At 44.8% G+C, this 72,089-nt stretch overlaps 1 pseudogene; it reads left to right on the top strand.

Annotated features, from left to right (window-relative positions):
• The first annotated feature begins 16,109 nt into the window (after positions 1–16,109).
• On the top strand, positions 16,110–48,574 carry LOC114118853 (sec1 family domain-containing protein 1-like; annotated as a pseudogene).
• The last annotated feature ends 23,515 nt before the right edge of the window (positions 48,575–72,089 follow it).

Here is a 72,089-nt window from a genome sequence, read left to right on the forward strand (position 1 = left end):
TTTTTCTATCTCAAAGTTATTCTGGCTGTTCTATCTCATTTGCCTTTTCATATGAATTTAGAACTATCTTGTCACTGTCTACAAACACATCCTGCTAAAATCATTGTTAGTACATTATACATAGAGATTACTTTGGGAAGAATTGATATCCTAACTCCCGAGTCCTCAAATACATGATCACAGTGTGCCTCTTTATTTACTTAGATCTTCTTTGATTTGTTGTATCAGTGTTTTGTAGTGTTCAGATTACACATGGTGCTTGTTTTATAACCAATTACAATTGTATTTTGTGGTTCAGATTTGCACTTCTTGTCCATAGCGGTATGATTCATTTTTGTCTGTTGACTTATGTACTAAGACTGTGTAATAAGACCATGCTAGACTCATTTATTAGCTTGCAGAGAGTTTTCCTTTTTTTTTCAGCAGATTTGTCGAGATTTTCTTCAGAGGATCATGTTGTCTACATGCGGAATGGTTTTATTTCTTCTCTTTCCGCATATATAACTTTTAGTATTCTTTCCTGCCCAGTTCCCTCCCTAGGACATTCAGACGATGTTTGATGGGACTGGTCATAGTGGACATCCATGCTGTGCTCCAGTCTTGGGGGGATATTTACTTTCGCTACTAGGCATAACTTGTGTGTGTGTGTGTGTGTGTGTTATGTGTATGTGTGTGTGAGGCCTCTATCTAGTTAAGGAAGTTCCCTCTAACCCTTGTTTGCTGAGAGTTTTTATCATGTAAATATATTGAATTTTGTCAAATGTTCGTTCTCTGTTTTTTTTTTTTTTTATATGATCATGTGTTTTGTTTTTTCAATCTGCTAATATTGGATTGGCCAAAAATTTCCTTTGACTTTTAAGCTAGAATAAAAGACACATTTTTCATCTTCACTAAGGAGTTTATTAAACAGAATATTGTTTTGTTCTACCACCTTCAGCCATTTTTCAGGCAACTTCATAATTCCATCTTCCCCAAACTCTTAATGTTTTTGAGCAAAGAACTGTTGCAGCTGCCTTTTGCAGTCTTCAAGGAGCTGAAATTTTTTCCATTAAGAGAATTTTGTAAAGACTGGACCACATGGAAATCTGAAAGTGCCATGTCTGGTGAATATAGCAGATGAATCAGAACTTCTCAGTCAAGCTGTAACAGTTTTTGCCTGGTCATCAAAGAAACATGCAGTTTTGAGTTATCCTGATGGAAGATCATGTGTTTTTTTGTGGACTAATTCCAGATGCTTTTGTTGAGTGATGCTTTCAGTTTGTTTAATTGGGATCAGTGCTTGTTAGAACAGTTTTGTAGAGTGATTGGCCTCCAATTAAAATAAATACATTTATGTTAAAAAAAGAATTACTTGTTTGGCTTTCTGGAAGGAGCTCATAATAGAGGACTCTTTTCCAGTCTCACTACATATACAACATCACCTTCTTTGGATGAAGACTGAGGTTGGTGGTGGTTCATTTTGCTTGCCCCATGATCGCTTCCATTCTGTGTTATTGTACAGTACCCATTTTTCATTGCCTGTCACAATTTGTTTGTTTTTTTTTAATTTTTAACTTTTTAATTTTTTAAATTTTAAAATCTTTAATTCTTACATGCGTTCCCAAACATGAACCCCCCTCCCACCTCCCTCCCCACAACATCGCTCTGGGTCATCCCCATGCACCAGCCCCAAGCATGCTGCACCCTGCGTCAGACATAGACTGGCAATTCAATTCTTACATGATAGTATACATGTTAGAATTCCCATTCTCCAAAATCATCCCACCCTCTCCCTCTCCCTCTGAGTCCAAAAGTCCACTATACACATCTGTGTCTTTTTTCCTATCTTGCATACAGGGTCGTCATTGCCATCATCCTAAATTCCATATATATGTGTTAGTATACTGTATTGGTGTTTTTCTTTCTGGCTTACTTCACTCTGTATAATCGGTTCCAGTTTCATCCATCTCATCAGAACTGATTCAAATGTATTCTTTTTAACGGCTGAGTAATACTCCATTGTGTATATGTACCACTGCTTTCTTATCCATTCATCTGCTGATGGACATCTAGGTTGTTTCCATGTCATGGCTATTATAAACAGTGCTGCGATGAACATTGGGGTACATGTGTCTCTTTCAATTCTGGTTTCCTCGGTGTGTATGCCCAGCAGTGGGATTGCTGGCTCATAAGGTAGTTCTATTTGCAATTTTTAAAGGAATCTCCACACTGTTCTCCATAGTGGTTGTACTAGTTTGCATTCTCACCAACAGTGTAGGAGGGTTCCCTTTTCTCCACACCCTCTCCAGCATTTATTGCTTGCAGATTTTTGGATCGCAGACATTCTGACTGGTGTGAAGTGGTACCTCATTGTGGTTTTGATTTGCATTTCTCTGATAATGAGTGATGTTGAGCATCTTTTCATGTGTTTGTTAGCCATCTGTATGTCTTCTTTGGAGAAATGTCTATTTAGTTCTTTGGCCCATTTTTTGATTGGGTCGTTTATTTTTCTGGAATTGAGCTGCATAAGTTGCTTGTATATTTTTGAGATTAGTTGTTTGTCAGTTGCTTCATTTGCTATTATTTTCTCCCATTCAGAAGGCTGTCTTCTCACCTTGCTTATAGTTTCCTTTGTTGTGCAGAAGCTTTTAATTTTAATTAGATCCCATTTGTTTAGTTTTGCTTTTATTTCCAGTATTCTGGGAGGTGGATCATAGAGGATCCTGCTGTGATTTATGTCAGAGAGTGTTTTGCCTATATTCTCCTCTAGGAGTTTTATAGTGTCTGGTCTTACATTTAGATCTTTAATCCATTTTGAGTTTACTTTTGTGTGCGGTGTTAGAAAGTGATCTAGTTTCATTCTTTTACAAGTGGTTGACCAGTTTTCCCAGCACCACTTGTTAAAGAGATTGTCTTTACTCCATTGTATATTCTTGCCTCCTTTGTCAAAGATAAGGTGTCCATATGTGTGTGGATTTATCTCTGGGCTTTCTATTTTGTTCCATTGATCTATATTTCTGTCTTTGTGCCAGTACCATACTGTCTTGATGACTGTGGCTTTGTAGTAGAGCCTGAAGTCAGGCAAGTTGATTCCTCCAGTTCCATTCTTCTTTCTCAAGATTGCGTTGACTATTCAAGGTTTTTTGTATTTCCACACAAATCTTGAAATTATTTGTTCTAGTTCTGTGAAAAATATCGCTGGTAGCTTGATAGGGATTGCATTGAATTTGTAAATTGCTTTGGGTAGTATACTCATTTTCACTATACTGATTCTTCCGATCCATGAACATGGTATACTTCTCCATCTATTAGTGTCCTCTTTGATTTCTTTCATCAGTGTTTTATAGTTTTCTATATATAGGTCTTTAGTTTCTTTAGGTAGATATATTCCTAAGTATTTTATTCTTTTCGTTGCAAAGGTGAATGGAATTGTTTCCTTAATTTCTTTTCTACTTTCTCATTATTAGTGTATAGGAATGCAAGGGATTTCTGTGTGTTGATTTTGTATCCTGCAACTTTACTATATTCATTGATTAGCTCTAGTAATTTTCTGGTGGAGTCTTTAGGGTTTTCTATGTAGAGGATCATGTCATCTGCAAACAGTGAGAGTTTTACTTCTTCTTTTCCAATTTGGATTCCTTCTATTTCTTTTTCTGCTCTGATTGCTGTGGCCAAAACTTCCAGAACTATGTTGAATAGTAGCGGTGAAGGTGGACACCCTTGTCTTGTTCCTGACTTTAGGGGAAATGCTTTCAATTTTTCACCATTGAGGACAATTTGTTTTTAAAATGGAATGTTTTCATTACATTTCGGTAAAGAGTTGCATGGAGAAGTACAGTTAAGAAGTATGTGCAAGGAAGTATGTCTAGTCAAAGCTATGGTTTTTCCAGTAGTCATGTATGGATGTGAGAGTAGGACCATAAAGAAAGCTGAGCACCAAAGAATTGATGCTTTTGAATGGTGGTATTGGTGAAGACTCTTGAGAGTCCCTTGGACTTCAAAGAGATCAAACCAGTAAGTCCTAAAGGAAATCAGTCTTGAATGTTCCTTGGAAGGACTGATGCTGAAGCTGAAACTCCAATACTTTGGCCACCTGAGGTGAAGAACTGGCTCATTTGAAAAGACCCTGATGCTGGGAAAGATTGAAGGCGGGAGGAGAAGGGGACGACAGAGGATGAGATGGTTGGATGGCATCACCGACTCAATGGACTTGAGTTTGAGCAAGCTCCAGGAGTTGGTGATGGACAGGGAAGCCTGGCATGCTGCAGTCCATGGGGTCACAAAGAGTTAGACATGACTGAATGACTGAACTGCACGGTCAAGGAGGTTTTCTTGCTTAACTTATGTGGAGCCCAAACATCAAAGTGTTTAACCCAACTGAGCTGTTGCAAATGACTTTCAGTGCTTGATTTGGATATTTTGAGTACGTTGGCTGTCTCCTGCATGGTATAACATTGATTGGCCTTAATTAATGTCTCGATTTGATCGCTATCGACTTCAACTGGCCTACCTGACTGTAGAGCATTGTCCAGTGAGAAATCTATAACACAAAACTTTGCAAACCACTTTTGACACCCTATATCAGTCACAGCACCTTCTCCATACACGGCAAAAATATTTTTTTGGTGTTTCAGTTGCGTTTTTGCCATTCATGAAATAATAAAGCATAATATGCTAAAAATGTTTTTTTCCATCCTCAATATTAAAATAGCAACAAAAAATTCACCAATTCTGGTAAGTTTCTTTGAAAAATGCATACTGATATGACAGCTGTCAAAATACAATCTAAAAAATTGTTTTGAATGAAGTTAAAGACAGCTAAGCATTCGTTTTTGTTTTTTTTTTTAAACAGAGCCAACTTTTTGGCCAACACAATGTAACATGTTGTTGGTTGATTTTTGAATATTGAACCAGATGCATATGCTTGGGATAAATGACACTTCTTTGTGTGATATTAAATTCTTATGTTTCTCACAATTAAAATTGAAAAAAGTGATGATTGTCTTTGTTCATAAGAGATATTGCTCCCTAGTTCTTGTCATGTGGTTGCATATCTCTGGTATCAGGGTGGAAATGCTGGCCACTAAATCCAGTTACTGAATTTTGCTTCTATTTTCTGGAAGGGACTCTGTAGAATTGATATTTCTTTCTTTAAATGACTGGTGTTCTTACTTACCTTGATGTTTACCTGGATATTAATATAGGTTCTTTAGCTTTCATTTGATTAATGTTGTATGGTTTATATCTTTTATCATCATTTTAATTTCTCTTTCCTAGGATGATATAAATGATGAAAGTGGGTTTCTTATAGAGAGCATGTAGTTTTTGTGTATTTGAATTTTTTATTTTTTTCCTAATTTTTATTTTTACTTTATTTTACTTTACAATACTGTATTGGTTCTGCCATACATTGACATGAATCCATCACGGGTGTACATGCGTTCCCAAACATGAACCTCCCTCCCACCTCCCTCCCCACAACATCCCTCTGGGTCATCACCATGCACCAGCCCCAAGCATGCTGTATCCTGCGTCGGACATAGACTGGTGATTCGATTCTTACATGATAGTATACAAGTTTCAATGCCATTCTCCCAAATCATCCCACCCTCTCCCTCTCCCTCTGAGTCCAAAAGTCCACTATACACATCTGTGTCTTTTTTGCTGTCTTGCATACAGGGTCGTCATTGCCATCTTTCTAAATCCCATATATATGTGTTAGTATACTGTATTGGTGTTTTTCTTTCTGGCTTACTTCACTCTGTATAATTGGCTCCAGTTTCATCCATCTCATCAGAACTGATTCAAATGTATTCTTTTTAACGGCTGAGTAATACTCCATTGTGTATATGTACCACTGCTTTCTTATCCATTCATCTGCTGATGGACATCTAGGTTGTTTCCATGTCATGGCTGCGATGAACATTGGGGTACATGTGTCTCTTTCAATTCTGGTTTCCTCGGTGTGTATGCCCAGAAGTGGGATTGCTGGCTCATAAGGTAGTTCTATTTGCAATTTTTAAAGGAATCTCCACACTGTTCTCCATAGTGGTTGTACTAGTTTGCATTCTCACCAACAGTGTAGGAGGGTTCCCTTTTCTCCACACCCTCTCCAGCATTTATTGCTTGCAGATTTTTGGATCGCAGACATTCTGACTGGTGTGAAGTGGTACCTCATTGTGGTTTTGATTTGCATTTCTCTGATAATGAGTGATGTTGAGCATCTTTTCATGTGTTTGTTAGCCATCTGTATGTCTTCTTTGGAGAAATGTCTATTTAGTTCTTTGGCCCATTTTTTGATTGGGTCGTTTATTTTTCTGGAATTCAGTTGCATAAGTTGCTTGTATATTTTTGAGATTAGTTGTTTGTCAGTTGCTTCATTTGCTATTATTTTCTCCCATTCAGAAGGCTGTCTTCTCACCTTGCTTATAGTTTCCTTTGTTGTGCAGAAGCTTTTAATTTTAATTAGATCCCATTTGTTTAGTTTTGCTTTTATTTCCAGTATTCTGGGAGGTGGATCATAGAGGATCCTGCTGTGATTTATGTCAGAGAGTGTTTTGCCTATATTCTCCTCTAGGAGTTTTATAGTGTCTGGTCTTACATTTAGATCTTTAATCCATTTTGAGTTTACTTTTGTGTGCGGTGTTAGAAAGTGATCTAGTTTCATTCTTTTACAAGTGGTTGACCAGTTTTCCCAGCACCACTTGTTAAAGAGATTGTCTTTACTCCATTGTATATTCTTGCCTCCTTTGTCAAAGATAAGGTGTCCATATGTGTGTGGATTTATCTCTGGGCTTTCTATTTTGTTCCATTGATCTATATTTCTGTCTTTGTGCCAGTACCATACTGTCTTGATGACTGTGGCTTTGTAGTAGAGCCTGAAGTCAGGCAAGTTGATTCCTCCAGTTCCATTCTTCTTTCTCAAGATTGCGTTGACTATTCGAGGTTTTTTGTATTTCCATACAAATCTTGAAATTATTTGTTCTAGTTCTGTGAAAAATATCGCTGGTAGCTTGATAGGGATTGCATTGAATTTGTAAATTCCTTGGGTACAGGCATACCTCAAGAAACAAGAAAAAAGTCAAATAAATAACCTAACTCTACAACTAAAGCAAGTAGAAAAGGAAGAATTGGAGAACCCCAGAGTTAGTAGAGGAAAGAAATCTTAAAAATTAGGGCAGAAATAAATGCAAAAGAAACAAAAGGGACCATAGCAAAAATCAACAAAGCCAAAAGCTGGTTCTTTGAAAGGATAAATAAAATTGACAACCATTAGCCAGACTCATCAAGAAGCAAAGAGGGAAAAATCAAATCAATAAAATTAGAAATGAAAGTGGAGAGATCACAACAGACAACACAGAAATACAAAGGATCATAAGAGACTACTATCAGTAGTTGTATGCCAACAAAATGGACAACGTGGGAGAAATGGACAAATTCTTAGAAAAGTACAGTTTTCCAAAACTGAACTAGGAAGAATAGAAAATCTTAACAGATACATCACAAGCACGGAAATTGAAACTGTAATCAGAAATCTTCCAGCAAGCAAAAGCCCAGGTCCAGATGGCTTCACAGCTGAATTCTACCAAAAATTTCGAGAAGAGTTAACACCTATCCTACCCAAACTCTTCCAGAAAATTGCAGAGGAAGGTAAACTTCCAAACTCATTCTATGAGGCCACCATCACCCTAATACCAAAACCGGACAAAGATACTACAGAAAAAGAAAACTACAGGCCAATATCACTGATGAACATAGATGCAAAAATCCTCAACAAAATTCTAGCAATCAGAATCCAACAACACATTAAAAAGATCATACACCATGACCAAGTGGGCTTTATCCCAGGGATGCAAGGATTCTTCAATATCCGCAAATCAATCAATGTAATTCACCACATTAACAAATTGAAAAATAAAAGCCATATGATTATCTCAATAGATGCAGAGAAGGCCTTTGACAAAATTCAACATCCATTTATGATAAAAACTCTCCAGAAAGCAGGAATAGAATGAACATACCTCAACATAATAAAAGCTATATATGACAAACCCACAGCACACATTATCCTCAATGGTGAAAAATTGAAAGCATTTCCCCTAAAGTCAGGAACAAGACAAGGGTGTCCACCTTCACCGCTACTATTCAACATAGTTCTGGAAGTTTTGGCCACAGCAATCAGAGCAGAAAAAGAAATAGAAGGAATCCAAATTGGAAAAGAAGAAGTAAAACTCTCACTGTTTGCAGATGACATGATCCTCTACATAGAAAACCCTAAAGACTCCACCAGAAAATTACTAGAGCTAATCAATGAATATAGTAAAGTTGCAGGATACAAAATCAACACACAGAAATCCCTTGCATTCCTATACACTAATAATGAGAAAGTAGAAAAAGAAATTAAGGAAACAATTCCATTCACCTTTGCAACGAAAAGAATAAAATACTTAGGAATATATCTACCTAAAGAAACTAAAGACCTATATATAGAAAACTATAAAACACTGATGAAAGAAATCAAAGAGGACACTAATAGATGGAGAAGTATACCATGTTCATGGATCGGAAGAATCAGTATAGTGAAAATGAGTATACTACCCAAAGCAATTTACAAATTCAATGCAATCCCTATCAAGCTACCAGCGATATTTTTCACAGAACTAGAACAAATAATTTCAAGATTTGTGTGGAAATACAAAAAACCTTGAATAGTCAACGCAATCTTGAGAAAGAAGAATGGAACTGGAGGAATCAACTTGCCTGACTTCAGGCTCTACTACAAAGCCACAGTCATCAAGACAGTATGGTACTGGCACAAAGACAGAAATATAGATCAATGGAACAAAATAGAAAGCCCAGAGATAAATCCACACACATATGGACACCTTATCTTTGACAAAGGAGGCAAGAATATACAATGGAGTAAAGACAATCTCTTTAACAAGTGGTGCTGGGAAAACTGGTCAACCACTTGTAAAAGAATGAAACTAGATCACTTTCTAACACCGCACACAAAAGTAAACTCAAAATGGATTAAAGATCTAAATGTAAGACCAGACACTATAAAACTCCTAGAGGAGAATATAGGCAAAACACTCTCTGACATAAATCATAGCAGGATCCTCTATGATCCACTTCCCAGAATACTGGAAATAAAAGCAAAACTAAACAAATGGGATCTAATTAAAATTAAAAGCTTCTGCACAACAAAGGAAACTATAAGCAAGGTGAGAAGACAGCCTTCTGAATGGGAGAAAATAATAGCAAATGAAGCAACTGACAAACAACTAATCTCAAAAATATACAAGCAACTTATGCAACTGAATTCCAGAAAAATAAACGACCCAATCAAAAAATGGGCCAAAGAACTAAATAGACATTTCTCCAAAGAAGACATACAGATGGCTAACAAACACATGAAAAGATGCTCAACATCACTCATTATCAGAGAAATGCAAATCAAAACCACAATGAGGTACCACTTCACACCAGTCAGAATGTCTGCGATCCAAAAATCTGCAAGCAATAAATGCTGGAGAGGGTGTGGAGAAAAGGGAACCCTCCTACACTGTTGGTGAGAATGCAAACTAGTACAACCACTATGGAGAACAGTGTGGAGATTCCTTTAAAAATTGCAAATAGAACTACCTTATGAGCCAGCAATCCCACTGCTGGGCATACACACCGAGGAAACCAGAATTGAAAGAGACACATGTACCCCAATGTTCATCGCAGCACTGTTTATAATAGCCATGACATGGAAACAACCTAGATGTCCATCAGCAGATGAATGGATAAGAAAGCAGTGGTACATATACACAATGGAGTATTACTCAGCCGTTAAAAAGAATACATTTGAATCAGTTCTGATGAGATGGATGAAACTGGAACCGATTATACAGAGTGAAGTAAGCCAGAAAGAAAAACACCAATACAGTATACTAACACATATATATGGAATTTAGAAAGATGGCAATGACGACCCTGTATGCAAGACAGGAAAAAAGACACAGATGTGTATAACGGAATTTTGGACTCAGAGGGAGAGGGAGAAGGTGGGATGATTTGGGAGAATGGTATTGTAACATATATACTATCATGTAAGAATGGAATCGCCAGTCTATGTCCGACGCAGGATACAGCATGCTTGGGGCTGGTGCACGGTGATGACCCAGAGAGATGTTATGGGGAGGGAGGTGGGAGGGGATTCATGTTTGGGAACGCATGTACACCCGTGATGGATTCATGTCAATGTATGGCAGAACCAATACAGTATTGTAAAAGTAAAATAAAGTAAAAATAAAAATTAAAAAAAAAAGAAAAAAAAAGCAGGTGGTGAACTGAATTTGGTTCAAAGGCTATAGTTTGCTGAACCCTGTTTTAGTCTATTTACAGTTAACATAATTATTGATATGTTGAATTATATCCAATCACTTATTAGATTGTTCTGTTTGCTACCTCTGTTCTTAATGCCTCTCCCTTCTTTTCTGCCTTCCTTTTATAACACGTGATTGTTTTTAGTATTCTATTTCAATTTATGTTGATTTTTAGATATATCCCTTGTATTGTGTGTGTGTGTGTGTGTGTGTGTGTGTGTGTGTGTGTTTGCTCTCAGAGTTAAAATGCAGTTATTTAAATATTTCACGATTGACCTAACAGTGATATTTAATGAATTCATATGGAACACAGGGACAGTAGTGATCTAGGTCCCTGTACCTTCCCACACTATGTTACAGGGATCCTGTGCATTACACCTATGTTCCTTATAAACTCCATCAGACAGTGATATAGTCAGTGTTTTGCATCCTTGTTGGAGGCAGGACGTGTTGTACTGAGTGATAGGAACTGGGATGAACAGGCCGTTAGTGGGAGGCTCCATGTCCATTTGGGTAGGAAGGACACCAGGTGAGGTTTGCTGTGGCCCCAGGTGTCAGAAACTCCAGGTTCCCTTGTGCCTTTGTCTGGTGCCTCCTGGACCTGAACTTCCCTGTGTGCTTCTCTACAGAGCCACTGGATCCTGCAGCTCTGTCTTCAGTATTCATGGTTATTACAACACTGCCCAGTAGTCATAGGTCTGGGGGAGGAAAGTGGTCTACAATCATATGATGAAATCTCTCTTTTAGTGGCTGAGCCCTGGGCTGTGAACTCCACACGTGCTTCTCCAGAGGGATGCATATCTCTCCCCCTCTCAATGAGAGGAAGTTTGGAAGTGTTGCAGTGGGGCGATCCCTCCTCCAGGCCGGGACAGTCTTCAGGACTGAGCTCTGGCACAATCCCACCTAGAGAGCAGCTTTTGCTCAAGAGAAGGCTCTGGACTCCTTCACAGGGACTGCTGTCCCCTTCCTCTGCCTTGGCCACAAGGATCTTTCTTGGGTTTTCCCAGGGAGAACCTGGTGGGGTTCCTGGAGGTAAAAACCAGAACGGTGTGGGTGTCCCCTGACACTGCGGCCACCAGAAGCTTCTTGACCCAGGGGAGTCTTCACTCAGGCCCAGTCATATGTCAGTATCATCAAAGTGTGCCTGCCAGCTCACATCCCCACCTGCTCCTGCTCCAGGTGAGCAGACCCTGGTGTGTCCCTCTGCACCCTTTGTTTCTCCAGATTTTGAGGTGGTGGTTTGTCTGCATCCTCATTTCTCTATGCCTCCAAGCAAAGCTGATTTTAGTTTGTTCAGCTTTCCCTGACTTTATGGATGGGAGTGAATCTCAAACTCTGTAATGTCAGAGCTGAACCCAGGAGTTTCTTATTTTAAAGAATGAAGAGAGAAAAGCAGCTAGTTCTAGAGAGTTAGAGTGAAGTTGCTTAGTTGTGTTCGACTCTTTGTGACCCCATGAACTCTAGCCTGCAAGGCTCCTCTGTCTATGGGATTTTCCAGGCAAGAATACTAGAGTGGGTTGCCATTTCCTTCTCCAGGGGATCTTCCTGACCCAGGTATCGAACCTAGGTCTCCCACACTGCAAGCAGATTCTTTATCATCTGAGCCACCAGGGAGTACCCAGATACCATTTCTGCTGCTTCTCCTTCCCTTGTGAAGTCCTGCATTTCTTCTATTGATAGACGTTTTCACTGCATGTAGGACTTAGCAGCAGCAGCAGGACTCTGGTGGACTCCAGTTCTTCAAGCTCTGGAACCACTGGCTGTTCTGTTATTATCTAATTTTATGTTTTCTGGTGAGAACTGTGAGGACATTTCACACAATGACACACACAGGGGAATGAACAGTGATTGGAAAGTTCTCACATTTATTTCAAAGTTATTTTTGTGCTTGCTTTTCAGCAGTTTGATTCTGATATGTGTAAGCATGACTTTCTCTGAATTTGTCCTGTTTGGGGGGCTCACTTGATGGCTTGAATATGTAACTCTGTGTTTTGGCAAATTGGAACATATTAGCAATTATTTTCTTCACATTATTCCTTTCTTTCTGGAATTCTGATGACACAAATGTTTGGTTTTTGTTTGTTTCTTTGTATTTTCCCGCAGGTCTCTCATCTCTGTTCAGGTTTTTCAGTATTATTCTTCTGGTTTATTAGAATGGATAATTTTATTAATCTGTTATCAAGGCACCGATGTTTTCCTCCATAAACTTGATTCTGCCTCTGAGACTGGATAGTATTTTTGTCTTTTGGTTATTGTATTTTTTAGTTCTAAATTTTCATTTGCTTCTTTTTTAATCTTCCATTTCTCATTGGAAAAGCTCTTTCTTCCCATTTGTTTAAAAAGTGCTCATATTTCTTCTTGGAGCGGTTATAATGGCTGTTTCAAAAGTTTGTATGATAATTCCAATATCTGTGTCACCTGGAGTTGGCATCTCTTAATTGGAATTCCCTCTTGCAAGGTATTGAGATGGTGCTGGTTCTTGATGGCATTTAAATTCAGATTGTAACCTGAGATGCTTAAATATATTATATGACTCTGAATCTTGTTTAAATTCTGCAGCGAAGGTTTGTTTTAGTGGACAGTTGACTTGGGTAGGTACATGCAGCAAGTCCCTGACTTCGTTGCATGGGCTGTGGTCCAATTCAGTTCCAAAGCCTCTGAAGTGCGATATGCATCTGTCCTTGTCTGTTCTATCCATCAGTCAGTGTGGGACCTGGGCAGTGGTCTACCCTGGGGACAGTGTGCTGGTTAGTGTCAGAGCATATATGCTTGGGTCAGGGGAACCTAGCAGTAGTTCAGAAATGTCCATATAGTTCTCTTTCTTGGTCTCCATTTTCTCTGCTCTCTCCCTGGCATGTTATGACTCTCAGGAGCTTCCCTTTCTCATCCACCCCTCTGCACAGCTTTCTGGCTAAGAAACCTCATGCCTCAGTTTTACTTGTTCTGTGTGCAAAGTGCAGACCCACTGCTGGAGGTTGTGCTAAGGGAAAACGTGCAACCCAGGGACACTTATTTCATCTCCATGTGTGATATCAAAGTCTCTGGGAATCCTGAGGGACCAGAGAGAGAGCTGCCCAGTGGACTTCAGGATAGTGTCAATGAACACTCTCAGAATAAGATGCTTGTGCAGATCTGTGTAATGCATGTGTAGTGGTCTCTGCAGTGTATCAAGTGATGGTGTAGGTCAGGAAATGTCCTTTATAATATGCTCCCATTTTTAGGCATAAATGAGGTTAAATATATATTGTGCATTATATGTGTGCCTTAGTTTAGACAAAATTCTAAAAATGGAAAAGATACAGCATTAATGCTAAAGGTGATTTGCCTGATGATAGAATGTGGATGATTGCACTCTCTTTTCTTTGAGGCTCTGGGTTTTCTGATCTCCTCTCCCTGCCATCAACATTCATCACTCACAGCTAAACAGATGGGAAGCTTTTAAAATTTGGCTTTGTTTGCTGGCATCTTCCTCCCTGGGTGCGTGTCTGGGTGAGAAGGGCCCCTGAATCTTCCCATCTTTGTGAAATGCACGTACATTATCTCTCACTAGCAGAGCAGAGATCACAAAAATCCAATCAAAACAGCTGTTAGACGGGACACAGACATCCAAGCACAAGGAGAATCTCAGGAAGTGTCAAGAGTCTTGTCTGTGCACCAGCTTTAACATCTCAGCGTTTTCATCCACGGACTAAAATGATCTGAGTGAATAATTCCCAGTTAATTTATACTTGCTTTGAGAATATGTGAATTTTCCATTTTAATTAATGATTTCATCCCAGGAGAATTATGTTTTTAAAATGTCTGCCTTTGGCAAATAGTACAACAGCTGGGCTCCCCCATTCACAGTGACTGGTGGAGGAAGAGAGCAGGTTGTTCTTTACGGGGTGTGGGAGGCAGACCTGGGATGGCCTCTCGGAGGGGCCTCCATAGGTCTCACAGCCCCTCGTTCACTGTTTCTGTCTTCACCTTCTTTTCTGGACCTTAAGACAAATGGGGTGAACTAACCACACTAGAAAGATGACATGTCATTTATCTGCACATGGATTCCATCTAGTTTTATTAATTTTTTATTCACCTTTTTATTCCCGTTCCTCTCGTGCTGTTACAGAATCATAAAACTGTGTTTGCGTGCGTGCATGCTCAGTTGCTTCAATCGTGTCCAACTCTTTGTGACCCCAGGGACCATAGCCCGCCAGGCTCCCCTGTCCATGGGATTATCCAGGCAAGAATATTGCAGCGGGTCGCCATGCCCTCTTCCTGGGGATCTTCCCAACCCAGGGATTGAATTTGCATCTCCTGAATGGCAGGTGGATTCTTTACCACTGAGCCACCCAGGAAGCCCCAAAACTGTGTTTACTAGTATCTTAAAAATTTTTTAATTGAAATTTTACCTTATTTGTGTGTTTATTGAGACTCTTTTGTAAGATTTTGTTTTTAAGAAAATCCTTGAACAGTGTTTAATGACTATCTTTTTTTTGAATGTGGTCTTGCAAAATGCCCACTGCTCTTTTATGGGCTTATATATTGAAATAAACACTGACGGCATTGTGTTATGTATTTCATTCTATTTATGACACTGTAGCATGTTACAGATAATTATGTTTTGAGCAGATGCTCATGTTGCTAAGTGCACAGTGATTCCATTGGTTTTCTCAGCTGCATTGTACTCAGGGGTGGGGGTGGTTGCCCACCACGTTTTCCCCCCACATCCCCAGGAAGCCTCCAACTCCCAGCTGCCACACACAAGCTCAGAGAACATCCTCTTATGTTTCCTACATGGACCCGTGTCAGTATTTCCCCAGGCACATGCTGGAGGACAGAGGACAGCGAGCCCCCGTTACTGCCTGCTCTCCCCACAGACCACAGGGTCGACAATTGGAATCCCCAGGCTGGGGGAAGACCCTTGGCTGGGAAGTGATACTTCACATTACAGAAACCTCTTCTATAAAGACACATGCAAGTTAGGGTCCAAAGTGCTTGTTTAGACTTATAGCTGACACTTCAGAGAGATAAGACATACCCAAGTCATTCCAAGTAGAATTGTCACATTTAGCAAATAAAATATGGGAAGCCAGTTAATGCTAATTTCAGATAAATAGCAAGTAATTTTACTCTCAGTATGCGCCATGGGGTTTGTTCCTAAACAGGGTGGGGGGTCTATTAGGGGGAGGATGGCACATGGATGGGGCACCCCTGTGATACTCCCTTCAGCCTCTGAATGCAGCCCACCACAGTGGGTGGGGTGGCCACAGTGACAGGAACACCGGAAGAATAAGTACCTTAGATGTGCCGTGAAAACCTTCTCCTGCTGCACGTGTCTCCCTGGAAGTTTCTCTGTGAGTGGAGAATGAAGTGTGGCCTACAGTTGGTGTGGCAGAGAAATGATATTTTCAGTGTGGATGGATGGTTCTTGAGTGTGTGTCTGTGCAGATGAGAAGCCAGCAGAGGGGAGGCAGGTGGAGGTGAGGAAGCGCAGGTCTCTGCAGGGCAAGAGGGAAGAGGCGGGAGGGGAGTGTCGGAGGGCTTGGCCCAAGGAGAAGAGCAGGTTTGAGCTGGAGGCAAGTGACAAAGGTGGGTGGAAGCTTCTGGGTTGGTGGACACCTGGAGACTTGGGGAAATGCTTTCTTGGGGAGGGCTCCGCCCCCTTCCACATACCTCACATCTCTTCCATCTGACTGTTCCTGGTTGTATCCTTTTATAATAAACCACTACTCTAGTTCTTTTAAATCAACTCTGTGTGAACCAGCTTATTTGAACTTTATTTCTGCCCTTTCAAGGAGTAAACTGGAATATATTGCAAATGTAGGATTAGCAGCTACGCAGTTACCCAAGTAGCTAGCTTTTGATCAGTATCTCGATTTTATTACTTTGAAAAATGATACGCCTGGATGATGCAATCAAAAATGAGGAAATGTTTCATATTGTGCCATTAACAGTTCAGAAATCACAAATGCGGAAATGAAAACTGTTACGCACCAGAATGTTGACAGCCTCTTCTGCTTTTCTGTTATGCTGGGTACTATTCCTATAATCAGATAATTAGCAGGAATAGCAATGGAAACGGGAGCAGTGAAAACAGATAAGAAGTTTCCGGAACATCTAAGAGACGCCAAAAATGGTTTCACTACAGGTGATGCGCTGGGAGCTGGCAGCTTCAGCTTTCAAAGCCTTCTTCACTCCTGTTGACAGAAACGTGGATCTGGGAACTCCTCTACATCATATTTGGGCATATCAGTCCTACGATTTCCATGTACACAGAGTTAACCTGGAAGAATCTTCAGGAGTGAAAAAGTCCCTGGCTGGTGCTAGCGTGACCTAGAGACAAAACCAGGAAGTCGTATGATTTAACTCCAGTTGATACATTTTGGCAGAAACGTAAAGGAAGTCCATTCCCAGAGGTTTGGGAATCAGTTCAGCAAGACCTAGAATCTTAGAGCAGAGCGTGAGAACATGAGGTCAAACACCTGAGAAGTGCTATGGGGCCAGAAGAGGAAGATGAAGGGGCCATGAGGATGCTTCCTGACAACACTGCTCAGCTATCCTCAGCTTTTGGTTCTTTGCCAGAAGACCTTGGAGAGGGGAAAAAGACTTACTGATCTCCATAAAATGTTGCCACTGCTGTCTTAGGATATGTAAAGGCAAGAAAACTGGATGTGTGTTTTGAATATAAAGAAAAAATAATGAGCAAAGCTTCTTTGGGTAAATCTCTTTTAGATGTAATATCAGACTCTGATGCAGGCAATCCAGGAGATAAATGAGGCATTTCTTATCTATCATGTAAGTGCACAGCAAACAGTTTCTGAGGCTGATTTGGAGCCACACCAAAAAGCTGGAACTGACGCAGGATGCAACCTTAATTCCTTACAATACATCAAACAGCGGAAGGCGTTTGTTGGGACGGCTTCAGCTCCTGCCATCTCAGGCATTGCCAAACGAGTCCCCAACACAAGATCGCAGTGTACGATGGCAAGAGTGACAAAGGCGGCTCAGAAACAGCACGACCTACCTGTCTTCAGGGACATGAAGTCAAACGCTGAAACGATGACTGTAGATATTTTGATCCCAGATGCTGCCAGGCAGTGACAGCTCAGTTCCGAGGAACAAAAATCCATTCCAAGAAGCAATTGTTTTTGTGTTGGGAGAAGGCAACTACATTGAATATCAGAAGCTTCTTGACAACAGAAAGGGGAAACGAGGGAAACATGTTTTATAGGCTGCTGCTGACTTTTTCATACTGCACAGTTCATGAAACAGCTGTCACAACTTGGGAAAAAAGGAGAGGCCTGGAGCAGCTCCAGGCCACCACCAGGAGGAGCTCCCCAAACTGCTGCCTATGCCTCCCCAGACCCAGATCCCATCCCATCAACTGCAGTTTAATTTACAGCTTGAGTTGATGCAGTGAGACTCGGTGCACTGCCCTTCTCTGCCCCCCACTTTGTCATGAGGGTCTTTATTTCCTTCCTGGCAAATCATCCTTTGATTCTTGTTCAGCTTTAATGAGTCCTCCTGACAGTGGTGGTGACATGACAGAATTAATTCCTGACTTCTTGTATCCCCAGGACACCTCCAGGCACGTTGGTGCCTTAATTCATCTTCGGTGGCTTAACAAAGGGATCACCCTGCATGGGGGCAGCTCCATGTCACATATCCCACAGCACAGGCCTCATCGGGCCAGGTAGGACCAGAGTTCAGAGCTGCTTTTTAAGGGGCTGTCATCAGGACACCAGGGGTGAGTTCATGTGCCTCACAGGCCTGTGTCAACCTCCAGCCACTGTCAAGTGGAAGCTGCTGTGATCACTGTGGACACAAATGGCCTGTATCACATATCTATTGCTTGGAGTGTCATTTATTCCCTCTGCTTCCTAAAGAAACCCTGATTTTGCTTTGGGAAACCATACCTTCCCCACCTTGAGTTCTTATGCATGCTTGCTAAATTGCTTTAGTCATGTCCGACTCTTTGTGACACCATGGACTGTAGCTCACCAGGCTCCTCAGTCCATGGGATTCTCCAGGCAAGAATACTGAAGTAGATTGCCATGCGCTCATCTAGGGGAACTTCCCAACCCAGGGACTGAACCCGCATCTCCTGTAGGCTTTTGCACTGCAGGCAGTTCTTTACTGCTGAGCCACCAGGGAAGCCTTGGGTTCTTATAACACCTTGGGAGTTGGTTTCTCCTCGACCCAAGCATTTTACAGTGAGATCTTCATGTTTCCCTGCAGAAAGAGAGTGATTTGGGGACAAGCATTTCCAAAGTCAGAGCATCACAGGCAATGAGATACAATCCCAGTCACCTTGCTGGGCCATTTGAGGAACAGAAGAAAAATGCATACAAATTCTCCCAGTGCAAGTAAACTCTAACCTGAGTGGGGATGGGGACGCCATTGTCCCTCAGGCTGTCTCTGCTCTCAGGCAGAAGCTGAATGGCAGGTGTGCTCCTGAAGCCCCAACTCCCAGCTCAGAGCTGCAGGTCACCTGTCTAATGGGCCCCTTTCTTACCTGGGCCAAGGGCTCTCCACATCTGGTCTTGAGCAATCTCTTTGGCTCAGCAGATGGAAAGGCTTCAGAAAATGTCCTTGGAGAGAGAATGAATGGAAATTGCCATGGAGCTCTGAGTTAAACCCACTCAAATGGAGACTGTTGCATGTTCACAGGACTCCCTGTCCTTCTGGGGAGAGACTAGTGGTAACAGACCGAGTGGACGAAGGTGTTTGTGGCCCCATTAAGTGAGAATGTGACACTGACACAATTCCGGCCCCCAGCTCAGTTTTGAGCTCTCGGTGGAGGGTCAGTGGGGACACAGACGTGCTCGCTGGTCACGGTTTCATGGCATTCAAGTTCACTCCGTTTATCAGTCCCCACACTTTAACCTGTCTCACAGAACTTTTCATTTGCTCTTCATTCTGTCAAGAATGTTCTTCCTGATACATTGACATGTCTGATTCCTTCCTTATCTCCTTCCATTCTCAGCACACAAATCAGTTCACAGAGACCTCCCCTGACCCCATGGAAGTGATCCTCACATTATCCTCCATCTCATCATTGTTCTTATTCCTGTTGTAGCAGCTGTCACTATCTAAAACCATCTTGGCTTTCTTCTAATTTTATTTGTTTGTTGTCTGTTTCTGAAGAGGTCAAGAACCTTGTCATCCTCCACCTCCATTTATCAGCAGTGTTAGGGACACAGAGGATGATGATGGAACTCCCGAGGGCATGAAGGAACCGATGGATGGATAACCGCTTTCATGAGTCTAGTGGAGCAGCTCTGCTGGGTTTTCCTCCTCCAGTCTGAAGTTTCCTCCCTCCTCACAGGACTATGGAGGGGAGGGCAGCTGCTCCCAAGTGAGGAGGCTGAAGAAAGGGTCAGGACGTCACCTGTGCTTTCCCCAACTCGACGCCCCTCCTCCCAGCTGTCCCTCTCCCTCCTCGTCTCGCCATCTGTCCTCTGCTTCTCCCATCTCCTCCCAGCTCAGCCACTCCCAGGACTCGGGTGAGCAGCCCCTTGGCCCAGCCTGAAGTGACTGAACCTCCCTCTTTGAACCCACCCTCCAGGTTCAAGATGATGTCAGACCCAGAAGAGCCTCCTCAGCCCCAGGGCAAACCCTACTTCTTGGTAAAGAAAACACAATTGGTTTCATTCCTCCAGGGCTCTAAAGCAAATTTGACATTTGTTACATTGCATATAACCATTTCTCCCAAAGCACGCTCAGCTGGCACAGATTTCTAAGACATCAACTCAAGTGTGTAAAATAACATGATTCTTTTATAACTAAATATAGTTTCTCTCTAGAGCCCTCACTCTGCTTAATGGCAGAAAACAGCAGACTCAGTTCCAGGTGAATGGCATCCATGCGGGACAGCTAGACAGTTGGGGATTTTTCTTCCTCTCCTCGTGGGTGCCTCTAAGTGGGCTCACATGGGTTGGAGGTGGGACTCCAGCATCACCTCCCTTGCTAATACCTGCTGATGGTTCTCATCCCTGTCCGGGGTCTGCTCCTACAATACTGTCTCAGTGTGCCTGGTGTCACAGCCCCTGCCTCAGCGCAGCTCTCCTCATGCCCCGTCCCTTGCTTTGCTGTAGGACTTTATCTTATAAGGGACATGGGTGCACCATGTTCTCCTCCACATACAGGGATGTGAGGACCCAAAGGGTTTCTCGTGGGTCCCCTTTGCCCTGAGGCCCCATCAGCCACCTCCTCTCTCTGTGCCCTCACTCTGGCTGTGGGGAGTCCTGTGCAGTTACTGCTTCCGGTATCCCAGGCAGGAAGCAAATCCATTTCTCCTCTGTGTTCAGAGTGATTTATCTGGGGTGCCTGATACTCTCCATTTCAGAGCTGATGTTGTGGAGGTTGGGTGCAAGGCCCCTTCTCGTGTCTCTCATCTTTTTTCTGGATTATTCTCTTCCCCAACCCAGAGTAATCTTGACCTATCTGGGCTGAGAAGCAACTGTCTCTGAAGGTATTCTCCCAAGGTTCTCTGTGTTACAGCAGGATGATGTACTTGAGACAAATCTCTTATATACAGTAATATTACTCCTTAGTTCTCTGTTTCTCCTACAGGACTTCCCCTGGAGCAAAAGCCTCCAGCACAATGATCAGGTGTGGGAGCATGGTGGTAAAAGAGAGGCCCATGGCAAAAATATCCTGCCACTGGGATATCAGTGACCTTCCCATTGTGGAATTACCAGCCCTGAAAACTGCTCTGGGGTGACCCAGCACCTGAACCAGGGCTGATTCCCCCCAACCCCCACCCCAGCCCCAAGCCCCAGCTCAGAAGGTACTTTGATGTGGAATAGATGCTGCTTAGGGAGCATCCAGACAGTGTCATGAGTCTGGTCATGGGGTCCCCAGGCCTCCTTGGAAGGGGTGGGAGCAGCAGGAGGCCCCAGGCTCCTGGGAGCACGTGGAAGGGGCAGAGACTGACCTTGGAGAAGCCCTGGGGAAAGAGGAGGAAACACAGAGACCTGCAAGGACCAAAGTCTGAGGGACTCATGGGAGTGTTGACCTCCCTGTGATGTCATTACTTTGTCATCACTTTGTGATGACATTGTGCTCCTCTTCCAGAATGTCACAGCATCTTGTGACCCCACACCAGTCAGCATCTCAGATAGTGATTTGAACTGATCAGGCAGAAAGCGAGTGTAGGTATAGGGTCCTGGGATGAGCACTGAATGGGTGGGAGGATGAAAGGTCAGGGCTGGAACAATGACCTGATGGGGCCAGATGCAGACCCGGCCACCTTTGTTGCCACTGCCCAGCCCCTGGCATACCCTGGATGCAGGGGCATGGGAAGGGGCTTGAGTGTTCTAATTCAGCTCATAATTATATGTCTGGAAATTTGCCAAACATATGAATGTATTCCAAAGATCTTGAATACAAACAAGAAAAAAAGTTGCCCACATCACCTTTGCAGAACTTAGAATACCAGGGAAGAAGGGGAAGGGGATCCTCGATGGGCTGAACTGACATCTCCACCAAAGACACAAAGGGGCGACTCAAAAAGAAATGAGCTTCAGTTATGCAAAAGTGAGTTAGTCACTCAGTCCTGTCTGACTCTTTTGTGACCCCCCATGGACTGTAGCCTTCCAGGCTCCTTTGTCCATGGGATTCTCCAGGCAAGAATACTGGAGTGGATTGCCATGCCCTCCTCTAGAGGATCTTTCCGATCCAGGAACTGAACCCGGGTCTTCTGCATTGATGCCAGATTCTTTACTGTCTGAGCCACCAGCGAATTCCTTATGGAAAGGCAGCCCTAAATGGTATTTTCTAGCACACCTAAGATCATAGACTGAGATCCATACTTAATGTACTTTATATTCCAAGCCAACAAACTGGAAAATTCTTAAAGAGATGGGAATACCAGACCACTTGACCTGCCTCCTGAGAAATCTGTATGCAGGTCAGGAAGCAACAGTAGGAACTGGACATGGAAAAACAGACTGGTTCCAAATCGGGAAAGGAGTACCTCAAGGCTGTATACTGTCACCATGCTTATTTAACTTATGCAGAGTACATCAGGAGAAACACTGGGCTGAATGAAGCACAAGCTGGGATCAAGATTGCCAGGAGAAATATCAATAACCTCAGATATGCAGATGACACCACCCTTATGGCAGAAAGCGAAGAACTAAAGAGCCTCTTGATGAAAGTGAAAAGGAGAGTGAAAAAGCTGGCTTAAAATTCAACGTTCAGAAAAGCAAGATCATGGCATCTGGTCCCATCACTTCATGGCAAATATATGGGGAAACAATAGAAACAGTGAGAGACTTTATTTTGGGGGGCTCCAAAATCACTGCAGATGGTGACTGCAGCCATAAAATTAAAAGACACGTGATCCTTGGAAGAAAAGCTATGACTAACCTAGACAGCATATGAAAAAGTAGAGATGTTACTTTGCCAACAAAAGTCTGTCTCATCAAAGCTATGGTTTTTCCAGTAGTCATGTATGGATGTGAGAGTCGGACTATCAAGAAAGCTGTGTGCCAAAGAATTGATGCTTTTGAACTGTGGTGTAGGAGAAGACTCTTGAGAGTCCCTTGGACTGCAAGGAGATCCAACCAGTCCATCCTAAAAGACATCAGTCCTGAATATTCATTGGAAAGACTGATGCTGAAGCTGAAACTGAAATACTTTGGCCACTTGATGCAAAGAACTGACTCATTGGAAAAGACCCTGATGCTGGGAAAGATTGAAGGCAGGAGGAGAAGGGGAAGACAGAGAATGAGATGGTTGGATGGCATCACCAACATGATGGACATGAGTTTGAGTAGGCTCCAGGAGTTGGGGGTGGACAGGGAAGCCTGGCGTGCTGTAGTTTGTGGGGCTGCAAAAAGTCGGACACGACTGAGCGACTGAGCTGAACTGAACTGAACTGATTTCATTGTGACAGAGTGAGTCTAGCCCAGAATCCCAGCTCCCTGGACAAGTACCCCCTCATGACCTTCTGGACACAGAGCCCATATGGAAGCTCCAGGAACATAACTTCTCTTTAGTGAATCCAGAGCAACTGCTGTTTCCAGCTGCTGAAAGACTACAGGGTCACTGCCCAGGGGAGGACCATTAACTTGAGTGAAGAGGGAGAACCCCAGAGAAGTTTCCCCAAGTCCCTGTGGAGGCTGAGGGCAGGTTTGTTGGGACAGTGAGGATACATCCTCCCCTACTTAGCAGATCCTGCTGGGGCCCCTGCCCCTTACTCTGGAGGAAATGCCTGTAGACCTTAGGAACACTACAATGGCATCATATGTGGGTTAAGACTCATCCCCTTAGCCCCTGTGACTGCAATTTGCACAATTTTCCATCAGTCTGACTGGGCTTCTAGTCCATTCTTGGTGTCTATCTAGGGCTTCCCTAGCAGCTTAGCTGGTAAAGGATCGGCCTGCAATGTGGGAGACCTGGGTTGGGAAGATCCCCTGGAGAAGGGAACAGCTACCTACTCCGGTATTCTAGCCTGGAGATTTCCATGGACCATATAGTCCATGGGGTCGCAAAGAGTCGGACACGACTGAGCGACTTTCACTTCACTTCATCTTGGGTTCTCTTGAACGCCTTGGCTGGGAGCCTGGGGTTGAGGGGCCTCTTCCTTTGCTCCCCTTAAGGAGGGACAGCACAGTGGGGTTTGGGGGAGAGAAGAGAAAATGGCAAAAAGGAGAAAGAAGCTGCCTGAGTCACTTCCAGGGCCCCAGTTGGGTGCTAAACATTGTCCTAGCCCCCATTCCTCACCCTGGGCAGTGGGAGGTGGTGGGTATGAGCTAGGGAGGGCCCTGTGGCCAGGCTCCCCACTCCCTGCGTAAGTAGCTGTGGGTCTCTCAGCTACTCAGATGGACCCTTAGATGTACACATACACGTGTGTACAGATGTACACATGCTGTACAAGGGGTGGGTGGACTGGGGCGGGCAGTGATCAAGAGAAACCCTCTGGAAATATCATCGGGGAGGGTTGAGGGCCTATTTTACGAAAGACACACACCACAGCAGAGGTCAGATACCAGCTCCCTCTGCATTTACATGGGACAGTGACAGGATTTCCCTGTGCAGAAAGTCAGGGGACTCTGGAGCCAGACCACTCGGGCTCACGCCCTGCCCCCTTACGGGCCCTGTGCTTTACTGGGGGTCTTTGTGCCCTGTTTTCCACATCTATAGGAGGGGGATGGTAGGTTCATCACCTACCCCACAGAACCGCTGGCAGGATCAATGAGGTCATTCACAGGACATTTAATTACCACTAGGGGGCGACAGACTGTGTTCTGTAAATGTCCACCATTATTATCCGATGCTTTTACTTCATAAGGAAAGAAGAAAGTAAAGATGGAAAACAAGGGGCTCAGAGGAGTCTGCGTGCTTCAGCATGTGAGCAGGTGCACGAATAACAGTGGCTTAAACAAAACGGGGAATTTCTATTATCTACAAGCTGTGGCCTGTTATGTGGAACTCTGTGCACTGACCCCACCATCTAAGGCTCCAGCTCCACCAGCCCTGGTAGATCCCTGTCCTCCTCAAGAGCCAAGATGGCAACACACGCGCCCACTTCCCTCTCGGGAAAAAGAGAGGATGGTGGGAGGTGGGGGATTAGGGATGGTGGTGGTGGGAGTTAGGGGGTCAGCAAACAGGTTAGAGGCAAACCGGAAGTAGTACCTGTAATTTCCTCTTTAATTTCATTTGCTACAACTTGGTCACTCGACCATACCTTGCTGCAAGGGAGGCTGGGAACTATAGTCTATCCTGGAAGAACCAGCATCTAGCTGAACGTGGAGGGCGCTACCATTCCTGCACAAAGCACGTGAATGAACTTTGGGGCCAGTCACTGTCACAGAGGTCAGCCCAGAGGATGTTTCCAAGCCTTGAGAGCGCTTTCCTTTTATAACTAAATAATTCGAGGTAAATGAGAGTAAATTTGAGAGAGTCGGTTCAGCTGGGTACAGTGATCCCCAACAAGATTAGGAAGCACACTCAGATGATTTCAAACAAGCAAAATTACAGGTCCATGAGATCCATAAATAATTGGATGATACAGATTTAAAATTTCAAAACAAAAAGGCAACAGCCAGCTCCATAGAGAAGGGAGATGCAAACTGCTTTTTATTTAATAAAACATTCATGCCATGGCAGCCAGGAGGGTCCATGAGGAATGCTTGATGATATTTTAAGTAGTTTTTGTGCTGCTCCACTTTCTTTAACGGTCATTACTTTTATTTGTCACAATGACAAGCCATTTAATGCATTTCATAAAATCCATGTGCCAACTGTCTTTTCTGTCAATGCCAATCTAAAGACATTGTTTCCTGGAAAAGTCCTTCACTTCCATGATCTCTGACACCACCTGGTGAAGCTTCTTGTGGGGAAGACAGGATTCTGTGTCCAAATGCTTACAGAGTTCTAATCATCAAGACATGAGACCCCTCGTCTCAACATGCACCAGACCCAGGCTCCATGCAGGGAAGCACCATTAGAAAGGAGTATTGGGATGCCGAACTAGTCAACTCCGGTCTTGCAGAGACATTTAAAAATGAACATTCCTCATATTTGTACACTCACAAGTCAATGCTCACTACTGTGGAAGGTCAAATCTATTTTTGTGGGTGATTTTAGGGGACAGTAGCCTCTAACTTGCCTTTCATTTCTAGTAACAGTTGTCCACCTGAGTGTCAGATAAACGTGTCTCAACAATACAGTCCAGGAATGCAATAATGTATTTTCAGTACTCAGCCATCCACCTCATCTTTCTGAAAGAGCATTGACATTTATGCTGCAGACACCTGAATCTGTCTTTGAGAGACAGCTCCTGAAAGGGCTCCAGGAAGACTGATACATAGACACCTGTGCCCAAATCTGGGATGATGATCTAGAAATTAAAAACACAGGGATACTTTTTTTAAATTGGAGTATAGTTGCTTTACATTGTTATGTCAGTTTCTGCTGTACAGTAAGTGAATCAGCCATATGTATACACATGTCTCCTCTTTGGATTTCTTTCCCATATAGGTCACCACAGAGCACTGTGTAGAGTTCCCTGTGCTACACAGTTCAGTTCAGTTCAGTTCATTTCAGTTGGTCAGTCATATCCGACTCTTTGTGACCCCATGAATCGCAGCATGCCAGGCCTCCCTGTCCATCACCAACTCCTGGAGTTCACTCAGACTCACGCCCATCAAGTCAGTGATACCATCCAGCCATCTCATCCTCAGTCGTCCCCTTCTCCTCCTGCCCCCAGTCCCTCCCAGCGTCAGAGTCTTTTCCAATGAGTCAGCTCTTCGCATGAGGTGGCCAAAGTACTGGAGTTTTAGCTTCAGCATCATTCCCTCCAAGGAAATCCCAGGGCTGATCTCCTTCAGAATGGACTGGTTGGATCTCCTTGCAGTCCAAGGGACTCTCGAGTCTTCTCCAGCACCACAGTTCAAAAGCATCAATTCTTCAGTGCTCAGCTTTCTTCAAAGTCCAACTCTCACATCCATACATGACCACTGCTACACAGTAGGTTTGCATTAGTTATCTATTTTATACAGAATTGTGTATATACATCAATCTCCCAATTCATCCAATGCCCAACTTCCCCTTTGGTATCCATACATCTGTTCTCTTTGTCTGTGTCTCTTCTGCCTTGCAAGTAAGATCATCTTTATCATTTTCTAGATTCCACATATATGCATTAATATACAATATTTGTTTTTCTCTTTCTGACTTCACTCTGTATGACAGTCTCTAGGTCCATCTCCATCTCTGCAAATGACACAATTTTGTACCTTTTCGTTGCTAATATTGCATTGTATATATGAACCACATCTTTATCCAGTCCTTCATTAATGGATAGTTAGGTGCTTCCATATCCTGGCTATTCTAAACAGTGTTACAAACACCTCAATGCATGTGTCTTTTCCAATTACTGTTTTTTTTTTTTGTGGGTGTATGTATTTATCCAGGAATGGAATTTCTGGGTCTGTTTTTAGTTTTTTGAGAAACCTACAAACCTGGTGGCTCAGCAGTAAAGAATCTGCCTACAGTGCAGGGGACTGTGTGCAATACAGGAGACATGAGTTTGATCCCTGGTTCTGGAAGATCATCTGAAGAAAGAAATGGCAACCCACTCCAGTATTCTTGCTTGGGATGTTCCATGGTCAGAGGAGCCTGGTAGGTACAGTTCATGAGGTCACAAAAGTCAGACACGACTTAACAACTAAATCACAGTGGCTGCACCAATTTATATTCCCACCAACAGTGTACAAGGGTTCTTTTCTTCACATCCTTGCCAATATTTGTGTTCTTTTTGATGATAGCACTCTGACTGGTGTGAAGTGATATCTCTTTGTGGTTTTGACTTGCATATCTCTGATGATTAGTGATGTTGAGCATCTTCTCATGTGCCTGTTGACCATCTGCATTTCCTCTTTGCTAAAATGTTTATTCATGTGTTCTGCTGATTTTTAAATTGAGTTTTCTTCAGTGTTGAGTTGTATGAGTTGTTTATATATGTTGGATATTAATACCTCACCAATCCTATCATTTGCAAATATTTTCTCCCATTCAATAGATTACCTTTTTGTTTTGTATATAGTTTCCTTTGCTGCGCAAGAGCGTCTAAGTTTAATTAGGTTCCACTTACTTATTTTTGCTTTTATTTCCTTTAAAAGATGGATCAAAAGTACTGTGATTTATGTCAAAGACTCTTCTATCTATATTGTTTTCCAGTAGAAGTTTTAGCGTATTGGTTTTACATTTAGGACTTTTACCCATTTTGAGTTTATTTTTGTGTATGGTGTTATAGGATGTTCTAATTTCATTCTTTTACATGTAGCTCTCTGGTTTTCCCAGCACCACTTATTAAAGGGACTGTCTTCTCTCCACTGTATTTTCTTGCCTCTTTTGTCATAGATTAATTGACCATAAGTGCATGACTTTATTTCTGGGCTTTCTATCCTATTGTCTGGTTTTATACCAGTACTGTGGTACATTACTGTGTTGATTATTATAGCTTTGTAATATAGTCTAAAGTCAAGGAGCATGATTCTTTCAGCTCTGTTTTTTATTAAGATTGTTTTGGCCATCGTGGAGTCTTTTTTGTTTCCATATAAAATTTAAAATTATTTATTCCATTTCTATGAAAAATACCAGTTGCATTTTGATAGGAATGGCACTGAATCTATAGACTGCCTTGGTTAAGTACCTTCTTTTTCCTCTATGTTTATACGTATTTATTCTGTTCCTTCACACTTCAGGGGCTAGTAAGAGTGGGAAGTCTACCCCTGGGATCATCTGAATGACAAGTGAGAAAGCAATGTTTCTGGAAGCCAGGGACAGCTGTTGCCTGGAGAAAGCATCTATGTAGGGTCTGTGGCCTTAGAGAAATACAGCCTCTGCCAGAGCCGCAGGCAAGCAGGACAGAAGCAGAATACCCCTGCTTTTCTCTCCTGCCACCCTCCAATCTCCTGCCACTGAACCCAACCTGAAGGTGAAGAAGTGCTTTAAGGCAGAGTTGGGACCAGTTTTTCTAGATAGATCAGGTCAGGAAAGAGTGAAGGGTGGAATTCTTAAGACACAGAGAATACCTAGCTCAGAACCCTTCCTCATTGTCCTTGATCAACAAATGCCCTCTTGACCTCTGGCATGTGAAATTGTGCTTCGGTTGCCTGAAACCAAGAGATCTGACAATTTAGTTTATTTCCATGACTGTCTCCCTATTGAGAATACAATCTCAATCTCCTTATTAAGCTGTAATTTCTGAAGGGCCATACCTAGCCCAGGGCCTGGTATATAGTAAGTGCTCAGCAACATTTATTGAAAGGCTGGTTGGACAATAAAATTTGGATGGACAGTCAAATCTAAGGCAGTGGCTATGACATCCTTATAGATGCTGCAGGATGGCTGAGAATACTTTACCTGGTTGCGTCACCAGTCCTTAGGTGAAAAGAACATCTTTTACCTCTGTTGTTTTGTTATAATAGAGTGAGGGAAGAGGCTGGGGAAGCTGTCACAGAGCTGCTTTTATAGAGGCTACTGCTCAACAGTGTACTGGGCTTTTGGCATCATTCAATCAATATTTTGAAAGATGAAAGGGACATGAGTGACTGCTTCTATTCTAATAAGAAGTCATGTTCTATCTCCTACAGAATTATCACTTCAGCTATGACCTCAGAAGCGCAGTGGGTCACCCATATGGCTCCCAGTTTTCCTTGGGAACATCATGACACAGTGGCTTCTCATTTCATGGTCCCTCCAAGACAAGCACTTGTTCCTCTCTGCAACATTTCAGTTTACTCCAGTGACGTGCACTTGTGGAGCATCACTGTAGACAGAGCTCTTTCAGAATTGTTTCACACTTCCAGCTCCATGTCCCTTTTCATCAGTTTAACCAGTGCTGATTCCCCTACCTCAAGTATCTGCCTCTGTGAGACCTCAGAGCATCTTGAGAGGCCAATTAAAATCAGGGAAGATATGGGATGTTGCATGTGTACTGATGTGGATGATGAATGGGTTCCAGGCACAGAGGGGGAAAAGCCCTTCAGACCAGATCAAGATCTTTGGTGTTCACTCCAACCAGATTGTGTTTGCATTTCAGAGGCATTTGGAGTAGGTGTTCCAGAACTGTTGGTCTGCTTTTCAAGTGCAGATGACAGTTCACGCTCTAGCTCTTCTTCCTTGGGACACATTAGGTCAAGTTTGTAGACATCAACCAAGCTGTGTGAACAGGCATTAACCAGATTTCATCCTCTGTTACTAACCAGGCTGGGTGCCTGATTACAAAGCAGGATAAGACTCCAGACTCTAGCCCAGCTGCTCACAAGAAGATATTCAGGTGAGAAGCTTCATCTTCAAGTATTTGCCAGGTTGGGTCAAGGATAACTAGTCTGAGTTTCTAAGCATTATCCAACCTCAGCCTGCCAACATTTCTTGGGATTATTTCCCAATAACTAACTGGGGTACCAATTCAGACATCCAGCTAATTCATTCCCTTATCATTAACCCGGCTAGATCTCTAGGTGTGAGCCAATCTCAGGCCCTGGACATCAGCCACCTACTTGGATGGAATACAAACCTCCCCCCTTGAAAATGGGCTGGCTGCTCCTAATGCTGCTGGGTTTCATGCTTGTGCTGCTGGAGAAGCACTGCCAGGGCGGTGGAAATGGAGAGACCAATCCATGCAGCTTCAGGGCAAAACTTGGGAGAAACACCAAGAGCCCATGAATAGGTGGCCCTGATGCTCAGGAGAGTTTACAACTTTGTCGCCAAGGGAGTATTGATCATTCTCAAGTTGAATCTCAGCTCATCAAGGTGTCTGGAGATCCCAGCCTAATCCTCCCAGGCAATTTCCCTAACAGTGATTGTGTTTGCTGGGGAAGACTCTGTAAGCTTGGATAGCCTGTGACCCAGTCTCACCCACCCCTGTGCAGGGTTAGTAATAACCTCTAACCCATGCTCTGCTGCAGGAAGGATGCTTCTGCAGAGAAACATGATTGAACCCCAGCAGATTTCAGTAGGAACCCTCCTAGCACATCCTGCTTTTGTGCATTAAGTGAGATAGTTTGCACTCATCACAGAACCCAAAGCTGAGCTCAGCTCAGGACTGATTCCAAGAGCTGCCAAGGGCTAAGCATCTCCTCATAAAGACACACGGTCAACCTGGCAAAGGCTCTAAAGCCACAAGTCCTGGGACCAAATCTCCCATCTTGCTTTCCTCTGGACTGTCAGCTGGCCTAGTCAGGGGGTTACTGGGAAAACATGGATTCATAGAGGTTTTGCCTGGATGATTTCGGAAGGTATCATTCCAGGTTTCTTCATATGCAAGAGACAGAAAACTCAATTCAAGCCACATTAAAGAAGATAGGAGATTTATGACTTACCTAACTCAACAGCATGAACAGAATCAGGAAAACTTAGGTCCAGGGCCTCAAATGATAAATGAAGATCTAGTTTTCTCACTTGATTGGTGGCTTTGTTTCTTCTGCCTTAGTTTTTATAATGGCAGGTCCTCCCTGAGGGTACCTCTGTATTAGTTTATATAAGGACAGCCCCTTTATTAGTTTATGTAATGACAGCCCTGCGTTAGTTTATATAATGGCAGTCTCTGTATCCATTTATGCAACAGTTCTTCCTATGCCAGTTTATGTAACACCAACTCCTATATTAGTTTTTATAATGGCAACCACCACCCCCCTGCCACTAGCTCATGCAATGACAGCCCTCTATTACTTTATATAATGGGCCTCTCTCAGCAGGTTGCTCCATCTCCAGCTCACATCCCCCCAGGCTGAGATCCTGCAGGAAAGGGCCTTATTCTGATTGGACCCATATGAGTCACATGCACACTCTGAACCATTTAGGTGAGCCCCCAGGGGCTCAGGGCTCAAACTGGTCAGGTTAGGCAATGTGGACAGTTAACAGAGCAGGGTAGGAGCCTGGCCTCCACAGTGCAGGAGCTGAACACCGGCTCTTCTCATGTCCTCTCTTGTCTGCCTGAGCTCCTGGTAAATCGGGAGATCACAAGGAAGTTGAGGCCTCATCCTTATATCCTTACAAGGAAACAGTGCAGCTTCTTGCTCTCCAGGCTTTCTGGACCCTGTGTGGGCAACAGACTCCAGGACAGAACCACTGGAACATGAGGACCCCACCCAGGGAGAAGCATGGACCAAAGGGAATGGATGGGAATCAGAGCTCCGCCCCAGTGCGGAGTGAGGGGTCTTGGGCAGCCGTGGTCCCTGGGTCCTGAGAATTCCCTTGGAGGAGACGTGACTTCAATCAGAAGCTTACATTTTGGACATTGTGTGAGTGATACACAGCTGATTCTTTGTTGACTGTGCATGTTGCTGTTGTTCAGTGGCTTGCACTGATTTGGCTCATTCATCCCACCTCTCACCATTCTTATAGCACAAATGGCCTTGTGAAGGGTCAGGGTATTACCAAGTCCACTGGATCTGGCCAGAGTCATATCCTGTAAGGGAGTAAGTGTCAGACACCAGGTCGCAGAAGAGTGTCTCTAAGGGTCTGAGCAGGAGGTCCCATGGAGCTTACATTTCACAGTGAAAACTCTTACCTAGTGAAATTGGGTCTGTTATCAGCATAAGGATCTTAAAATGTCTCTGATTGTGGGTGGTATGGTCAGGTTCCAAGTGTGGGCCCCTCTATTCCCAGTTGTTCTTTGATGGAAACGCAGCACCTGCTGGATTGAAGGACAAGATGCCTCCTTATGGGCTGCAGATGAAGACCACCCCCCGGAAGGAGAACATGGGATGTGTGGATGCAGGAGATTAGAGGACATGTGAGGATTCAGGATACAATGTGGGACGTGATGACCTGACTGACGGCATGGGACATGGTGATCCGGGAAAGGACTCGACATGTATGGATCCATGAGATAACATGTGACCTGCGGATTCAGGATATGACGGCAGATGTGGGATCCTGAAAGTGACGTGTGACTTGCAGATCTGACAGGTGGTGTTGGACGTGATGTGATACATATGCATCCAGGAAGTAATGAGATCTGCAGGTTCAGGATATGACGCCTGGGGTGTGAATCCTGGAGATGATGCGTGCTGTTGGTCAGACATGTGTCCAGGAAGTGACATGGGGCAGGTAGATCCGAGCAACAAGGCATGGTGGGTAGAGTGCAAGCTGCACTGTCAGAGCCCACTGTACCCAGTGAACATCCTGATCTCATGGCCAACCCCCTGACCCCTGTCTGGAGTAAGATGGGGTATGTGCAAGGGCTTCAGGAACAATGGAAAGTTATCTGACTCACAGAAGGCAAGGACTGGCGCTGTGGAAGGAAGCTTGGAGAACTGCCTTCTCTGCAGCCAGCTGACTGTAAATGTGGCTCAGAAGAGGGGCCACTGTGGAAGATATTGGCTTTTTAGGTCTTTGAGACCTGAAGAGGGTTAATTACAAGTCACACAGAGAGAGAGATGGAGGCAGGGAGGGAGGAATGGAAGATATATGATACACAAAAGGAAGATGAAGAGCACACAGTGAAGTAATGTTGCTGTGAATCAGAGGAAAATCATGCAGTTGTCTCTTGGTTCAAAAAATTGGAGGATAGACACAGCCCCTATGAATCAGGAGCTTACAGCAGGAACACAGACTCAAGGATGAAATAAGAAGACAACAAAGGATGATTGAAAATGAGTTGGTGGTGCTCAAAAAAGAAGAGGAAGAAAAAAAAAAATGAAAACACCACAAGAGGTGAAGTCATAACTACAGGAAAAGGATAAAGGATACTAAAAAACAGAGCAGCAGCAGGAAGAGATCTTCAAAAGGCAGGCTGAATAAAAATAAAGACAACAAAGAGAATATCTTTGAGATTTCTCTGGTGGCCCAGTGTTTAAGAGTCTGCCTTGCAATGCAGGGGGGACAAAGGTTCAGTCCCTGGTGGGGGAACTAAGATCCCACATGCCTTGGAGCAGCTAAGCTTGAGAGCTGCAACTACTGAGCCAGTGCTTTCCAGAGCCTGCATGCCACAACTGGAGAGTATGTGTTCCATAATGAAAGATCCCATATGCTGCAACTAAGGTCTGACACAGCCAAATAAATAAATAGAAAATCATTGATATAGAAGCAAAAGGAAATACAGTGTGTGTGTAGTCTCTCTCTCCAAAGAAGAGAAGAAAGAATGGAGAACCATCTGGGATATAATTTAAGAGACCTTTCCTGAAATCAAGGAAAGTTTGAGCCCACAGACTGAAAGGGTGTAGTATATTCCAGATAAAATCAGTATGGATTTATTGACTCTGGAATATGTCCTAATTTTAGGAGACCTCAAAGAGGAAGAAACACTCCTCTATGTTTCAGGCAATAATAGTAACAGCAACAAATATCAAGTCACTTTCAGGGGAAAATTCAGACTTGCTCAGACTTTTCCAAACAAAATGAAGCATTGAAAATGCAACCATTATGTCTGGAGGGAAATGAGTACAGGAGAAAGACAGACAGAGAGAGAGAGAGAGAGAGAGAGAGAGAGAGAGAGAGAGAGAGAGAGAGAGAGAGAGAGAGAGAGAGGGAGAGAGGTGTAGAATTAATTCAAAGGAGGGCAGAGCTCAGATCATGTTGCAATTTTAAGTTGCAATAAGAGATTTAGATTTTAATTTGAATGCAGTGAGAAGGATCTTGGAGATGCTGCTGCAGTGGTCTAGGTGAGAGATGGTAGTGATGGGAAATAGGGTGATAGCTAGGGAGTTGGGGAGAAATGGATGGATTGAGGACAGAGTTTGGAAGTAGAGTCAACAGAATTTGGTGACACATTGTATATGGGTAGCAATAGAGAGAACAGGGAGGCAGGAGGCATGAGAGTGAGCAGGGCTTTGGGCTGAACAACAGGGTTGTGGTGTGCCATTTCACTGAGATGGGGAGACTGAAGGAGGAACAGTTTGGAGGATAGAGTCTGGTTTTGGACATGTTCAATTTGAGATGTCAGGAATGATATCAAAATAATTAAGAACTGATATTCTCATAGGACCCTGATAATAAGAAGGGGTACATTTCCAATCAGAAAAGATATCTTTCAGTGCACACAATGGGGGTGTTCCAGGACTGGAGTTTCCTACTTGAAATCATGGTGCTATTTTGAAGCGGCACTGTATTATATGAGTGGGAAACTCAGGAAAGAGATCATGACTGAAGTAAGAGAAATGTAAGGGTCATTTGTGTATAGATGATCCCTGCCCAAAGCTGGACATTTCTAAGGATGTGGAAAGGAAAATTAAAGGATCCTAGGGCCATGGTCTTGGGGGCACCTTAACACTGAGAAACCAAGAGAGGAATAGGAGTGAAAGAAGACTGAGGCTGAGGCTTGAAAAGAAAAGTAACTGTGAGTTATCCTGGAAGCCAGGCAAGTCAAATGTTCAGGAAGGAGAGTGGTCAGCTGAGTTGGACTCTGTTAAGAGCCGTAGGATGAAGACAGAAGGAAACCATTGATTTGGCCACATGGAGATCTCTTGTAACTTTGACAGGAATAATTTTAGTAGTGGAGTGGGATTTCAGCACTTGGTTGAAGAAGGTGAAAGGAAATCAGGAAGCAAGGAAGCAGAGGCAGTCCCTATAGACAATTTGATGAAGAAGAAGAGATAAGAAGAAGCGTGGCAGTTGGAGGGAGATGGACAATCAGAGTTATTTTTTTTTAAGCTGGCTGATATTGAGGTATATGTGGATCCTGGAAGTGTATGTCTCATGTAGGAGAAGCTGGTGGTGCAACTGATAGAGGAGAGAGTTGCCAGAGGAGGGCTTTTGAGGAGGCAGGAGGGGGTGAGATCCAGGGCATAAGTGAGGCACTGGTGAGGAGTGACACGCCACACCCATGGAAAGGGGATGTTGCACCAAGAGAGATGGCAGAGGCTGTGACTACAAACAGCGGTGAGTTGAAGATTTGATGGTGAGCAGATGAAGAAACTGTGGTTTTCCCTGTGAACTGTGAGGCCAGGTCATGGGCTGAGAATGGAACAAGAGAAGGCATGTGGGATGCCTGAAGGGAGAACAGAGAGTGGGGAAGCATTGTTTTTGAAACAGGAAATGGAATTTACTGGAAGCACTGCGGTTCCCAATTTCAGGGAAGTGAGATCTGAAGACTTGAGTTTCCAGGGTGAGAGGTCAGCACGGTGTGCACTTTCACAGGCACTCTCAGCTCCAGGGCAGGTGCAGGTAAACAGAGTTGGGCTTAAGTTGATTTGTTTTCACTCAGTGAGAACATTGGAAAGAGGGGGGCAAAGAACTGATGGTGTTTGATGAGCACTGAATCTAGGACGAGCTGGGAGAGATGGGGTATAAGGGAGAAGGGGGCTGTGAGAACCTGGTGTTTTCACAGGGACACTGGCAAGGCAGTTCTGGACCGAGAGCTCCATCATGGGAAGTGAATGCTCAGAAAGCAGAATAATTGCAAACAAGATGTCGGAGGTGGAGTGATTATTCAAGATGCAAGATCACGGGAGGTAGGGGGAGGGTGAAGGTTATTGGAGGGGTTGATGTTAAGGAATGGAGACCAAGGAATGGAAAGAACTACTCATGTTTGGCTTGTAATATGTTCAAAAACAGGCAAAAGCCATGTGCTGCGTTCCATCAAAATAGTGAGTATTGGGGAAGGAGGGAAGGGCAAAGTTAATAATACAAAAAAACAAAAAAAATGAAGGAAATCAAGACAAAATTATACGTATTGCAGTGCATTATTACAGATACTCTCCCCTCCCCAGCACCCAATTTCTGTATTCAACATCTTTCTACACACCCCTGCACAGATACATAACTGGGGGACCTCTTGTTTTTTTTCTTAATATTTATTTTTCATTTTTTATAATTAAGTCTTTAGCCATATTTTAGTTAATAGTATGAATGGGGGCTTCTTTGGTGGCCCAGACAGTAAAGAATCTTGTCTTCAATCCAGGAGATGGGGGATGTTACATTTAAAATTGAATAATTTTAACCATCAAATATGCAGAGGTCTCTAATTGTTCTATTTATAGGATTATTCAGTTCAGTTCAGTCGCTCAATTGTGTCCAACTCTTTGTGACCCCATGGACTGCAGCACATCAGGCTTCCTTGCCCATCACCAACTCCCAGAGCTTCCAGAGAAGCTCATGTCCATCAAGTCGGTGGTGCCATCCTCTGTCACCCTCTTCTCCTGTCTTCTTCAATCTCTCCCAGCGTCAGAGTTTTTGCCAATGAATCAGTTCTTCACATCAGGTGGCCAAAGTATTGGAGCTTCAGCTTCAACATCAGTCCTTCCAATGAATATTCAGGGCTGATTTCCTTTAGGATTGACTAGTTTGATCTTGCAGTCCAAGGGACTCTCAAGAGTCTTCTCCAGCACCACAGCTCAAAAGCAACAATTCTTTGGCACTCAGCTCTCTTTATAGTCCAACTCTCACATCCATACATGACTACTGGAAAAACCATAACTTTGACTATATGGACCCTTATTGGCAAAATAATGTCTCTGGTTTTTTAATATGCTGTCTAGGTTGGTCATAGCTTTTCTTCCAATGAACAAGGGTCTTTTAATTTCATGGCTGCAGTCTGCATCTGCAGTGATTTTGGAGCCTGAGAAAAAGTCGGTCACTATTTCCATTGCTTCTCCATCTATTTGCCATGAAATGATGGGACCAGATGCCATGATCTTACCTTTTTGAATGTTGAGTTTTAAGCTAGTTTTTTCACTCTTCTCTTTCGCTTTCATCAAGAGCTCTTGAGTTTTTCTTCGCTTTCTGCCATAAGGGTGGTGTCATCTGCTTATCCGAGGTTATTGATATTTCTCCTGGCAATCTTGATTCCAGCTTGTGCTTCATCCAGTCCAGCATTTTGCATGATGTACTCTGCAAAGTAATTAAGTAAGCAAGGTGACACTATACAGCCTTGATGCACTCCTTTTGGGCTTCCCTGGTAGTTCCCCTGCTAAAGAATCCACCTGCAATGTAGGAGACCCTGGTTTGATTACTGGGTCAGAAAGATCCCCTGGAGAAGGGATAGGCTATCCACTCCAGTTTTCTTGGGCTTCCCTGGTGGCTCAGCTGGTAAAGAATCTGCCTGCAATGAGGGAGACCTGGGTTCGATCTCTTGGTTGGGAAAACTCCCTGTAGAAGGGAAAAGTTACCCACTCCAGTATTCTGGCCTGGAGAATTCCATGGACTGTGTAGTTGCAAAGAGTCAGACACACCTTTCACTTTCCCAATTTGGAACCAGTCCATTGTTCCAGGTCCTGTTCTAACTATTGCTTCTTGACCTGCATACAGATTTCTCAGGAGGCAGGTAAGGTGGGCTTGTATTCTCATCTCTTTAAGAATGTTCCACAGTTTGTTGTGATCCACACAGTCAAATGCTTTGGTGTAGTCAGTGAAGCAGAATAGATGTTTTTCTGGAATTCCCTTGCTTTTTCTATGATCCAGTGGACATTGGCAATTTGCTCTCTAGTTCCTCTGCCTTTTCTAAATCTAACTTGATCATCTGGAAGTTCTCGGTTCACATACTGTTGAAGCCTGGCTTGGAGAATTTTGAGCATTACTTTGCTAACTTGTGAAATGAGTGCAATTGTGTGGTAATTTGAACATTCTTTGGCAATGTCTTTCTTTGGTATTGGAATGAAAACTGACCTTTTCCAGTCCTGTGGTCACTGCTGAGTTTTCCAAATTTGCTGGCGTATTGAGTGCAGCACTATCACAGCATCATCTTATAGGATTTGAAAGAGCTCAACTGGAATTCCATCACCGCCACTAGCTTTGTTCATAGTGATACTTCCTAAGGTCCACCTGACTTCACATTCCAGGATATCTGGCTCTAGGTGAGTGATCAAACCATCATGGTTATCTGGGTTATCAAGATCTTTTTTGTATAGTTTCTTTTGTGTATTCTTGCCACCTCTTTTTAATGTCTTCTGCTTCTGTTGGGTCCATACAATTTCTGTCCCTTACTGTGCTCATTGTTGTATGAAATGTTCCCTTACTATCTCTAATTTTCTTAAGTGGCAAACCACTTCAGTGTTCTTGCCTTGAGGACCCCATGAACCCCCCATGGGGTTATTAGAGAATTTATTTAATAAATCAGTTTATAACCCTGCCAGGTGGCTCATCCAATCATGGGATAAATGTTGAAGGTCATTCTCTTTTCACACTTACTTTTGTGTCTGTCATTGAACCTAAAATTTCATCTGGAGATAAAGTCAGTGATGTAAGCTACAGATCCTTTGTGAAGGGGAGCAGGCCCAAGGGTCCACTCTGGCTCCCGTAAGTCAGGGAAATGCCCCTCCCTTTCTTCTCCCCTGAGATGCCCCAGAGGACTCCTGATCTCTTCCCTCTTTGTCTGCACTCAGGAGTACCACAGGAGCCTGGTTCCTCTTCCTTGGAGCCTGGAGGTGAGGCTGGAGCCCTGGGTGTGAGGCTGGAGCCCTGGGCTTGCTCCCTGCCCAATCCAGCAGGCAAGAATCCCTGCTGGCCACTACGATGATGTGCATAAAGCACTGTCTGCTCCTGGCCTCCTCGGTGGCTAGAGGTGACCTCAGAGCCAGCCTAGACAAACATTCACAATAGTGGTCTAGAGCGCCCTGCTCTAGAATCCAGTTTCCTAGCATTACCGAGTCAAAGCTCACACTGCTCGCCACATGGCAGGCCAACAAGTCTGAGAGACAAGGTGTTGAGGCAAGGAATATGATTTTATTTGGAAAGCAGGCAGACCAGGAAGATGACAAACTAGTACCTCAAAATAATTATTTAATGGGGTCTGGGTGCCAGTTTCTTTTATAGAACGTGGTGCTGGGTTGTGGGGGGCGGGGAGTGGCTGGAAAGGTGAAGAAGTAAAATAAAAATGCCATTAATCTTCAACTATCTCCTGGAATGGCCAGCCTCAGGGAGGGGATGTGTTAATTTCTTCCTTCCTGTAGCCATCCACAGATGGACAGGGTCCTGAACAAAGACATTTTGGTTTAACATTCAAGCAGAGGTGCAGGGTTTCCTGAGGCAGGCCATTACGTGTAGACAGTATCCTTTTACCGAACAAAAGCAACAGGAAGCAAAGATTAAATTAAAAAAAGTAGAGCCACTGTGGAGTCAAAATTGGCTCTTCCTTGTAACACAAGAGCCCTGGAGTCACCACTTCCAGCAAGAAGTGGAGGCTTTCTATGCTCACAACACAAGGATTTGAAATGTACAGCCCCACTCAGTGGTGCAGAATGTGATTGTCTCCCTTTCTCTGTAACTGAATTGCATTAGTCTCCAAAAGCTCCATTTCCCCCTTTAATTTGATCATCATGATTTTTACCTTTATCGGGTTTCTCCAAAGTAACCCAGTCCCTCGGGTTTAAAACAATCATTTTGGTGTGAATGACCAATCAGGATTAAGGTTTACCTTCAAACTCCAGATCTGGCTGTTCTGTCTCAGTGCCCTGCTTTTCTTGGTATAAAAGTGGTATTACAGGAAAGTGGACCTGAATTGTCCGAGGAGACACGTGCTGACAAAGCAAGAGGTTTTATTGGGAAAGGGCACCCGGGTGGAGAGCAGTAGGGTAAGGGAACCCAGGAGAACCGCTCTGCCATGTGGCTCGCGGTGTCCGGTTTTATGGTGATGGGATTAGTTTCCGGGTGGTCTTTGGCCAATCATTCTAATTCAGAGTCTTTCCTGGTGGCGCACGCATCGCTCAGCCAAGAGGGGTGCTAGCGAGAGGGATTCTGGGAAGTGGACGGACACGTGGTGTCTCCTTTCGACCTTTCCCGAACTATTCCCGTTGGTGGTGGCTTATTAGTTCCTTATTCCTTATCAGGATCTCCTGTCATAAAACAACTCATGCAAATGGTTACTATGGTGACTGGCCACAGTGGGCAGTTTCAATCAGTGTGCTTCCCCTAACAGTGGGGGCGGGAGTTGGGGAGACTGGGCTGTGTGTGGGGGTGGGAAATTTCTCTCTGTGGCCACCCAATAAAGCACAGGACCTTCATTTAAATTTGAATTCTAGATAGACAACAGTTTTCAAATTATAAATACATCCTAAAAATTCTTATACTAGACAATACATATATTATTTGCCTATACTGCAGAATTATCTGCGTAATCTTTATTTGCTAAATCTGGCAATCCTAACTCTCCCTCATGGTGTTCCTCCCAAACCTTTTGGCCATGTCTAGCCACCTTGAATCTAGAAATTAAAGCCGGGTGACCCCTCACCACCCTGTCTGCACAGTGAGCCCGCATCACCTACCTGCTAGGAGGAAGATCACAGGGGCAGGAGGAGCACCAAGGACAGCTGACGCTGGTTGATGTGTCAGGATGAAGGAGGAAAGAGACAGAGCAGACTCCATCTTGAAAGCAGGACTCCGTCTTGGGCCGGACTATGCCCAGTATCTATGGAAATGACATACCAACTGGAAAACCAGACCCCCCGGATGCAAGAGCCCCAGAGCTCGTACCTAGACTCTCCCTCGCCTAAAAGAATACCCTAATTATCTATGTAACCAAACAGAATCATAAATTCTACTGTGCTTATTGGGGTATGACCACAGGCCTATTGATAATTGTCCACTGTTAACTACCTAAGCTTAAGGCATAAGCAAATAGGCATAGGCATAATCAAAGGATTATCTTTGATTGTATCTTTCTTTTCCTTTGTTCAGACTAGTTTCATGGAATTTGGGGAGGTGGGTTTGGGCACGTACACTTAGGGTATATAAGGTTTTCATGAAGAATCTAAGCTACTCCATTTTGTTAACAGAAAAACTCCATTTTGTAAGGTTCTGGGAAAAGAGCCTTTGGAAATCCCCTGACCTCACCCCCACCACCCACGAGCCAATCGGATGCCAGACCAGAATCTCCTGACTTAACGCTCAGGAACTTGTGGTCTACCTAGGTAATAGGGACCAATCAAAAACCAACACACAACCCTTCAAAAGAAAGTGACCAATCAGATGTCCGCCTACCTAGAAATTCTTTTTTCATGAACACTCCCTATATAAGCAATGTAACCCCAAACCCGGGGCTCCTCCCTATAGCCACTGCGTCTGTAACAGTGGGATCCCCAGCTCGAGCTTGGTAATAAAAACTCTCTTGCTTTTGCATCGGATATTGGCTCCCTGGTGGTCACTGGGAGATTTTGCGACTTGGGCATAACATTCACAAAAATGGATCAGGGTCCTTGGCTAAGAGGAGACTCTGCCTTGGGTCCACCAGTGTAATAAACTGCATTCTGCTATCTGCATTGTCCTTCTGGGTGAGTTTGTTTCCTGGAATGTGTGGCTACAACAAGGACATGGATCCCCTGCTCAGGGTTCTGTCGAACACTCTTTGATGGCAATCTTTGTGGCTGTGTCCACCTCCTCTGGGAACCATGTCCATCCTGGGCTCACTGAGTGACTGGCTCATCTCTGCACGTTTGGGTGGTGGGCATGGAGGTTGGTGAGCCTCTCCCTAGAGCAGCACAGGACCGTGGCCTGGTGTGGGCAGGTGGCTTTGAGAGAGGTGGTGGGTGGTGAACACCCCATGCCTAAGACACCACAGCTCTTCCGGAAGACCATACTGCCTACTGCCCTGCAGGTTTCTGAGGAGCACGGCAGGGGAGGAGTTCCAAGCCTGGGTGGCTAGTGGGAGAGGGGAACGAGGAGCAAAATCAAGGGATCCGGGGGAGTCGAGATGAATCCTCACAAGAGGGTAGTGTGAAGTGTCACTGCTGGGGCAGTGCAGGTCAGGAACCACCGCTGTCCACCCCCACCATGCTTGTTGGCTACAGTTTGTCATTTAAGCTCAGGGGCAAGTTCTGAACTTTTTTTTTTTTTTTCAAGATACAGTGACTTTATTTCCATCCTCTTACAGTCTCCATCTGGTAAGTATCCTCATCTCTATAAACACAAAAATATTTCGAGAAAGCATATTATAAGATCGTATATATAAGCAAAAGTTTCATAGAATTTTATTGACCTTAGTTTATGTCCCCTGAAATCCAAAATTTTTGAGAAATATCCATTAGCCTTATTTAGCATATGTTACACCTTAACAGTTAAAATAACTCACTTTATTTAAATATTTCATCCACAACACTGTACAATTTCTAAAAATATTATGAAAGTATTTTGCAGTTGTGTCTTTTTTTTTTAGTTTCTTTTTAATGTGGACCATCTTTAAAGTGTTTATTGAATTTGTTTCAATATTGCTTCTGTTTTATGCTTTGGTCTTTTTGGCCTTGAGGCAAGTAAGATCTTAGTTCCCTGACCAGGGAACTTCCCCCCTGTTGAACTGGAAGGCAAAATCTTAACCACTGGATCACCAAGAAAGTCCCTGTAGTTGTGTCTTTATTGTAGAGATTCAATTTATTTAAGAAAATACTTGTCTGCAGTCCTGTCTGGAAACATCAGGAGCTGTCTGATGTGAAGAAAATTTAGAGACAGAGATTACCATACGGAGTCATTATCAGCTGCAGTGACTTGGACAAACAGAATCTAGTATCGCAGTCCTCCTGGCCCCAAGGTGGACAGTCTTGGAGTTGCTCCTCATTCTGGGGTCAACCTCGCTTGGCAGGCTCCTGGGGAAGGCCGACCTCCAGGAGAAGTCAGGAGGAGAGCCAGCTTACTGGCTACTACTAGTCAGCTGCTAGCAGTGCTAGAAGTCAGACCTGGCCAATTTTGCGTGTCCATCATCAAGGTCTTTTTCTTTAAAAAAATATTTATTTATTTTTAGCTTGGTTGGGTCTTAGCTGTGGCGGGTCTTAGCTGTGGCGTGCAGGATCTTTGTTTCAGTATGCAGGATCTTTCATTTCAGGCTCACCTGGGCTCCGTAGCTATTGCATGGGGCTTAAGTTGCTCCCCTGCATGTGGGATCTTAGTTCCCCAACCAGGGATCGAATCTGAGTTCTCTACTTTGGAAAGTGGATTCTTAATCACTGGATCACGGGGGAAGCTCCTGTCCTCAAAGTCTTGTCCTTGATGCCCCGTCACCATCTCCGACATAGATTTCAACAGCTGACTTTGAAACTCCAAAGCTGAGGGCTATTCACTGGGGACCCAGCTGAGTGAGGTGATCAGGTCTGAAGGAATCACCAGGTCTCACGGCTCCTTCATTTGTTCCATATGTTGACTGAGTGTCTGGTGTGGGCTAATCCAGTGCAAGGGACCACCATAGGTATTTGCACAACAGCATTCTAGCAACAGCATTCTAGCAACATTGTTCACCACAGCCTAAAAAGGAGAGCAATCTATGTCCATTGATGGATGGATGGATACACAATTCATCCATGGCAGAATATTATTCAGCCTTAAAAAGGAAGAGAATTCTTTCAGATGCTATAGTATAAATGAAGTTTGAGGGCATTATGCTCAGTGAAGTAAGCCAGTTGCTTACTGTACGGTTCTGCTTATGTGGAGGTCCCTTGAGTGGTCAAGTCTGCAGAGACAGAAAGTAGGGTGGTGGATGCCGGGGACTGGGGGAGGGAGAATAGGGAGTCAGTGTTTAATGGGGACAGAATTGCAGCTTTGAAAGATGAAAAAGTTCTAGATGGGGTGGTGATGTTCACACACAAGGCAAATGTTCTTAATGCTACTGAACTATACAGTCAAGAACAGTCGAGATGGTAAATGTTATGTATATTCTACCACAATTAAACAAAAGAAAACAAAAACTGGCATGATCATTGTGTTTGTGGTAATATCACCTTGTCTCCCCTATGCAGGTGTGCCTGTGCATGCGTGCTCTGCTGCTCAGCTGCTCAGTTGTGTCCGACTCTTTGTGACCCCACAGACTGTAGCCTGTCAGGTTCCTCTGCCCATGGGATTTTCCAGGCAAGAATACTGGAGTGGGTTGCTATTTCCTACTCCAGCAGGTGTGCACAGAGCTTTGCATTTTATTTCCCCTATAATTTTGTCTATTTTCAAGCATTCAGCGATGAGTCATTGTATAAAGAAATAAATCGTTGGTAATATTTTGTGAGGTCATTTGGGAACCTCCTGTGTGTCTTGGTTTAAAAGTTTTGTGCTTAAGAGTTTGTGAAAGTCATATGGGTCAGCTTGGGCAACAGCTGAAGGCTCTCTTCCTGAATATAGCAGCTGGAAGGAAAAAGAAAAATCAGTGAGAAGATTCTGTGGTTGCCTGAAGTGCCACAGTTTCCAGCATTCCCTGAATACTGGCGTCTTCGGCCAGTGGGGATGAGAGAAGGCAGAGTGGGAGGGGTTGAAGTTCCAGACCTCACTGCCTAGAACCCAGGTTTCCCTGTCCCAGCCCTCATTCTCAGCAAAAGGCTAATCCTCTGCCACAAATGCACCCTCCATCCTTTAAAGTAAAATCAAGCTGTGATGTTGCTTCTGTTCCTTATTGTTGTGGCAAGAGATATGTTTATTTCACACTGGAAAGGGACATTTGTTAAGGGACACCAAGGTGTACAATCCTTCCCCAACCCACGACCCATACAGCCTTCTGTGAGGCAATTTGAAAATGCACAACTGGTCATACACCTTACACACACATGCACACACGCAGCACATGCTCACTTAATTTTCTCCAGTAAAATTAGCATTCAAACCATGACAATTTAGAGACGGGAGGGGGCCACTCTTTACACTTATGCCAAGTCCACAGATGCCCACCAGGACTGTCTTGGGCACACCTGGGTATATATCCTTCCACCAAGAGGGTTCATCGTGGTCTGGTTTCTTCCTTTTTCTCAGAAGATCTTGTCACCTCTGTCCTCTTCATCTGCATCCCAGCCACACCGGTCTTCTCTCACCTCAGGACCTTTGCACATCCTCTTCTGTAATCTGAGATACTCTGTCTGTCCTGGCTCATTTCTGCAGATCTTTTGGATCTCAGCTTGCATTGTTGCTGCCCCTCCATCTCCCACATTTCATACTATCTTGAGGGACTTGCATTATTTTCTTCCTAGTGCATATCAGAGTTGGTAATTACATATTTGTTTCTGTGATTATTTGTTAAATGTAGGCCTTCTCCTCCAGACTGTAGGCTCCATGCAGACAAGACACAAGTGGTCATTTTTACCTTAGTGGTCTGGCATGTGCTGCCACTGGATATTTGCTGAATGTGTGAATGACTCTGTCTCAACACCTTTATTTTATAGGTGGAGAAGGGAAGGCCCAGAGAGAAGGGGATTAAGTCCCTCCAGTCTGATCAGCATCATATCCTGAGGTCCAGAAGTCTTTCTCCTTTGACCCACAGCCCCCCATCAAGGTTAGGTTCTCCCTGCCTAAGCGTGGACCCCTTACAGACTGAGTGAGAATCTATACGCCTTCCCTGGAGAGCACTAAACCTGCCGGCTGTTGCCTTGCAGAGAGCAGAGTGGCAGCCCCCCTGCATGGCCCTCTGCCTTCCACCCAGGGTTTGTGTAGGGGGTTAAGAAACGTGTCCCCTCTTCTCCAGGATGTGCCAGGAGATGGTAGGCCCTCACTGAGGCCCCATCTCTGGTGACAGGATTTTTGCTCATTTCCAGCCCGGAGTACAGGAGTGATGATGACAAGGCATATTTTGGTTTCTCTGAGAACGGACTTTAATGGCATCGCCAAGCCCTGATTCAGCACCTTCAATCCCTGTGAAAGAACCTAACCTCCAGGACATCCCATCAAACAAGCTCAGAATAGCAAGAGGGGTTAATGAGCCCATGAATTAGAATTTATCTTGGTGAAATGAAAGGCAAAATGATGGCAGAGTTGAAAAAGGCCATTAGAGGGAACATGAAGAGAAGAAAATAAAACCAGCCCCGCCTCCCCGGCTAAATTCCCTGAAGCATCCCTGATGCACTGCCCTTAGGATGTCCGAATGGGGCCCAGCAGGCGCCTCGCTGATTTCTCAGTGGGCGGCAGCAACAATGACTCATTTTGGGAGAGAAGTGATTTCTCTCTCCATCCACCACATTGAATTTGTCAGTTTAAAAAAGTGAACATTTCTTCTTGCTATTTGCTAGTTTTTAGCTGATTCTTCTCTCTCTCTCTCTTTTTTAGGTAGCTGTACGAGCTCGCCCATTTCGGTAACAAGTGATAGAATTCTAACTCAAACTTCCTTAAGTGAAACATAAAACCTATAAATATGAGATGAATTTCTTGTGGACTGCAGGAATGTCTGGGTTTCCTGTCCTCTCGCTCATCTCTGCTTCCCTCCTCTGATCATTGATTTTCCTGTGGGTGGCAGGAGCCAGGGTAAGATGTTTCATTTCAGCCTTGCCCAAGATGGCAAAGCCCGCCCACTGCCGCCTGCTGCCGCCGCCTGCAGAAGTGTTGGCTGACTCAGGCCTCCAAGGAGACTGAGATGATTTCATGCTGGCAAAGCTGCCTCTGTTTACAAATCCTTCACAGTCTCCCAGTGACCTGGCAGGGGAACAAAACTTCTATGGTGCTGTGGAGTCCTGCATGGATAGGACTCTGTGTTGATCCCACAAGCTTGATCCCATCTTCAACCCCTGGGCCCTCACCTTGGCTCGCTGGAACCGTCTTAAAACCCCTTGATTTGCAAGTTCGTGTGCTGGGACAGGTCAGAGCACTCTAGTTATTGGGAATGGGGTGTTAAAGTGAGTTTTGAAAACCTGATGACCTTGGAGAGGGCTTTCACTTGTACGGTATGTGCATGTGTGCTAAGTCACTTAGGTTGTGTCTGACTCTTTGCGATCCCATGGGCCTGCCAGGCTCCACGGTCCATGGGATTCTCCAGGAAGAATACTGGAGTGGGTAGCCATTCCTCCTCCAACGGTCCATGGGATTTTCCAGGAAGAATACTAGAGTGGGTAGGCATTCCTCCTCCAAGGGGTCTTCCTGTTCCAGGGATTGTACCCAGCTCTCCTGCAGCCCCTGCCTTGCAGGTGAATTCTTTCCCTTTGAGCCACCAGGGAAGCCCCATTCCCCCAACTTGTACAGTATTTATTTATAAATACTAGACAGCAGTTCTGATCATCCATCTCCCATCATAGCCCAGAGACTCCTACTTGCGCCATGGTCCAGACTCAGTGATTATGGAGTGGCTGAAGCCGTTCCCTCCATGGGCTCCATAACGCCTCATCCACTTAGGGCAACTCCGACACTGTGTCCTACGGCCTGTGGGGCCCTACCTGGCCTGGCCCCTCCTTGCCTTCTTTATTCAGTGCCCATTTCCCCCTGTTAATTCTGCTTCAGCCTCTCTGACCTTCCTGTTGTTCTTTGAACACTCTGGGCTCACTCCTACCTTAGGGCCTTTGCACTTGCTGTTCCACCTGTATGAAAACTATGCCCACATGCTTTGTCCTTTTGGTCTTAAGTCTAGCATCACCTCCTCAAGAGGCCTTCCCTAATGCAGTCTTCTCACACCAACTCACTCTCACGTCCCCCTCTTTAATTTTCTTCATTGTACTTGTCACTGTCTGAAATTATTTGCCTGTCTATTTGGAATGTAATTTCTGAGCCCACTGATTACGGAACTTGCTCTGAATCCCAGCAGCATAGCTTCCCGTGTGAACTTGGGAGAGTGGATTGGCCTCTCTGTACCTCGGTCTTTCATTTACCAATTAGGGTTAATGAGAGCACCTACCACAGTTGTTATGAAGTCAAGTAACACAGGCAAAATTTTTAGAGTAGCGTCCGGTTCATAATAAGTCCTAATCCTATGAGTGAAGGCTTGAGTGCTAGGTAAGCCTTACTCACATGATTGCTCCGGCTGCTGCCCCCCTGCTGCTGCTCCCGTTACCATTGCCAGCATCCCCGTCTTCGTCATCTTCAGCACCATCACACCCGTCACCACCATCACTATCGTCATCCCCTTCATCACCATCACCACCATCACCACCAACATAGTTATTCCGTCACAAGAGTATAAACTCAGTTGAATATAAGCTGAATTGTTTGTTCATTCTTCACAGGGTCTAGAACAGTGCTTGACATGCAGTAGGCATGTAAGAATTTACTGAATGAATGTGGAGTTATTAAATGAACACATGTGCAAATACTCCTGTTGACATGGAATTCTGCTGCAAAGCTGACATTACGTGGAATAGACTGCTGATTGCTGGAGTGTGGGAGAACAGGGTCAAAAATAAAAACCACCCTCCCACTCACTCTGGATGCTCTTCTAGCCTTGCCTGACTCCCAGCACCTCTGAATCACAGGGGCTCCATGCTGCCTCATTGATTAAATGTCCAGGCCCATTCAGTGATGGATTTTGCATCAATTCCATCCCGCCCTTGGGAGCAGACCTGGGCAGGAAAGCTCTCTTAAATAAAGACATTTAATGATAGGTTTGTGACCCTGTGTGAAGGGAGGCAGGGTAGGGAACTCCCTTTTCATTAGTTGAGGTCAGAAGAAGCCAGGTGGGAGGAGGAAAGTGGGCTGGAGCCTACACTGTTCTCTGAGTCAGAGGAGCTTGGCTCACAAAGCTGCCTGCGAGTCGTCTGGGCAGAGGGTATTAGAGTGACTTGTAGTGAGGTGTCCTGAGGCTGATACAAAGAAGATGGGAAACTTCTACTTGACTTTGCAGCCTGTCTGCCTGAAGGCTGCAAGGGAGAAAGGGATGGAGCGGCTTTGGGGCAGCCATCCGAGAGTGCCTGGCAGAGGGAGGGAATTCAGATGCTTGTTCATAAGATTCAGCTCAATGGGTTGCAATAAGAATTCAGGTTCTGTAACACTAGCTGTATTCTACTAATCCAGAAAAAAGAAAATAAGAGAAATAAGTTTCATTCATGCGTGCTATCAAATTGCATCATTACAAAATGCTCTTTTTTCCTCCTAGATACTTAAATTGCTAATACTCTTGCACAATTTATAGACCAACACCTGAGGTGGTTTCCCCCTCACTCTTCTCTTCTGTGTATTACAGAAATCTAAAGCCCTCTCCAAGATTCCATATATCCCCTTGGGAAATGGTCTCCTTTGACAACAAGCTGCCTCCACAGCACATAATTCCTCATCCCATATGCCCGTGTCTATTTTGTTAATAAATGCCCAGAGCTGGGACTCAGCCTTCATCCTTATTTTCCATGAAAGAAAGATAGGAAGGAAGGGAGTGAGGAAGGAAAGAGGGGTTTGCACAGATCACTCAGCATGTTCCGACGACTGCAGGACACCAGGCCCAGCCCTTCCTCCTTCTGGATGCTCCTCCCATCTCCTGGCTGATGATCAATTTGCAAAGTTATCAGAAAAGACTCCACTTAAAGTTTAATGAATTAACCTATAGGATATTTTCTTCTTTCTGGTCCATACCACTTTCTCCATTACATCAACACTGGTTTTACAGCTTTTTAGGGAAAAGTTGATGCTGTGGAATGATTGAGTCACAAATTGTGTTTTGGCTTTGGTAGACTCACAGCATAGACTTGGAGGGCTATTGGGTTCATTTTTGTCATCTCCAAATAAGATAACAGTGGCCAGTCTAGACAGTGGTAAGATGAGGTTTGGACAGGAAGCAGGAGAAGAGGGCCTGGAACTGACCCTGTGTTGGTTGAATGAGGTGGGAAGATCTGAGACTACAAGGGGACCTTTTCTTTCCAGGTGGAGCTTTGGAGGCGGGAAGTCTCCTGGGCTCTCTGCCTGCAGAGGGGGGCTATGTCAATGACGATAGCTGCACGGGATCCCCCACATTCCCAGAGTGTCAGAGAAAATTACTTCTGTGGCACCAAGGGTGTCTTGGCTGGGGGAGGGCGATAGAAGACTGACATGCGCACCACAGTCAAGATGGTGAGTCTGAAGCAGTTACCACATGGACCACAGTGAGAACCAAGGAGAACAAGGGAGAGCATGGCCTCAGTCATCGTGACCCCATGAAACTGGGCAGACAACATCAGGTTCCAGACCCCACACCCACCCTCCATTGCCTGGGCCCCATGAAGACCCTCCCCTCCAACAACTTGAGGATGGAGTTGACGAGGGAGACTCTGAGCTGGTCACGCTCCATTCGCTGGCCTCTCAGCCCTGCTCTCTTATGGACTGTAACCCTCAGATGCCGTTAACAGCCTCCTCCATTGAGTCTGGCCAAAAGGGCGGCCCAAGGGGGAGGCTCAGAGGCAGGAGGAGGGGGAAGCAGAGAAACTTCTCTCTCATTCCTCCCTGCCGTGTCTGTGGTTCTGGCAGTCCTTCAGGGCCACTGCCCTCCCTGGGTTCTGTGACAATCTCTCCTCCCAGGCCAAAGGGAGAGGGTGACCACCTGCCCTGGCTAGTCCCTGATGTGTAGCCTCCCTGGTGGGTCCCTTGTGCTCTGCCCACAGCTCTGAGAACAAGCTCTTTATGAGACCACCCTGTGAACGCCCTGAGCTGGATCCTCTTCCGTCAGGACTCTGAACGTCTGAACTGGCTGAGATGCACTCATTGACCAAGGTGGCATTTCTCACCCCATGGGGAAATGGAGGCTCAGGCAGGGACAACGGGGAGACTCCAAGGCACACAGAGTTCCCTTGGTGCACCCCTAAATATGCAGTCTGGGGTCACATCTGCTCCAGTTCCCAAGGCCTCCTTTGCACCCAAAGCTACCCCTCTCCTCCTCCTAGAAGTGGCTGCCTGAACCTGCAAACTCAGAATTCCCAGGGACACACTGTGACTGACAGACACTCACAATGAAAACTTGCAGAGTTCATGTAAAGCTGAGTCGATGCAAAGAATCTTCCAGAACAGAGCAGTCCTGGCCCGGGCTGTCTGCCCTTGCTTGGACATTCCCTAGAGTTAGAGGATGTAAACACCACTAGCACTGTGGAAAGTAGTGGATGGGACTCCGGGAGTCTTTCTAGCCAAGTATTTAGAGCAAAGCTTTAGGGAGTAGGGAATAAAACTCCGTATTAAAGTCTCCTGGACTTCCCCGGGAGTCCAGTGGTTTAAGACTTCATCTTCCAATGGCAGGGGCTGTGGGTTCGAACCCTGGTTGGGGAGCTAAGATGCCACATGCCTTGCAGCCAAAAACCCAAAACATAAAGCAAAAGCAATATTGTAACAAATTCAATAAAGACTAAAGAAATGGCCCACATTAAAAAAATCTTTAAAAAATAATTTAAAAAATTGTTTCCTTTGTACTAAATAGTTTTTTATTCCCTTGCCAAGTCATTTCTGATATAACTGGTCTGTAACCCATAGCTGAGAATCAAGTCCCTGACTCATGGAAGGGTCCCCAAGCTGGACAGCTGCTGGGTCTCCCCTTCTTTGGACAGAGGGGCTGGCTTAGCAGAGCTCCCAGCAAGAGGCGTTTATCACTCAGGTCATTAGGAGGAAGCGGTGTCCTTGGGTAATATTTATATGGTAAACATCCTGGGAATTTATAAGTGGCAAAGACAGCTATCATCACAGTAATTTTCCTCACGCCATCATAATAGCTTGAAGCGTTAAATAGCCTTGTAAAAGTCACAGCTCTTCTTAGGAAGGACAGTGTCCTTACGGAAGAATGCTTTAGAATCAGAGCACACATGATCTACTGAGGAAGGCAGCCTGGGCTTCCTTTCTGTTGTAAATTACTTGGCCTGACAGCATGTCCAAGTATTGAATTATTAAGTAGAGAAATGTTGGCCCTGTTTAATACAGTTCCTGTAAACCAGGTGTTGGAGAAAAGGTCACAAAGGAAACTCTCATATAAAGATGAGGGGAAACCTAGGACCAAGATCCAAATGGCCAAATGCTGCAGAAGAATCAGTCCCTGCTGATGAAAGATAGGAAACAGGGCAGAGTGGAGAACATGATTGCCCTGACTTACTAGAGGAGCTTTCCCCCAGGCTGGAGTATGGTCCCTACTGTGAGGTGTGCAAACACGGAGGGACAGCTTCTCAAAGCAGCTAGTGAAAGCAGATGCCCATCCTAGGGTCAGCGTGTGGAAACACTCTGCTTACTCCATTCTGGCCCTGAATAAAGGACCTCCAGCCTCCCTGAATCTGCTTGAAATGCAGGAGACCTGGGTTCAATCTCTGGTTCAGGAAGATTCTCTGGAGAAGGGAACGGCAACCCACTCCAGTATTCTTGCTTGGAAAATCCCATGGACAGAGGAGCCTGACAGATTGCAGCCCACGGGGTTGCAAAGAGTCAGAAACCGAGCGACTAACACGACGTCTACTAGCCTCCTGGATCGGCTCGGACCTCTCCAGGGTGCTGAAAACTTCCAGCCTGTTGTTTCCAGTGACTGAGATGTTGCATGAGTCCTGTAGTCACATCTATACTGGACTGGATATCTTCTCAGTTCTCCTGGTGTGTCTTCACTAGCCACGGGTGGTCTCCCTTGTTCCTGTGCCGTGTCTACACTGACTGCACCCACTCCCTGCACTGACCCAGGATTCTCTTTGTTTATCCTGCTTTGCGGACTTGGTTAGCTCCCTATTTCCTCTGGTGAGTCTACACAGGCCTGGGAAATTTTCCCAGACCTTTGCTGTGTTTGCTCTGACATAGAATGTTTTCCAAGTGTCTATACTGCTTGAGATTATCCGCTCATTATCCTGCTGTGTCTACAATGAACTAGGATCTACCCCAATTCCCCTCAAATGTCTACAGTGATCTGGCACGTGTTTGTTAGTTGCTCTCCTGTTTCTACACTGACCTAGATTATCTCCCAAATTTCTCTGGCAGGGGAATTCTGGTCTGGGATTTCTTATTAGTTCCTCTCTGTTTCTAGAGTGACCTGGGATGACTCACCAGTGCCCCAGGTGTGTCTGCACTGGCTTTGCTGTCTTCTTAGTTATCCTGTTGTATCTGCACTGAGCCGGCAGTGTCTCCCCAGCTCCCTTGGTCTTGCCTTGGCTATGTGAGCTCAGTCAAGGTTTGATGGAGAAACACAGCCTGGAGGAGGGGCTCAGTGCCCCTCTGTGGACATAGGCCCCCATCCTCAGTCAGGGGCACCAGCTCCTGGTCTTGAAGCATCAATGCAGAACTCTTTCCTCATCTGTCACTCTATTCCAGACAAAATCTCTTAGTCAGTCAGCTTTATGAGCCACCCTTTATCATGCATTGATCTGTCCAGTCTGAGGCTGGGCCTTCTATGCTCAAGCTTGTTAAACAAGCACAAGGTCCCTGGGTTAGGAGCTCATTCACAGTGGAGGCAGTGTTGCTGGAGAAGAAGATGGAGTTCCTCTTCCTAGAATAGACCCCATTTCTCCATGAAGGAACTTGCAGGGTGCAGCCAGGAGGGGTTCAGGCAGCTTTCCACAGTCAAGGCCTCTGAGGACCCCCTGGGCAGTGACCCCCTCCCCGGTGAGAACCCAGAAGAGCTGCCCCAGGGGTCTGACCCCAAGGACTTCACAGGTGTAGCAGCCCTGGGCCATGGGGCACCTGACTGGGAGATGGATGGGGTCCTTGCTTTCACCCTCAGACCATTTCTCTGCCTGCAGGATGGAGCTGACTTGTCTCCAGAGAACAGAGTTGGACCTGCTCCTGCACCCACAGTCAGAGGACTGTGGGTCCCCACAGCTCCCTGTCCCCCTGGTGCACTCAGGGCCAGTTGTGGGGCAGGAAGCAAGTTTCATCCACTGTTCACACCTGCATGAGTCACCAGGTGAGTGGCTTTGCAGGAAATACAGCCCTGAGTGTGGGTCTGAGCCTCCTAGGGGCCCTTCAAACCCTACTTACTCCGGGTATCACCTGAGCTGTGCCCAGGGATGAAGGGCAGGTGGGTTTCCTGCTCTGTGGCTGTCACTGCAGATTTGAGCTGCAGAAGGGGCAGTTTGAACTCCAGACAGGAATAATGGAGCTCCTTTGTGAGCAGGCCTCCTGCCTCCAGCCCAGCCTGAGATTGGAACCACAAGATGACTGGCTCCCCAAACCCCAGTGCCCATGGGCTCCATGTCAAGGATCAGTAGAGACCAGACTGCAGGTGAGGATTCACTCTTTCCTGCATCATAAATGTCGATGCAGCAGTTGGAGGCCTGGAGCATGCAAAACGCAAACACACCATCTGGCAGAATCTTCTTTCCCCTCTAACCCCCATCTGTCAAAGGGGCCCTAACACCTGACTTGAGGGGGCGGTGGGATGTTTGCTTTGTCCCTGAGGCTGCAGGAGGGAAGTGGGGGAGGTCTGCAGGGAGAGGCAGCACCTGGTGCAGGAGTCTTGGGATACCTCCCTGTTCAGAGGGAACAGCTGGGAGGCGGTATACAGGGGCTGTTCTGGGGGCCAAAATTCAGGACAGGGAGGAACCTGGGGGTAGAGGATGGAGAAGAGCCAGCTGCACAGCTGGACTGCATTGAAAGCTGAGGATGGCTGACCTGGGCCCACAGGGAAGGTGTTTCTCACAATCCCATGAAGGGGCTGCTTGCTTCACCGGGGGTGAGGTCCCTGCTACTAGGAAGGCTCAAGCATGTCAGACTTTTAGCTTCTCCCTGCAGAATCAGACTCTGGGAGAGTCAGATCTGGTCTGGGGTGGGGCCTGAGAACCCCTTTACCTCTGCAGCTGCTCCTGGTGTCCTGATTCCTGGGCTCTGAGAGCCCAGGCTTGGGACTGGCCTTGGACTCTGCTCCATGCAGATGTAGCTCTGGGGCAGGATCTCCATCACAGGGCTAAGAACAGCTCCAGCTCCAGGCAGATTCTCAAACAAGGAGGTCAGTTCCCCCTTCCCCTCTGCAGCACCAGGGCTATGAGACAAGAGCCCTAATCCTGGGGACACTGAGCGTCCAGACTGTGGAGATGAGCCCTGGACACTGACAACCCCATCAGGAAGCCTCAGGAGGCGGCGGCGCTCTAAGTCTGGTCCCAGCCCATGGTGTCCTCCTGCAGGAGGGGTCTTCCCACTGTGACCACTAAGGATACACTGAGTGAGTCTCCCCTCCCTGAACAGTTGGCAGGTGGTCTTGCTTTGAAATCAAACTCAAGTTGGGAGCAGCATCCACATTGGGTGCTGTATGTGGAGTGATTGTCAGATATAAGGTTTGTTTCTGATTCAGGACCCAAGTCAACTCTGAGCCCCCTGTTCCTCTGTGTACACTTGGGTGTCAGAAGAGGAAGTCCAGGGAAACGCATTTATGGGGCAGGGCCCTCAGCACCACCCTCCATGAGGACAGGACCTGGATGGGGAGGGATCTGGGCTGAGCAGCTCTCAGGTGGGAGCAGGACGCCTGCTCAAGAAGCTGACTCTCCTGCCCTTGCTGCTGAGCCAGTGGGCAGAGATGCGGAGGTGACCGGACACACCCAGTCCTAGGAGGGGCCCCCAGCACAGCCCTGCAGCCCTGCCAGGAGCAGATCCATCCTCCAGGGGGAAACTGTGCTGCGCTGGATCCCCCAGATTCCCACAGGAAGTGACCCCAGAACCCAATCTCTGCTGATCACAGTGACATCAGCACAGGGCACAGAAGGTGGGCTGAACTATGGGCTCAGGTGACCAGGCCAGGTTTTCTCCTGCTTGTGATTAGACCCATCATGGGTGGGGAGCAGGCCTCAGGGAGCCTGGGGGAGGGGCTCTGTCTCAGATGAAGTTCCCAGATCACCCTGGAGCATATGATGGATCCCCAGATAGCCATGACCTGGACCCTCAAAGTGCTCTTGGACCTGATGCCCAAGGAACTCACTCTCTAGGGCGTGCAGAGTGTTTCTCACCTGCGTCCTGCCTGGCACTGCCCAAGACACCTTCTGCCTTGGGGTGGGGGACTGACTTGCACTTTGCAGACAAGACCCAGGTGGCTGAGTGATCTCAGTTTAAATAATTCAGTAGGAAGCATGGAGATTAAGCAGGAGATATTTCTGCTTAAGGACAACACATTACAAACTTATGGGTTATTTATTCCTTTAATTTTGCCTCTAATGCAACCATAAATTTACATTATTAGATTTTTCATGAATATTAATTTCTAAAAGAAAATTCGTGGTGGTTCTGGTTTTCCAGTGAAAGGGGAGGGAGGGAAGGAGACTGCATTACTCAGGCTCTGAGGGCAGGTCCTGGACTCTCAGGCGCCCAGTGCAGGAGAACCCGCTGTGGGGTCTTCCTGCAAAGGGGCAGCCGCCCCCAAACCCAGGAATGAGCAGGAGGCAGGAAGCAGGCAGAGCTGAGGGTATAGACACACCCCTCAAGTCAAGCCTGGTTTCATGGAAGAAGTTTGCTTCTGCAGGGGGGCTGGCTTCGCGGTATTCAGGGTGCAGGTGTGGCAGGCAGGGGTGGGGCAGACTGGGTGCAGGAAGAGTGAGGGGCAGAGATACCATATCTTCTGTGCCCTGGACATTTCGCTCTTCCCTTCTTTTAGCTCCCACACTCGCTCTGCCCTGCTCTGTCTGAGAGGCTGACCTCTGACCTCCATCTGCGGGTTTGGACATCAGGGGTGCCAGCAGGAGAGCAGAGGGAAGGAGGAGGGGAGGCGGACATTTATTCCCACCCTTCTCTGCTCGGGGCTCTGGACTCAGGCAGGTTCCCCCTCCCCCCAACATACACGCCTGCACATATACAACACACACACACACACATACTCAACATACCCACCATGCAGCCAGGCTCTGCTGACGTGAAGTCCAGGAGCCTGGGGACCCAGGAGGACAGACATGCTATGTAGAAAATGCAGGGTGAGGAGGGATGACTGGGAGGTGACGGAGGATCAGGGAGTCTCCCCTGAGGAGGGGACATTTGTGTTGAGAATGCCTGTGATGGCTCAGTGGGCAGCTGAGCTGTGGATTGTAATTTAATCATTTACTTCCTGCAAACTGGAAGTCAGGAACTGTCCACCCAGAATAGATGTTTGTGGGGCTGGAAGTTTTTAGCTGCCTTCTGTCAGCAGCCCAGCCCCCCTCAGATTGTGAGTTATGAGCAGCCAGGACCCCAAAGAGCTCCTTGAACACCTGTCTTGCAAACCAGTGCCTCTCAGAAGCACCCAAGGAGCTTGTTAAACCGTGGACTGTGGTTCAGGTGGAGCAGGTTGAGTTTATATTTCTATTGTGATCTACCCACCCCATCTTTTGTCCCCTGAGTTCCTCAGTGGGGTTCACCCTTGTCCTGTCCATGGAGTCGGGGCTCCTGCCGGCCCCTGAAGACTGTTTCCTCTTCAGGTTCCTTCTGCTTCCTGTTTACAGAGCAGTCCCACATGGCATCTGGCTTGACTTTGGGGCTCCACTCCAACACTTGTTAGTCTTGCTTCAAACAAGGGAGAGAGGCCTGAGTCTCAGAGATCTTGGCAGCTGCTGTGTTTGGCTAGCATTTAATAACAGGCCTCTTTGGAGGCATTTCCATGCTCTTAAGTAAAAAAATGAATCATTATTTTAAAATACTGTGTATTTGGAAAGAGAAGTTTTAGGTGGACAACAAAATTGAGGGAAATAATATAGAGACTTCCCGTATAACCCACTTCCCCACACATGCACAGCCTCCCTCTTTCTCAACACTCCCCATCAGATGGTACATTTGTCACAACTGAAGAACCTACATTGACTCATTGTTATCACTCAGAGTCCATAGTTTACTTTGTGGTTCACTCTTGGCTCTGTATGTATGAGCTTGGACAGCTGTGCACCGACTTGGACCCATCATTATAACATCATACAGACCATTTTCACCGCCCTGGAAATCCTTTGTTTTCCAACTGTTTATCCCTCACTCCCTCCCACCCCAAACCCTGGCAACCACTGATCTTTTCACTGTCTCTATAGTTTTGCTTTTCCAGAATGTCAATTGTTGGAATCATATGGTAGGCAGCCTTTTCAGATGGCTTCTTTCACTTAGGAACATAAATTTAAGGTTCCTCCATGTCTTTTCATGGCTTGATAGCTCACTTATTTTTTCCAGTCCTATTGAGGTATAATTGACATATTAATTTGTGCAGGTATAAGGTATACTTACAATATGTTGATTTGAACATATATGTTTGTACCTATACACTGCAAAAGTTAATATCCCCATCATATCACATAGTTACTGATCCTTTTCTATGGTGAGAACACTTAAGATTTACTCTTTGTAATGTTCAAGCATATAATAAGTATTATTAACTGTAATCACCATGCCCTACATTAGACCCCCAGAACTTATGCATCTTATAATTGGAAATTTGTACCCTTTGACTAACATCTCCCCATTCCCCTCACTGAGCTCCTGATAACTACCATTCTAGTCTCTCTAACTATGAGTTTGGCTGTTTATGACTCCGCATATAAGTCATGCAGTATTTTTCTTCCTCTGTCTGGCTGTTTTACTTAGCATAATGCTCTTAAGGTCTGTTCACGTGGTCCTATGGCAGAATTTCCCTTTTTCTCATGGCTAAATGATATCCCATTGTATATGTACATGTATAAGTATAAATATATGTATATATGCATGTATATGTAGGGCTTCTTCCCTGGTGGCTCAGATGGTAAAGAATCTGCCTTCCCTGTGGGAGACCTGGGTTCAATCCCTGGGTCAGGAAGATCCCCTGGAGGAGGGTATGGCAACCCACCCCAGTATTCCTGCCTGGAGAATTCCCATGGACAGAGGAGCCTGGTGGGCTATCGTCCATGGGGTTGCAAAGAGTTGGACATGACTGAGCATATACATTTACACAGCTAGCTAGCCAGCTAGCTATCACACACACACACACACACACGTGTAATTATATATATATATATATATATGTAATTACATATTCTTTATCCATTCTCCCACTGATGGACCTTTAGGAAGGATGTTTCCTTATCTTGGCTGTTGAGAATCATGCTGTACTGAACATGGGAATATATACTACACATATCCTGTTTTCTTTGGACATATATCCGGAAGTAGAATTCCTGGACCATATAGCAACTCCATTTTTAGTTTTTTGAGGAAACTCCATAATTTTTTTCCATAGCGGTCACATCAGTTTCCATTCCTACCAACAGTGCACCAAGCCTCCCTTTTCTCCATATCCTCACCAACACTTATCTCTAGTCTTTCTGGGGATAGCCATCCTAACAAGTGTGAGGTGCGATAGCTCACTTTAGTTTTGATTTGCCTTTCCCCAGTGATTAGTGACATCAAGCACCCTTCCATGATTCTGTTGAAAATCTATATGTCTTTTTTGGAAAAATGTCTACTCAGTTCCTCTGCCATTTTGAAATCAGATAGTTTGCTTTTTTTGTTTTGAGTTGTATGAATACTTTTTTTTAAAAAAATACTTTTTAAAAATTTATTTATTTTAATTGGAGGGTATTTACTTTACAATATTGTATTGGTATTGCTATACAACAACATTAACCCCTTATCAGATATATGATTTGAAAGTATTTCCTCCCATTCCAGATGTAGTCTTACTTGGAGATTTCTAGTATGTTTTCTTCTAGGAGTTTTATGGTTTCAGGTCTTGTTTGATATATTTAATCCATTTCAAGTTGAATTTTGCAAGAAAGGTCCAATTGCAGAAATTGGTGGTATCAGTGTTCTCGACTTTGGCTGGTCTGATAAGTGTGTAGTAGAATTTCATTGTTGCTTTAATTTGCATGTTTCTGATGACAGGTGACATGGGGCATGCTTCCATGCACTTATTTGCCATCTGTATATCTTCTTTCATGAGATTGGTTAAGGTCTCTGGCCTGTTTTTAAATTCGGTTGTTTGTTGCCTTATTGTTGAGTTTTAAGAGTTTTTTACATTTTTGGATAGCAGTGTTCTATCAGTCATGGCTTATCTCTTTAAACCCTTGACAGTGTCTTTCACATAACAGAAGTTTAAAATTTTAACCAAGTCTAGCTTATCAATTATTTCCTTCATGAATTATGACTTTGGTGTCCTTTCTAAAAAGTCATTGGTATACTCAAGGTCATCTAGGTTCTCTCCTGTATTATCTTCCAGGAATTTTAGAATTTTGCATTTTATGTTGAGGCCTGTGATGCATTTTGAGTTAATTTTTATGAAATGTGTAGTATCTATGTTTAGATTCAGATGTTTTTAAAAAAATAATTTTATTTATTTATGGCCTCTGCTGGGTCTTCATTGGTGCTTGAGGGCTTTCCTCTAGCTTTGAAGACTGGGGGCTACTCTTTGTCACAGTCCCTAGAGCACACAGATTTCAGCAGTTGCGGCACATGGGCTTGGTTGCTCCGCAGCATGTAGAATCTTCCTGGATCAGGGATCAAACCCATGTCCTTTGCATTGGCAGGCAGATTCTTAGCCATTGCACCACCTGGAAATTCCTAGATTCAGTTTTTTAAAATGTAGATGTTAAAGGCAGTTGTTTCAATATTTGTTGAAAAACTGTATTTATGTGGATGTATTTCTGGGCTCTCTATCTTGTTATGCTGATTCACATGTCTATTCTTTCACCAATACCACATGCTCTTAATACTGTAGCCTGAAGTTGGGTTATCATTAGTCTTCCAGGTTTATCCTTTTTCTTCAATGTCGTGTTGACTACTTTGGGTCTTTTGCTTCTCCATATAATCTTTAGAATCAGTTTGTTAATATCCACAACATAACTTGCTGAGGTTTTCATTGGGATTCCACCAAATCTATAAACCAGTTTGGGAAAAACTGAGAATTTGGCAATGCTGAGTTTCTCTATTCATAACATCACAGTATATGTATTTATTCAGTTCTTTCTGGATTTCATTTATAGTTTTCCTCATACAGATCTTGCACATATTTTGATTTATACTAAGTATTTAACTTTTTTGGTTGCTAATGTAGATGGTATTGTGTCACTGGGCATGTCCATGACCCCTGATTAGCTCATCAGTTCACTAACCCCTCCCTCCTATTGACTATTTCACTCCCAGGCTCTTCTTCCCAGCAGGAGGCCCAGCTCCACACAGTCCAGGCTGTGGCTCCCTCCCTCCTGTCTTCTTCCATCCCCTGGCACCTTCCTTCCCTCCTCCTTCCTCTCTCCTCCTTACTTTCCTCCTCCCTCCTCAATTACCCTGCTACCCCAGCCCCTCTTTAACATGCCCCATTGCTGTTGTCTCTCCCCCGAAGCCTTTCCCCCTTTGCCTTTCCCATGGGATGTCAGCCAGTGGCACAAGTAAAAGGCACCATGAACCACAGGACTGGCAAGTGGGGGAGGGGGAGAGAGAGAAGTGGGGAAAACAAAGATGGGGGAGGGGAGGGATAGACTTGCAGGGGAGAGAGGGACTCAAAGCCTTTGGCAGAAGTGACACACACATTCCCTCCCACACTTATTTGGCTGAAGCAAGTTGGTGCTTGAGCACCCCTGAGTCGAGCAGAGTGGAGACACATGGTCTTCTCACAGGGACGCATGCATGCGCTGTTGCTTCAGTCGTGTCTGACTCTTTGCAACCTTATGGACTGCAGCCTGCAAGGCTCCTCTGTCCATGAGGATTCTCCAGGCAAGAATACTGGAGTGGATTGCCGTCCTTCCTCCAGGAGAACTTCCCCACCCAGGGATCGAACCTGCATCTCCCACATTGCAGGTGGATTCTTTACCCAGTGAGCCACCTGGGAAGGAAGGCCTGAAGCTAATAAAAACAATGGGGTATGTTCCTTAAAACAGAATGTCCTTGGTTATCTCAGGGAATGACTTATTTTTCCTTTTGTTGAAATTCAATTACAAATGACAGTACACAGCCCAGTAGATTTCCACCTGGGCGAGCATACCTGGGTGACCTGCACTCAGCTCAGGAAACAACCTTTAACAGAAGACCCCTCCCACTCAGGACTAGCTGTGCTCTGGAATCCAGCAGATGGCAACTCTAATCAGAGAAACCACTATTCAGTGTATCTGGAAAACATAGTTAAAAGCAACAAATTAGGAATGTGGAAGGGCCTGTGTTGATAGAACTGCGGCTCTGGAATAGAAGGGTCTTCTGGATCTGTGCCTGAGATGGGTTGGTTCTAATTACAAATCCCACCAGACTTTGCTTTCATTTGCCCTTTCATTGTTATGGTTCTGGCTCTGTTTGCACTGCTTCATGTCCCCCCATTTATTTATAAGGAATCAATCCACCAGAAAAACCAATTAAAAACCAAAAGAGATTAAAGGCATTTACTGTTACCATGTGAACATTTCTATAGCATTGGGAACAAGCAGCTTAAAAACTACTCACATTAAAATTAAACAAATGCTTTACATTCAGTGTTCATTTCCTTGGTCAGATTTTGTGTTGTTTCTATGGAAACATGCAACACTTAACGCCGTAGCACCCTTCATGGTTTATGTACCTTTATGCCCAGCTCTGGATACTTCCACTAACATCTGAGTACTTCTTCAGTAAGGTTTCTCGCTAAAGTATGGCACGCGATGTCTAATGCAGCACCATTTTAAGGCAGATTTCATGGTAGGGAAACAGAAGTTTTGCCTCAGGGATGTCTGCACTATATCTTTGGGGGAACACAACAAAATGTCCCAAGATTCCTTCTGGTGCATGATTTTGTATCTTCGCAGAAAATAGAAACAGACTTTTTAATGGCCTGCCTCCAGGGGAATTCAGTGTCTGTCCCAGTTCTCATTCAACCAGCAAGAAGACCCTGAATTCTAATGGTCAGTGGTAAGCTCAGACAGCTTATGATCAGAGATTAGAAAGAAAAATCTAAACCATGAATTCCACTTTTTGAGCCAAGTGATACACTTAGATAATATCTCTGAATATAAATTGTATCCCGTTGCCTCAAAAAGTAGAAACTGACTCTCAAGGATGAGGCAGTACTCAATAAACTCTATGAGAACAGGAGGCTAGCTAGCTGTTGGGTCCTGGTGGGAAGGCGGTCCTGAACCTCCTGCAGCTCAGTCTTGGCAGCACAGTTCACCCCAGGGAAGGAGCTGGTTACAGTGACACCTGCGGTCATGAGAGAGTCACGCAGTGGGTCCGTCACTGGGAGACTCTGGCTGACTTGGTAACAAAGTGTATGAGATACAGACAAGAACCTGCTCATCTTTGGTCATCAGGGTCAGGTTCTATGAGTCACTAGTGTGGCTACGTGGCTCTTCTGAGCATGCTTGTAGCATATAGAGACCCATGTCTTTCACACAATGGCTCTTCCATGCAAGCCGTCTCCCTTACCTGATGCCCAGCTGGAGAAACACGGGTCTGGTCCATCCCTGCAGGAAGACTGTCCATGGCGGGTGCCTGAGAGATGCTGGGTCCTCACACTGCACTGCAAGGGCTCCCCAAGGCAGAATGCCAAGGGCAACTTTGATTATTCATGATTTAATCCCATGTGCTGACTTTGGAACTTTATTCTGAAAATGATTTCTTTACCTATTCCATTAAAAAAAGTGACCTTTAAAAAGGGACCTACTGCCTGAGGGAAACTTTTATAATTCTAGGGTCAGAACTGGAGCCTCAGGCCGAGCGATTTGGAACAAGAAAAGTGTGGCAGAAATGATTGACACATTTGTAAAAGAGACTTCTATTAACTGTGTGTTTGAAGGATAAAAAAGTATAATTATAATTGACACAGAGCACACAGTATGTACCTGCACTGTTCAAGTTAAATCGTCACAGAAGCCCATTCTGTTGATAAGGAAATGGAGACACAGAGTGTTTAAACATCTTCCTCACTGCCCCACAGCTTGTAAACAACAGAGCAGGTATAGAACCAGTGTATGGCTCCAGAATCTGTGGCTGTGACATGTTTGCCTATAAGAGCTGTGCATGCTAAGTCACTTCAGTCGTGTCCAACTCTGCAACCCTGTGGGCTGTGGCCTGCCAGGCTCCTCTGTCCATGGGATTATCCAGGCAAGAATAAAGTAATGGGTTGCCTGCCCTCCTCCAGGGGATCTTCCTAACCCAGGGATTGAACCTGCATCTCCTGCTGTTCCTACATTGCAGGCAGATTCTTTACCACTGAGCCACCAGGGAAACCTGGTATAAGAGCAGAACTCCAGGCTATTCATTTAGACATGGAACACAACTGCTAATTAAACCAGATGGTCACCTTGGCCTGACAGAATAGACTCTTCTCTCCAAAGGATTGATAGTGGAGGGTTGTTGGTCTCTAAGAGTCTCAGTGGAGGTCACTTTCAGCTCCCTTTTCCCACTCTGGGACCCTGGGTTGGCCCACTCAGCTGCCCCTGGAGGTGCAGAGACCCCCGCTCATAGCACTGTTTCTGTTGGATGAGTCACACCCTCCCAGAGGCATCCTGGACCCTGTGTCCACATCTGTCTCAGCTGCACATCCCCAGTTCTCCCACTGCTCACAGCTAAGGGGGCATCTGAGCCCAGGGTGGTTCCCAGTGCTTCCCTCTCCTGTCTTATCCTGCGGCTCCCTGCCTACCCTCTTATTTACCATGTTCCCACTTCTCACTCACATTTGGAGGATGGCTCCCTAATTTACCCACATGAATCCAGTTCTCATGGGTGGTAATAACTAGCCCCATTGTGGTGGATACTGGTGTTTCTGATGTCTTGTTGGTTTGTTGCCTGACATCCACTGGACATATGGATGGTCGTGGGAAGGCAGGACTGAAAAGGTGAGCACTTTGCATTAATCTTCCCTGATAGCTGCGCTTCCCTAATAGCTCAGTTGGTAAAGAATCTGCCTGCAATGCAGGAGACCTGGTTAGATTCCTGGGTCAGGAAGATCCACTGAAGAAGGGATAGGCTACCCCCTCCACTATTCTTGAGCTTCCCTTGTGAATCAGCCTGCAATACGAAAGTTATGGGTTTGATCCTTGGGTTGGGAGGATCCCTTGGAGAAGGGAAAGGCTACCCACTGCAGTATTCTGGCCTGAAGAATTCCACAGACTATATAGTCCATGGGGTTGCAAAGAGCCAGACACGACTGAGCAACTTTCATTTTCACTTGCGTTAATCTAAACTGACTCATTAGCTCTGAAGATGTCAGGAACTGATTACATTAAAACAAACCATTTAGCAATTGGCAGGAAATCAGAAATGTATGCATGGACATTCTAAGGGGCTGATATCTGGGCATCTATGTACAAATTTCTTAAAACTTCCTTTTATATTCACATTTGGACCTGTGATCGAACCTGTTCCCACATTTGGCCAAGATGCACCATAGGAGAGAACATCCAGTCCACCCTCCAACATCAGTTTTCAGCTTTGGGTTCTGGTAAAGGAAAATGTGTGAAATCAGCCCCAGAGAAACTGTCTGGGCACATTGTAAGAACAGAGATGACTCAGGGGCTACCCACGCTCATTTCATCTGTGATAAAATGACTTCTGTGAGGCTCCTTTGTCATTTTCATTATATTGGAGCATTCCATTAGCGGCAACTGGAAAGGTGTCCACAGCTTAGTGAGGGCGCCGGCGCCAGACCTAGGGCCTGGATCCAAGGAGCCTCAGGTAAGGAAACGGAGACATGAGACATGACTCCACGTGTGTGATAGCTCCTGTAACAGCAAAGGGACGGGGGTTTAGGGTTAGATGGTGTGGCTTTTATTCCCAGCCCCACTGCAATAAACATTACCTGTCATTCTTTGGAAATTACAAAACTTGAACATGCTGTTTGAAATGCTATACTCAGAGGGGCTTGTAATAGGATATTCACTGGGACCCTTTTCACCATCCAGAGAGAGCTGATGGCAACTTCAAGTGGGATAACATAGAGATGCTGGTCAGCCCCAGGAGAGGAACCCTCTTGAGCCTTTATTGAAGGCCACTGGGGCCTCTCTGAAAGGGAGGAGTCAGTAAAGGGAATACAAGAATGGCTCAATATACAAAGATCAGCCTCTTTTGGTTTAGTCACTAAATCGTGTCCGACTCTTGCAGTCTCATGGACTGTAGCCCACCAGGCTCCTCTATCCATGGGATTTCCCAGGCAAGAATCCTGGGGTGGGTTGCCATTTTCTTCTACAGGGGATCTTCTTGACCCAGGGATCAAGCCTGCATCTCCTGCATTGCAAGTGGATTCTTTCTTTACTGACTGAGCCACCAGGGGGTCCACAGAATCAGCATAATACACCTCTTTAACAGAATGAGGGGAAAAGAACCACATGATCATTTTGACTGGTGCAGAAAACATATTTTACATAGTGCAACACCCTTTCATGATAAAAACACTTAAGAAGCTTGATGAGGTCCCATGCTTCCTGAAGTCACTAAAGCTTGATATAGTTTTATGTTATGATGGGAAATTAATAAATGAGTATGAGAGCTGGGGGAAAAAACTTGAAATGGAAAGAAATTTCCTCAATATAATAAAGGCAACATATGAAAAAACCCACTGCTAATATCATACTCAATGGTGAAAGAGTGAAACTTCTCCTCTAAGATCAGGAAGATAAAATGCCTGCTTTAGCTACTTCTTTTCAACATAATATTGCAAGGTTTAGCAAGGACAATAAAAGAAGAAAGAGTAAGAATAGGCACAGAAATTGGAAAGGAAGAAGTAATGTTACCTTTGTTCACAGGCAACATGATCTTATACGTAGAAAACGCTGATGTCTCCAAAACCAAAACAACTGTTAGAGCTAGTAAACAAATTCAGGAAAGTGGCAGGATGAAAAATCAACATGCAGAAGCCACCTGTTTCAATAGACTAACAATAAGCAATCCAACAAGGAAGTTAAGAAGGCAATTCCATTAAAATGGCATCAAAAAGGATAAAATATTTAGAAATAAACTAAACTGAGGAGACAAAACACTTGTACACTGAAAACTATAAAATGTTACTGAAAAAAATACTATTAATAAATGGAAAGACATCTGTGTTCATGGTTTGGATGACTTGATGTTGCTAGAAGGTCAATAATACCCAGAGTGACCTGCAGATTCAGTGTAATCACAATCAAATCCTAAAGACATTTTGGAGTAGAAATAGAAAAATACATCCTAAATTTCACACAGAATTTCAAGTGGCCAGTATAATCAAAACAATCTAAAAAAAGAATGGTTTTGGAGAACTGACACTTTCTGATTTCAAAATTTACTGCAAAGATATATTAATCAAACACTGTTGTACTGGCATAAAGACAGAATCACAGACCAATAGAATGGAAGTGAAATAAACACTCACATATGCGGTCAAGTGGCTTTTGACAAGACCAGCAAGACCATTCAGTGGGGGAAAGGTAGTCTCTGCAATAAATGGTGTATGGAAAGCTGGATATTCACATGCAAAATGATGAAGTGGGACCTTTACATTACACCATATTGATAAGTAAACTAAAATTGAATCAAATACCTAAGTGTAAGGTACACTTACACCCTTAGTGTAAAACTAAGTATAAAACTCTTAAAAGAGTATAAAACTCTTAGAAGAAAACTCTTAGTATAGTATAAAACTCTTAGAAGAAAATATAGGGGAAACGATTCATGACATTGCATGTCCCAGTAATTAACTGGCTGTATAAAGCACAACTAGAAAAAATAGATAAACTGAGCTTCAGCAAAATTTAAAACTTTTGGGCATCAAAAGACTCTGTTAAGCAAGTTAGAAGACAACTCACAGAGTGGGAGCAAATATCTTCAAATCATGTAGCTGATAAAGGATTAATTAAAAATATATAAATAATTTTTACAACTTAACAACAACAACCCAACCAAAATAATGGGCAAAGAGCTGGAGTACACATTTTTTCAGACTATGTATGAATGGCATACGTACATGAAAAGATACTCAACATCCCTAGTCAGTATATAAAGGCAAATCAAAACTAGGAGATACTATTTCTAAAAAAAAAAAAAAAAACCCAACAGGAAATAACGATCGTTGGCAAGGCTATGGAGAAACTGGAACTCATGTGCGTTGTTGATGGAATGTAAAATGGTGCACTCACAGTGGAAATAGTATGGAAGTAGCTGAAAGAATTAAACACAGAATTACCATATGATTCAGTACTTCTGTATTGGTATATACCCTAAAGAATTGGATATATACTCAGTGTTCATGGCAGTATTATTTACAAGAGCCAAAAGGTGGCAACAAGCCTGATGTCTCCCCCAGCATCACCCCAGCTCCATGGGACACCCCATCACCAAATGCCCCTGAGCCTTGATGGGGCAAGATTGCAGTGCTCTCTGGACCTCACATCTGCCCCAGGGGGTTCAACCCCAAAGCAGAGCCCCCTCCTCTGAGGTTGTCTCTCCCTGGTGGACCAGCCTCCCACCCCTGGAAAGCAACCAAACCCCAAGTCAGGAGATAGAGCACTTTGCAAAATTAGTTTCCTCTGCCAGAAGTGTCTCACTCAAACAGCAGTCTCTCATAATTGCTCATTTTGGGATCTGATCAGGTATTTCTTTCATAAGAGTCTGTGGATACAATGTTAAAAGAAAATATTATTGCATTTCTGTGCTCCTTTTGCCAAAGGCACCCAAACTCGTTTCTTATTAGTTTTTCGCTGGCAGGTTTATTTTTCCTTTTCCTCTTTATTGCTGGTCTCAGGGGAACCAGCACACTTTGAGGGGAGAGAGATTCTGACTTTCCAGCTCTGCCATGCGGCTCATCAACACTGCTCAAAGCAGAGTCTGGTCCTAAGTTCAGACTTGGTTGGTGGAGGGCTTTCAGGGGACAACCATGAGGGCACTCTGTGGGGGCTCCAGGAACTGGAGTGCGTGCGCCCCCTCTGATGGGGTCACTGATCATTGCCTGGTGTAGAGTCCAGTGTTGGCAAACTTCTGATTATCCCAGGGTGTCTGGGGGTCTGCATTCTCAGGTGAGACTCCCTGATGTCCACAGGGGGCTTGTGGACCCCTCTGTCCTCCAGAGCCACCCTCTTTCACTTATTGCACCCCCAGGAGATGACCTGGGGGCTGGGTCACCCAGGGTGCTTTGCCTTCTACCTTCTGTTCTGGCACCAGCAATGGTGCCGTGGAGATCCGAGGGTGTGTGGAGAGAGAGGGTGGGGTGTTTGGCACCCACGCCTCCCTGCTTGGGGCTGCGCTGCTGGCAGTACCTGTGATCCTCAGCCTGCAGCCCCTCTCCCTGTGACCATCTTCCCCCACATCGTCCCCTCCTGCCCTTTGGGAGGGGGTGGACACAACCTTCCACTGTTGTTCCTCTCTGAGTGTCCCAGCTTCTCAGTTTGTTTCTCTGTACAGAGTCCCTACTTTTGTATTTCCTCATCCACACTTGAGAGGAATTCTCTTGCTGCCAGGACTCAGGCTGACAGAGCCCTGAATTGTTAATTACCAGTGAGAAAGTACAAGTGTCTGATCCCCTCCCTCACTTGACAAAGGATCAACCTCCCCTTTATTAGAGCAAGCAAACAATCTCCATGTCTGTGTCTGACTTTGCCCTTGGACTAACGTTCGGGACCAGAGCACAAGATCAGACACTGCCCACCTCTCAGTCCACTGCGGCCACAACATGGCCCTCGAGCCCAGCGCTTCCTGCAGACTGGCTGGCGGTGGGCAGCTGAAGGCAGGAGAGGTGCAGAGGGGAGGGCTGGGGAGTCTGGGGCAGGAATTCCTGGGACAGGTGGGTCCTCAGAACAGTGTAGAGAGATCAGCAGGTCAGCAGAGAATCCGTGTCGAGAAAGGACGTCTGTTCTCCAAAGGATGGAGGCTCCAGCAGGGGCAGCCTGTTCCGTGAATGGGGAGCTCCAAGCCTGGCTGTGAACCTCGGAGCTGAGAAGAAGTAGCCATTTGGTGGGATTTCTGCCTGGTGGCACTAGTGGTAACGAACCTGCCTGCCAATGCAGGAGATGTAAGAGATATGGGTTCCATCCCCGGGAAGGGAAGATCCCCTGGAGGAGGGCGTGGCAACCCACTCCAGTATCCTTGCCTGGATAATCCTTGGACAGAGGACACTGGCGGGCTACAGTCCATGGGGTCACAAAGAGTTGGACACGACTGAAATGGCTTAGCACGGACGCATGCACACTGCCCTGATGTACGGGCCCGCCAGCTGCTGCTTGTGGCTCCCATTCATGCCGGCAAAAACACAGGCTTCTCCTGGTACTGCAGGAGCCACTGACTGGTGGGTGGCCACTGGCTGGCATCTCTCAGGCATGTTCTTGTCCCCAGGTGGCTCTAGCAGGCTCGCTCTCAGGTAAGAGAAGGGCCTGCAGTCCAGAAGGAGGGGGAGGGCTCCTTCCCCATTTGGAACTGATAGCATCACTTTGTTGCTTGTCGAAGAGATTTGTGGCCCTTGCTGAAGAAAAAAATAAGCGACACAACGGAAAAGTATGTTGAATGAAATAGGAAGCCCGTGGAGGAGGAAGTCAAAGTGCCCTTCCAGCCCCCACCAGGTAAGCAACTTGTTGATGTTTTTCCAGCTTTAAAAAAATTTCACAAACTAATGTCATACATATATTTGGAAACAAATTGGGTCATAATATAGAAAAGATTTTTATTTTAATTTCAGGTTCTGCCATGGCATTATTCCAATGAACAAAGATCTACAACGTCTTCTAAAAAGAAAATACAATATTTCACTGGGTGGCTGCATCTCCACTGGCGAAACCAATGTTCTCTTACCAGAGCCTTGATTTGTCATCCACATGCCTCCAGCATAAATGTTGTCGGTGGAAATTCCTGTATACATGTGCTGTAAGCTTGCCTTTGTGGGAATTCATTCACTTGCCAAGCTGAAGACTTGACACTTGTCATCAAACTGCCCCACAGAAGTGATGTACATCTGACCCTTCCCCAGCCTGGGGGCACCTGGAGGGCGACATTCCTGGACCCTTGCCAGCGAAAGTTATTATAGCGGCTTTACTCTTTATTAAGCCCAGTGAACACAAAATATTTTCTTTTCACTGGCTTAACTTTGATAATGAAAGATGAGGGGTTCTTTGGCAGCTGTATTCTTTATTTTTCATTATTTACTGTGTGCTCAGTTGTGTCCAAGTCTTTTCTATCCCACGGACTGTAGCCCATCAGGCTCCTCTGTCCATTTAGTTTTCCAGGGAAGAATACTGGAGTGGGTTACCGTGCCCTCTTCTGGGGTTTCTTCCCGACCCAGGGATTGAACCTGCACATCTTGTGTCTCCTACACTGGCAGGCAGATTCTTTACCACTGTGCCACCTGGGAAGCCCTTGTATTGTTTGTATTAATATATGCATCTTATTTTTGATATCCTTTTAAAGCTCTTTTCTTATAGAAATCTTTTTGATTTGAACACTCTCTTTGTATGGTAAGAGTATAAACCTGCTGTTTGTTATATTTCCATATTTTCTGTAGATATTTTTCTCCAGGTCATTTGCCTTATGCTATTAATATTTTTAAAAATTTTATTTATTTTAATTGAAGGCTAATTACTTTGCAATACTGTGGTGGTTTTTGCCGTACATTGACGTGCATCAGTACATGTGTCCTGCTGTCCTGAATCCCCTCCCACTTCTTTCCCTATCCCATCCCTCTGGGTTGTCCAAGTGCATCGGCTTTGAGTGCCCTATTGTACAGTCAGGAATTTTAAAATCTACATTATTCACCTATATTTTGCTTATTATTTTCCTTTTGCCTGCATTGTGGTTAACAAATCCTTTCTCACCCTCAAGATTTTAGATTATCAACCTCAATCTTCCTCAAAATGTGTTTTGATTTTATTTTATTTATTTATTTTTTAATTTTTATTTTTACTTTATTTTACTTTACAATACTGTATTGGTTTCGACATACATTGACCTGAATCCACCACGGGTGTACATGCGATCCCAACATGAACCCCC

Source organism: Ovis aries, chromosome 17, assembly GCF_016772045.2.
Source record: "Ovis aries strain OAR_USU_Benz2616 breed Rambouillet chromosome 17, ARS-UI_Ramb_v3.0, whole genome shotgun sequence".
Classification (NCBI taxonomy): domain Eukaryota; kingdom Metazoa; phylum Chordata; class Mammalia; order Artiodactyla; family Bovidae; genus Ovis; species Ovis aries.